A 72089-nucleotide genomic window follows, 5' to 3' on the forward strand; every position below is an offset into this window, starting at 1 on the left:
TCATCAGTAATTAATAGATGCTTCCAATAGAAACAGGCATTAAGATCATGGTCATTACTGGAGTCTGAACTTCAAAGGACACTTCATGTGTGGTGAGGCAAATATACCTTGACACATTTCTTCCTGCCTGAGGCAAGTGGGATCGCCATAAACCAAGAAACAGTCACCCCTAAAAACAGTGGTGGACCTCGGTTCTGTGGGTCTTGCTGAACATGATTAGAAGAGACCAGTTGGTCAAAGGGATACAGGTTGGAGCCAAACAGTACAAATTGAGAGCATTTGCAGATGATTTAGTTTTGACACTACAGGAGCCAGAATCTAGTACTAAAAGGGTTCTAGACTTAATTCAAGAATTTGGTCAAGTGGCAGGATTTAAACTGAATAAGTTAAAAACCAAGGTTTTAGAGAAAAATTTAACACTAATTGAAAAAGAAAGGTTTCAGAATGAGACTGGTTTGACTGTAGTTAAGAAAGTGAAATATTTGGGGATTAATATGACAGCAAAAAATGTGAACTTATTTAAAGATAATTATGAAAAATGTTGGACAGAAGTGAAGAGACTTAGAAATATGGTCAAATTTGAAGCTTTCCTTGTTGGGCCGAATTGCAGTTATAAAGATGAATGTATTGCCTAGAATGCTGTTTTTGTTTCAAACTTTGCAGATTGTGGACAAGATGGACTGTTTCAAGAAATGGCAGAAAGATATTTCTAGATTTGTCTGGCAGGGCAAGAAGCCCAGAATAAAATTTAAGATATTAACTGATGTAAAGGAAAGGGGTGGATTTGCCCTGCCAGACTTTAAACTCTACTATGAATCAGCAGCATTCTGCTGGTTGAAAGACTGGCTACTTCTTGAGAACACAGACATTTTGGACTTAGAAGGATTTAATAATGCTTTTGGGTGGCATGCATATTTGTGGTACGACAAGGTTAAAGTACATAAAGCATTTAAAAACCATATTGTCAGGAAAGCTTTGTTTATTTTTTTTTTTTAATACATTTTTATTCAAGATATACAATCACACACATCGAAAAAAAAACAAAAACAAAATACACTTATTAATAAACATATTAATTCTAAATAATTTACATAATACAATATATTCTCTCCCCTTTTATACAAAACACAAACAAAAACAAAAACACCAACATAAAATTCTCTATATTTGAGCTCTATTTAAGAGCCTTGGACTCCCTTCCACCCTTTTGGTAAGTATCAAATAAATTCCACGATCACGTATTTTCTTTTTAATCTTAAATATTAATTTTTCTCTGTAAGTGTTAGTCCTAAAACCGCCAGTGCTTTCTAGAATTCATTTCCAATATATTTCCAATATTTACTCCAATTTTTTTGAAATTTCTGTTCATCATGATCTCGTATTCTGTCTGTTAATCTAGCAAGTTCAGCATAGTTTACCATTTTTACTTTCCAGTCACTTATGCTAGGTATTATTTCCGATTTCCAGTTTTGCGCCAACATGGTTCTTGCGGCTGTGGTGGCATAGAGGAATAGCATTTTGTCCTCTTTTTGGATTTCTTTGCCTGGCATTGCCAGCAAGAAGGCTTCAGGTTTTTTGGGAAAGGTGTATTTAAAGATTTTTTTAAGTTCATTATAAATTAATTCCCAAAAAACTTTCACTTTATTACAAGACCACCACACGTGGTAGAGGTCGCCTTCTGCAGGAAAGCTTTGTTTAATGTTTGGATAAGATACAAAGATTTATTGGAAAATAAAACTCCAAGATGGTTGTCACCAATGGAAGCGAAAGCTTTCAAAAGACTTAATATGGAGTCCAAATGGCCAAAATATTGGGAAATTTTGGAACAAGAGGGAGACACACTGAAATTGCAGAGTTTTGAGAAACTAAAAAAACAAAGTGCGAGACTGGCTTCATTATTATCAGATAATGGAGGCTTATAAATTGGACAAGAAAATTGGATTCCAGGTGGAAAAATCAAAATTAGAAACAGAATTGTTAGAACCTAAAACTAAGATTTTGTCAAAGATGTATAACTTGCTGTTGAAATGGAACACTCAGGATGAAACGGTGAAGTCTGCTATGATTAAATGGGCACAAGATGTTGGACATAACATTATGTTTGCTGACTGGGAACAGTTATGGACCACCGGTTTGAAATTTACAGCATGTAATGCCTTAAGAGAGAATATTATGAAAATGATTTACAGGGGGTACATGACCCCAGTCAAGCTTGCAAAAATTTACCATTTGCCTGATAATAAATGTTGGAAATGTAAAGAGACTGAAGGTACATTCTTTCACCTTTGGTGGACGTGCCCAAGGATTAAGGCTTTCTGGGAAATGATTTATAATGAAATGAAAAAGGTATTTAAATATACCTTCTTGAAGAAACCAGAAGCCTTTCTCCTAGGCATGGTTGGCCAATTGCTGCCAAAGAAGGACAGGACTTTCTTTATGTATGCAACAACAGCAGCAAGAATACTTATTGCAAAGTACTGGAAGACACAAGATCTACCCACCCGGAAAGAATGGCAGATGAAGGTGATAGACTATATGGGATTAGCAGAAATGACTGGCAGAATCCGAGACCAGGGAAAAGAGTTGGCGGAAGAAGACTGGAAGAAATTCAAAGATTATCTGCAGAAATATTACAAAATTAATGAATGTTAGAATGATGTTGGACAGAAATTAAGTGGTTACCAGCTGTAATGTAAAGGTTGAGCAATAAGTTATAATAAGTTATAAATAAGTTATAATAAGGATTTGTTGAGTTAAGATTTTGAGGCATCTAATCATAGCCTGCATTTTTATTGAGGCTTGATCAGGGCCTGTATTTTAAAATGAGCTTAAAGATCTTCAAATGTTTCATGCCAGGCAGAAGAGCAGCTGCCTAAGAACCTTGGCAAGATGTTTATTCTCCTAGACAAGGGGGCCCCCTGATTTATAGCAGAAAACAATTCTCAAAGTCGTAAAAAGGGAATTACAGGCTGACAGCCAAGGTTACACTGACCCTACATACTACAGAAGATAAAAAAGCAGAGAAAAACATAATTAAGAGTGGGTAAATAGTAAAATAAAACCATGTGCCTCCCATTAAACTTGAGCCATATTTTCCTAAGGTTCAAAGGTCAAGAGCAATGGAAAAGCATCTAGCTGGCAGAAAGGAAGAGAGTATTTTGGGAAGTCTTTTTCTAAAGTTGTTTCTTTCTTAAACTGAGATCCTTTTAAGATTTCTTTTCCTTTTAAAAAGCTATCTATGTTATGTATTAAATATATTGGCTTAAATGTAATTATGCAAAGGAATTAGAAGCCAAGAAATGTTAAATCCTTATGCTAGATTCTTATTTCATATAGTTGGAAGAGATCACAGGGGCCATCAGCCACCAGCCCAGCCCCCCTTAGAGCACACATATGGTTGTCAGGCCTTTGTTTAAAAGACCTTCAAGAGAAGGAGATCTTTCAATGCAAGATCCTTGACATCTGTTTAAGATAAAAATTTAAGATTAACCATCTGTTTTGGAGGGCAATAGGGCGAGGTGAGCTGGTAATTAAGGTTCCTTGTTGAGACACATGTAAGATATATTACTACTTATTTGTCATTTATAGATAGAAGAATATATAGCTTTTTGTTTCCCATAAAAGGGCAGAAGGAAATGGGTGTATCTTTTGTGATTGGTTCTAGCAAACAGCCAATAGGAATTTCAACCAGGCTGATTGGACAGAGGCAGCCACAGGAGGAGCAAGGGGGCTGGATTAAGGAAATATAAGTGCTGGCCAGAATGGCAAGAGGCCAGGCCAGAGCTTGGTAACCATATACCACTGTGCCTCATATTTATTTGTCTGACAAATAAATTATTATTTTAATTTCTCTATTGCTGCGTTGAATATTTCATTCCAGCTAAGCGTTAACCACAAGCAGGGTGCTACAATTTCGAATTGGAATACAAAAGGGGGAGGTGAGAGGAGGTCTGGGAAACAAGGTAATGGAAATAGGTAATGGAAATGATATTTGTTTTAATTGTTTTTTAATTTTGTATTTTTGTTACTTTTTGTTACTTTTTGTTTTTTGTATTAATTTGGAAACTCTAATAAATATCTATATAAAAAAAAAACAGTGGTGGACCTTTGGGTCTCAAATTTCAGCAGCTTCCTATGCACAGCCAAAATTCTGCGCTCCTCCCCCTCTCGTCTTCCATTCCACATCATAGTTGTGGTGCCCCCTGTGCTCCCCCCAGGCTCTGCCGCAAGTGCTGCCTAACTGGGCACGCTCCCCTAAATCCCCCTCTGCTGAAAGCCAGCTTCCTCCCAGCCTTCCCCCATGTTCTGAGAGGGCATTCTGAGGGAGAACTCTCTTTCACCTATTAGCAGCGCTTTTTTTCTTTAAAAATGTTAGGGCTACTCTCATTTTGACTCCAAAAAAATCACCATTTTATACTTCGAATCGGGAAAAATAAATACAGTAAATGGATAAAAGTACAAAGATTCACAAAATATTTAGGGGTATGTGTACCCCAGAAAAAAGCACTGCCTATTAGGACCTGGAAGTGTGTGTCACCCACAGTTTTCCAGGGAGAGATCATCAGGAATTCTGAAACATAATGCTTAACATGTTATAGCATGTAAGTGCTACAAAATGCTTCACAGATGTATTTCAGTAATCTTTACTAAGTAGGTTAGTATCATCTTCACATTATCAGTTAGAATGGTTGGGACTGAGGCTGAGAAACTAATAATTTTTTGCCTAAGGCCACTTAGTAATGTTGTAGCTGAGGTGAGAATTTGCACTGGGAACTTCCCAACTCACACTTTCATCGGATGGTCCTGCGTGTGCTCTTATCACTTAATGATTGCAGTGTCAAGTGATGACTGGCATGTGTGAGTGGGGAAAAGATAAATTTCCAGAGATAGAATTTTCTTATCACCACAGTTGCCACTTACCCTGCTCAAAGCAGCCTGATTTGCATATTGTGTAAACCGTTTGCTAATTATGCAAATAAAATACATTAATTTTGGCATTTTCTAAGAATTGCTTGGTTTGTCCCAAGCCACATACCACAAAAATTGAGGAAGGAGCAATGGAAAGATAAGTGACAATTTGCCCACATCATAAAATAGTGTTCTTTCTTAACTGTATCCATCTTTCTCCTCCAAGGATGGCTCCAGAGTATTTCTGTTTTCCAGGAGGGATTCGAGCACATCTGGGAACTTGTAAGTTTGTAAAGTAAAAGTGGATTAAAGCACTATGTCACCCAAGCCCAACAAATCCACTTTAAAAACAACAGAGTTTGGTAAGCAGTTTGGTAAGTGATGGGAAATGCCTCAAAAATTGTGAGCTGAATGAATGAAAAACAGATAGATAAGTTAACATCCCCGAAGCAAATCAGTATGAGTGCAGGGTGATCGTTCTATATAACCACCCAATAAACAAATCAGAATGGATACTCAATAAAGATCGGACATAAGTTTCTTGCCACCACACAAGCAAATCAGGATGAATGCTGTGAGAGCACAGCAAAGCATGATCGAGAAAGAGATAACAGCTTGCTTTGTCCTGAATGTGGATGGGCTTCCACAGGAATTTGTCCAGTGATGGGGCAAAGTAAATACTTGAAACAAGCAGAATAATTAGCATTTCTAGTAGATCTGGGAACTGAGCAGTGGCAAGTTCTATGTAGACCTGTATTCTGCCTCCCAATGTTCATCTATCTCTCGATCTTGCATCCAGGCAACACCTTTCCACTCACCACTGAAACCTGCAATGCTTTCCAGCTATTAATTAATTGTGCTGCTGCTGAAATCAACTTCACATACACATAAACACTGCCTTGAGAGTATTTTTCAATCACCAGATGCTCTATATAATACATTAAGAATTTGTGTAGCTGAGGTGCCTGGTAGTGATCAGCATTGAAACTGTAAACAGATCAAAAGAGCAAAATCAACCAATCGGAATAGGCTTTTCAAGATAACCATGGATGAAAAGGGTCCCCCCCCCCAAAGGAAAGAGTTTATTCATGTGCAAGAGGCAATCATGAAAAAGAAGTGATGAAAGGATAGGCACCAGGACACTGGATATTTGAAGATGAGGTGCATTTCCACTTCCCAGTCCTATCCATATCATTCAGCAGTACAGTCAGCTCCTCCAGAGTAGAACTGTGATCAGCAACTGCATGCACCAGCTATTGATGCCTGAATACAAAGTGGTAATCTGAATGCATGAAAGGGCCATTACAGATGTAACATCACATACATTTCATATCACTCTACAACATCTCAAACATTGTGTTTCCCACAGGCCTTTTCTTCTAGAAAAGAAAGGTGCCAGTAGTCACCATGAAATTGTTGCACTAAGTACTGCCAGAAAAAAGCACTGGGTAGAAGTATAAATTATTATCAATATTGTATGAGGCCCATAATAATAAAAGAATTCATCTATCACACCCATATAAAACATCTCTTCTTACAGTGCCTAGTAGGAGGGAACAAATATGAAGCAAAGCATTTAAAGATATCTGGATGTTTGCTAGGGGAGATGGCATTTCTGTCTCAAACACTCTTCACCCTAAGCACAACCAACACACTCAAACACCAACCAACTCAAACACCAACCAACACACTCAAACTCAGGGACAGCTTTAAGCCACAGGCCTGTTTTATCACTCTCTCTTAATGCCCAAACCATTATACAAACTTTATATAGTATATGCAGTCCAAAGCATGGAGAGTCCAACCCAACCAAATATAAACTTTTGGCCATATTTTCCATGTGGGCTCTGAGATGGCAAGTCGCCTTGTGCATATTCTGCCATGGGCAGTCCAAGCAGGTGTACACAATATCTGCACTAAAATGCAAAGCAGTTTCTCTACCCCACACCCCACCACAACATTCCTTAGGTCCCATGTGCTCTGCTTCAGGACCCTTAACACTCTCCACCACACTTTTTAAACTACCCCACAACTTATCGCAAATCCCTGCCACACCACTTTCAAGCTTAGTGCACACTCTCCACTTCTCCCCCTGATACTCCTCTCACCCTATCATGGCCTTGGCTTCCTCAGTGGGCTTCTCCTGTAATGCAGATAATAATAATAATAATAATAATAATAATAATAATAATAATAATAAATTATTATTTATACCCCGCCCATCTGGTTTCCCCAGCCACTCTGGGCAGCTTCCAACAAAATATTAAAATACAATAGATCTTCAGATATTAAAAGCTTCCCTAAACAGGGCTGCCTTCAGATGCCTTCTAAAAGTCTGGTAGTTGTTTCTTCCTTTGACATCTGCTGGGAGGGCATTCCACAGGGTGGGCGCCACTACCAAGAAGGCCCTCTGCCTGGTTTCCTGTAACTTCGCTTCTTGCAGTGAGGGAACTGCCAGAAGGCCCTCGGTGCTAGACCTCAGTGTCCAGGCTGAACAATGGGGGTGGAGACGCTCCTACAGGTATACTGGACCGAGGCTGTTTAGGGCTTTAAAGGTCAGCACCAACACTTTGAATTGTGCTTGGAAATGTACTGGGAGCCAATGTAGGTCTTTCAAGACCAGTGTTATGTGGTCTCGGTGGCCGCTCCCAGTCACCAGTCTAGCATTCTGGATTAGTTGTAGTTTCCGGGTCACCTTCAAAGATAGCTCCACATAGAGTGCATTGCAGTAGTCCAAGCGGGAGATAACTAGAATATGCACCACTCTGTATAACAGTCTGTGGGCAGGTAGGGTCTCAGCCTACGTACCAGATGGATCTGGTAAACAGATACCCTGGACACAGAATAGACCTGCACCTCCATGGACAGCTGTGAGTGCAAAATGACTCCCAGGCTGCACACCTGGTCCTTCAGGGGCACAGTTGTCCCATTCAGGATCAGGGAGTCCTCCACACCTGCCTGCCCCCTGTCCCTCAAGAACAGTACTTCTGTCTTGTCAGGATTCAGCCTCAATCTGTTAGCCGCCATCCATCCTCCAACCACCTCCAGACACTCACACAGGACCTTCACCGCCTTCACTGGTTCTGATTTGAAAGAGAGGTAGAGCTGGGTATCATCCACATATTGATAAACACCCAACCCAACCCCCCTGATGATCTCTCCCAGCAGCTGCATGTAGATGTTGAAAAGCATGGGGGAGAGGACAGAACCCTGAGGCACCCCACAAGTGAGAGCCCAGGGATCTGAACACTCATCCCCACCACCACTTTCTGAACACGGCCCAGGAGGAAAGAGCGGAACCATAATATAACAGTGCCCCCAGCTCCTCTAGATGGTCCAGAAGGATGTTATGGTTGATGGTATCAAAAGCCTCTGAGAGATCCAGCAGAACTAGGAAACAGCTCTCACCTTTGTCTCTAGTCCACCAGAGATCATCAACCAGTGGCTCTGCTGCTGTTGCCACCACCCCTGCTGATTCACTCCCACGGGGTGCCCTGTCAACAACCCCCCCTCCATGCTCAGCAACTGAGAAGGCATTGCTGAGCACCAAAAGAGGCTGAGGTTTGGTCGCTATGGAAGCTGTTCCAGCCTTATAGCTGCTTCCTTTATTTCTCTGGACACCTTTGGTGGTGACACCAACCTTTGCAGTGCTTAGGAGAGAGGCTTCAGTGGGGAACGTGAAGGGCTGGAGAAAAGGAAGGATGGGAAAGGAGACATGCGGGGAAAGGGGTGCGTGGAGCTCCTTGCTTCTGCTTCCTGTCTGTTCCTGAGGCAGATGAAGGGAGGGTAGCAGCCTTAATAGGCAGGAGGGAGAGAGAAAGTGATGTTTTAAAGTGAGGGATTTCTTAAGGGAACAAGAAGCAGGTGTTTGTTTCTTCCCCATATCTCTTGAAAAACTGGCATTCCCGAACCATCTTCAACTTTGGAAAAAAAAGTGCCGGTGCTGTGTACTGTTGAGTACCACCAGAAAAAAGGCACAGGTGATTCAGTTTACACTTTCATCAAAATCCCTTCAGACATTCAAAATCTGTGCATAATGATTGTGTTCTGTGCACACCTGTGTGTACATTCGCATGCGCTTTGGGCATGCGCATCCCAACCTTTGTGCAACTTCATTAAAGGATCTGAAGAAGGACCCTGTACACCCATGGGAGACACGATGCAACCGAAAACTACAACTTCCACTGTCTTTGTATATCTTGTCTGATGTACAGTCATCAAGTGTAAAGAAATGATTTAAGCCTCAACTCAAGCTGATGGGAGGAGAGGAACACCTCCAGACCCCTTCCAGACTGAGGTAGATGTCATGCAGGCAACAGCCCCTCCCCTGACCTCTAGCTGGTCACGTTGCTGCCATCTGCTGGGAAGTGGAAGAGGAAAGGTGAGGAGGCAGCAAGGGAGTCCAGCACAGAGTGGAGTACAACATCGGCTCTGCCAGTGTGTGTGGACTGCACCGACTGCACTGCCACCTTTGCCTTTCTCCCTTCCTTCTGGTAAGCAGCAGCAAAGCAGCTGACGGAAGGTCAGATAAGCAGCTGCCCCCCCCCCCCCCGTCCACCATGCCACCCACTGCTGCTTGCAGATATCCAAACGTCAGATAACATCTTGTTCAGCAATACTCTCCAGTTCTTTCAAACTGCTTAATTGTATCTTTCATAATCTCCACCCCCCTGCAAACCATTCCTCACTTTTCTTCATGTCAAATATCTTGGGTCATTTTTGGTTTGCCTAACTTATTACCAAAACTTCACAACATTATAGTGTACAGTGATTTGCAGTAGGTTCCCAGTTTACTTATTTGGTAATAGCTTCTATCCCTTCCTTCAAGCCTTTTCTGTGGAAAACAATTTCAGTCTGTGATTTCCCTTATCTATCAAACTCAAGAGATTACAATAGGTATGATCTACATTTAGTTAAACCATCAAGAATTCTGTCAAACTACCAAAAATACAAGCAATTCTGTACAATCCATAGTCTTTTTGAGTTTTTAACCAAGCCAATGGAACACAGTCTAATAAAGGTTTTACATTGCAAAGGAATTTTGGATTTTTTAATTGTTATTATTTTGCAGGGTGGCTATTGTAGAAGTCAGGAAGTCATCAGAGTGAGCGACGGGGAAAACAAGGTGGAGGAAAGAGATGGGCCAGCTTGACATAGCTGCTTTCTTCCACACTATTATACTCAGCTTCCCATATAAGCACCTGATTTAGGGCAGCAACAATGTCTGTGCATATTCCAGTGACTGAAGCCCACCTAAAAGCTGCTCCTGGTACATGCCTCATGTGCAGGGATACGGGTTCCTGGATATACACAGTGAAGAAGCCATGTCAGTGCAGTGCCTTTTAGGTCCAATGACAGTAATGGCAGAGAGAGGGAACAAAAATGGTAAGGAATGAGGCGGGTCGACCAATCATCTTCCTCCCCTCTGCATGTCACTCACTGGTCTTCCCACGTGCAGAATGACTGCCACACATGAAGGGATGGATCACAGCTCCCATAATTTTAAGGGGATTGCTCATGAGTTTACAGATGTCCTCACAGGTCAGCCTTAAGGCCACCATCAAAGCAGTTGCTGGAACCTTACTGTGTTTATATTGAGAAAGTTCTGTTTGGTCTAATGTGTTATGTAATTGCAAGACTTTAAGGAGGTGGATATTTTGAAGCATAATTCAATTATGTCACTTTGGTTCCCTGGAAATTTCAATTAGGAGAGAGAGGTACTGCTGCTACAAATTAAAGTGTGTCTTGTTTGTTGATAAACAGAAAAGAGAAGAAGGGGTATGAAGCTTGAAAATAATAAATATATTGCATATATGACAAGTCAGATGCTGCATTGAGAGCCCTGTGCAGAATACTAGGCTACAAATATAATTAATAAACAAATGTACCAATCAAAAAGGAGAACATAAGGTATATATTTCTTTATGAACCAAAAATGTTTAATGCCTCCACTAATGGGCCCAAATATTCATAACCCAGAACCACTGTGATCGCTGAAGTATTAATAAGCTGCAAGTTAATAGCACTGTAATTCCTTTTAGCACTTCTGCTGTACTGTAATATTTTTTCCTAAAATAATGATGAAATGGAGTGCATATAATATTGCTATGAAGGTGGCACATTACTCTCTGGTAGAAACTGATTTCTTCCCAGAACAACCCTACAAGAAGCCATCCTGAAACATGGCTATTGGGAAATTAAATCAGTCCACAGTTCTATTATTATTATTAATTTGTTATTTCTAAAAGGCCACAGCTTCATTGAACACAAAGAAGTAGAAGTTTCAATGCATTCTGATCTATATTCCCTTTCGTTTATACAGCCCATGGAGAACTCATTCTTCCCAATTTTTGAATTTGATCAGTAATTAGATGTCTCCCAGAAGTCAGCCACAAAGGGGTTTCCCTGTCAGCAGCCAAATTTTCTGATAAAGCTGTGATTCTTAGGACAGAGCAAGAAGGTGGTCACCTGTGATTTTCCCCAATGTCATAAGAAAACAAAGATTTCTCAGCAATATCCAATTTCATAGATCGTACTCTCACCAATTGGAACAGAGACAGATAATAATCTACTGAACTGCTATCAACTACACCGAAGAACCCTGTGGAGAAAATGAAAGATTCATTTTCCCAATGTCACGCAGTTCCTATAAATGGCGACTAGTCAAGGCACAGCAGACCCTGCCCCCGACCTGGTGCAAACCATAGTTCTTCTCAATGTGACAGAAGAAAAGAGTGGCACTTCTGCATATTTATGTGGGAAGGGAAGCATGTGGTACTCTTTATTTTCCCATATGGAAAAATCTGACTGGCTGCCCACCAGTGTGACCAGTAAACCTTCAAAATGGGTGGAATGGTGACACATCTGTTTTTAAGTATTTACATTGTTTGAATCTAAAACCAGAACGCCCAAGTGTCCATGTTGCATGTTTTAGGATAAGCAATCCCTGAGGCTGTCCTGTGGAATATTTAAATATAGCTGTTTTCAGATGCTAACTAATAATTATCAGCTTTTCATGGTACTGCTAATTCCGCCCATGTAGTATGTAGGGATATGGCAGAGCTTGGCACCCAAATAAGAGGTAGTAACATGCTAGTGGGCTTTATAAGGTGTCCCTGCCTCTTTCTGGGAAGCATTAAAGTAGCTCTCACACTCACACCTTGTGATGCTCACAGTGGAATATTAGCTGAATTGGCCGCTAAGTAAGAACTCTTCATCTTTCTTATCTGAATAGCCTGGAGTGAGCAGGTGTTTTTGCCCACATGAATTGCTGATGTGGGTCCAGATTTGTCATGGTTTTTGTTTGGAAATATTACTTTGGTCTGAATGGGGAGCTGTGTGGCTGGGGTGCGTGAAAGACACAGTGCCCTGAAACATCAGAGAGGTTTGGGTGCCTATTGAAACCTAGGAATTTGGTTGAATCTTGGACTAGGAAACCCTTAAAAACAACAACAACCCTTTCACATCTCTTGGGGGGGAAATGAATTTTTTTCACCATCTGGGTCCCAAAGAGTGGCATTCATGGAGCAAAGGCCTTCTGGAACAAAACAATTTCAAGCAAGTGCCTAATATTTAGCAAGGGTGGTCCTTACCTGATTTCTAATAGAAGGGTCTTCATTACAGTTGGACCCACTACACTGATGGCATGACTCCTCATTGACACAAGTTGGGATTCTGGCCGCTGATACTGCTCCACCAAATGATCTCAGTGATCAGCTTGGGTAAGGCGGTCCTTAAGATATTCTGGGCCTGACCACTCCCAGTATCTTCACACAGATGTTGAATAGTACTGTGGATGAAATAGTGCCCTGTGAGACCCCCTAGTGTAACTAACATGGCCCCAAAAAGCAATCTCCCAATGCTACTCTTTGGACATGAACTTGCAAGTAGGAATGGAACCATGGTAGCCCAGTGCCCTTGATAACCACACCACAGAGCCATTCCAGCAGGATGCTATGGGCAATGGTTGTTGTTGATGTTTAGTCATTTAGTCGTGTCCAACTCTTCGTGACCCCCTGGACCACAGCACACCAGGCCCTGCTGTCTTCCACTGCCTCCCGCAGTTTAGTCAAACTCATGCTGGTAGCTTCCAGAACACTGTCCCACCATCTCGTCCTCTGTCGTCCCCTTCTCCTTGTGCCCTCCTTCTTTCCCAATATCAGGGTCTTTTCCAGGTAGTCTTCTCTTCTCATGAGGTGGCCAAAGTATTGGAGCCTCAGCTTCACGATCTGTCCTTCCAGTGAGCACTCAGGGCTGATTTCCTTCAGAATGGATAGGTTTGATCTTCTTGCAGTCCATGGGACTCTCAAGAGTCTCCTCCAGCACCATAATTCAAATGCATCAATTCTTCAGCGATCAGCCTTCTTGATCGTCCAGCTCTCACTTCCATACATCACTACTGGGAAAACCATGGCTTTAACTATACGGACCTTTGTTGGCAAGGTGATGTCTCTGCTTTTTAAGATGCTGTCTAGGTTTGCCATCGCCTTTCTCCCAAGAAGCAGGCGTCTTTTAATTTCGTGACTGCTGTCACCATCTGCAGTGATCATGGAGCCCAAGAAAGTAAAATCTCTTACTGCCTCCATTTCTTTCCCTTCTATTTTCCAGGAGGTGATGGGCCCAGTGGCCATGATCTTCATTTTTTTGACGTTGAGCTTCAGACCATATTTTGTGCTCTCCTCTTTCACCCTCATTAAAAGGTTCTTCAATTCCTCCTCACTTTCTGCCATCAAGGTTGTGTCATCTGCATATCTGAGGTTGTTGATATTTCTTCCAGCAATCTTAATTCCGGCTTGGGATTCATCCTGCCCAGCCTTTCGCATGATGAATTCTGCATATAAGTTAAATAAGCAGGGAGACAATATACAGCCTTGTCATACTCCTTTCCCAATTTTGAACCAATCAGTTATTCCATATCCAGTTCTAACTGTAGCTTCTTGTCTCACATAGAGATTTCTCAGGAGACAGATGAGGTGATCAGGCACTCCCATTTCTTTAAGAACTTGCCATAGTTTGCTGTGGTCGATACAGTCAAAGGCTTTTGCATAGTCAATGAAGCAGAAGTAGATGTCTTTCTGGAACTCTCTAGCTTTCTCCATAATCCAGCACATGTTTGCAATTTGGACTCTGGTTCCTCTGCCCCTTTGAAATCCAGCTTGCACTTCTGGGAATTCTCGGTCCACATACTGCTTAAGCATAACCTTGCTAGCGTGAGAAATTAGTGCAATTGTGCGATAGTTGGAGCATTCTTTGGCACTGCCCTTCTTTGGGATTGGGATGTAGACCGATCTTCTCCAATCCTCTGGCCACTGCTGAGTTTTCCAAACTTGCTGGCATATTGAGTGCAGCACCTTAACAGCATCATCTTTTAAAATTTTAAATAGTTCAGCTGGAATATCATCACTTCCCCTGGCCTTGTTATTAGCAGTGCATTCTAAGGCCCATTTGACTTCACTCTCCAGGATGTCTGGCTCAAGGTCAGCAACCACACTACCTGGGGTGTACGAGACATGCATTTCTTTCTGGTATAGTTCCTCTGTGTATTCTTGCCACCTCTTCTTGATGTCTTCTGCTTCTGTTAGGTCCTTACCCCTTTTGTCCTTTATTATGGTAATCTTTGTATGAAATGTTCCTTTCATATCTCCAATTTTCTTGAACAGATCTCTGGTTCTTCCCATTCTATTGTTTCCCTCTATTTCTTTGCATTGCTTGTTTAAGAAGGCCTTCTTGTCTCTCCTTGCTATTTTTTGGAAATGTGCATTCAATTTCCTGTATCTTTCACTATCTCTCTTGCATTTTGCTTGCCTCCCCCCCCCCCACTATTTGCAAGGCCCCATTGGACAGCCACTTTGCTTTCTTGCATTTCCTTTTCATTGGGATGGTTTTAGTTGCTGCCTCCTGTATAATGTTACGAGCCTCCATCCATAGTTCTTCAGGCACTCTGTCCACCAAATCTAAATCCTTAAACCTGTTCCTCACTTCCACTGTGTATTCATAAGGGATTTTATTTAGATTGTATCTTACCGGCCCAGTGGTTTTACCTACTTTCTTCAGTTTAAGCTTGAATTTTTCTATAAGAAACTGATGATCTGAGCCACAGTCAGCTCCAGGTCTTGTTTTTGCTGACTGTATAGAGCTTCTCCATCTTTGGTTGCAGAGAATATAATCAACCTGATTTCGATGCTGCCCATCTGGTGATGTCCATGTGTAGAGTCGTCTCTTGTGTTGTTGGAAAAGAGTGTTTGTGATGACCAGCTTGTTCTCTTGACCGAACTCTATTAGCCTTTGCCCTGCTTTGTTTTGAACCCCAAGGCCCAACTTGCCCGTTGTTCCTTTTATCTCTTGATTCCCTACTTTAGCATTCCAATTCCCTATAATGAGAAGAACATCCTTCTTTGGTGTCATTTCTAGAAGGTGTGGTAAGTCTTCATAGAATTGCTCAATTTCAGTTTCTTCAGCACCAGTAGCTGGTGCATAAACTTGGATTACTGTGATGTTAAAAGGTCTGCCTTGGATTCGTATCGAGATCATTCTATCATTTTTGAGATTGCATCCCAGTACAGCTTTCGCCACTCTTTGTTGACTATGAGGGCCACTCCATTTCCTTTATGGGATTCTTGCCCACAGTAGTAGATATGATGGTCATTCGAACTGAATTCACCCATTCCCATCCATTTTAGTTCACTGATGCCCAGGATATCAATATTTATTCTTGCCATCTCATTTTTTATCACATCCAGCTTACCCAGGTTCATGGTTCTTACATTCCAGGTTCCTATGCAATATTTTTCTTTACAGCATTGGACTTTCCTTTTGCTTCCATGCATATCCGCAACTGAGTGACCTTTTGGCTTTGGCCCAGCTGCTTCATCAGCTCTGAATCTACTTGTACTTGTCCTCCGCTCTTCCTCAGTAGCATGTTGGACGCCTTCCGACCTGAGGGGCTCATCTTCCAGCGTCATAACTTTTATATGCCTGTTGTCTTTGTCCATGGAGTTTTCTTGGTAGGGATACTGGAGTGGCATGCTGGTTCCTCCTCCAGGTGGATCCACTATGACCTGTCCATCTTGGGTGGCCCAGCACGGCATAGCTCATAGCTTCTCTGAGTTATTCAAGCCCCTTCGCCATGGCAAGGCAGTGATCCATGAAGGGGATGGGCAATGGTATCAAAGCTCAAATCAAAGAAGCAGGGTCACATGTCTCTGTATCATCCATTAGGATGACCATGGCTGACTCTGCCCCAGATGTATTGATGTTGATCTAGATTATGCATTTCTTCTAGAAACACCTTTCATTGTCCTAACACAACCCTTTCCAGCACCCTCCCTTCAAAATGGAGTGTTTGTTGCATTCCATTGGGTCCAGGGCTGGCTATAAAAGGAGTAGGCACATTATTGCCTCTTTCAAGATGGCCAGCACTATCCCCATCTTGCAATGATGTGCTTACCATGTGCTGACCTAGTAATCCTCTCCCCCAAGCTGACTTTCATCAGCCAGGATCCTATCCGCTTGACACGTCCCTGGAGTTTATTGGCAAGTGAGGTGGGGCTCATGACTATAACATAATTTCCTCTGTTCCTTTATGGGGTTTGGGAAGGAAGAGCAAGGAACCTTTATTTAACTAGTACTGTGCTTAAAAGCAGAGTTGGCATTAGTCAGCTTATGTGGGGCATGTTCACTGAGTTTTCAAGGGGGGGTGACATTTAAAGGGTTTAATTACAGATCAGACCCATTGCAATTAATAAAGTTGTGACCCTAGTTCAATCCATAGGTAAAGGTAAAGGGACCCCTGACCGTTAGGCCCAGTCGCTGACGACTCTGGGGTTGCAGTGTTCATCTTGCTTTAGTGGCTGAGGGTGTCAGTTCAGCTTCCGGGTCAATCCATACCTGCTGTCTTATGTCTCCATTCAAAGTGTGGAAGAAAATTCAAATATAAACAAACAAAAAATACCCTATTCAAATGCTCTTACATTGCCATTTACAATAAGTAATTTTTCCGGTGTAGAATGTACAGTTGAACTCCAAACATCTCCTATAATTACATTCTGGTACTCCATTGGACATCTTTGATAAGAGGTAAGCTTAACTAAAATAAACAAATATCATAATTTCCTTAACTATTCAGGGTTTTTGTTTCCTGATGCAGAGATTGCTTTGCAATGTTTTGCAAATACCAATCATGAGGCATCTATATCATACTACATTAGGTCATCTAAACATGTCAAGCAGATACTTTTTTACATAATTGAACAAGGAAACAACAAAACTAAATGGCAAATAAACACCCAGCATTTCACGGATTGTTTCCAATACCATTTCCTAAAAACAAAACAAAACATAACCCTCTTTACACAGAACCAAAAAGCTTCCATAACATCCCCCCCCCCCCCCATTTCAGAATGTCTTGTTTGTTAAGTGCTATTCCAGGAATGTTCATTGCAAGGGGTAAGGAAAAATGGCCCTTTAAATATCCTGCCCTCAACTGTTTAGGGCAGGGATTTGCCCCCCTCTCAACAAGACTGATTTTGGCAGCATCTTGATAGCAATGCAACTTGCTCCCTCCCCAGGCATCCCATTACTCATTTGATAAGTTGGGATGAGGTGATAACCTTCTCCTAAGCTGATCTGTATGGAACAGGGTGTGTGTCCTGTGTTTGTGTGTGCATGTGAGAGTGCGAGATAGCCACACCCACTCTGGCCACACATGACTGGCACATGGTCCCTGCAAGGGCCAACCCAGTTCAAGGATTTAAAAGTAATAACCAGCACCTTGAACTGAGCATGATCCTGTAATCGATCGGAGAGTATGTACAAGACAACTAAACACATATAATTCTTTACCAGACTCCAGGAAGTTGAAATTCAATGCATTGCTCTAGATTTTTTGTTTGTTTTCAGTTGTCTTGGACTGTGCATGGAACCTGTTATAAACACCATTGCACAAATGTGCGATCTGCCCCTTAACATATGTGCATTTATGCAATTTGTCTAAACATGTTTCTGTTTAACGTTTTCTCTCAATTTTACTTGACCTCCCAAGTGATAATTATGAACAGCATAAATGAATTAACTCACTTGATATATCTTCCTATATGCATAAAAATGTAAGGCTATCATCACGCTGCAGTTCACCTGCTGCCGATAGACAACCATGCCAACTCTAGCATGATGAGCAACAGGCAGGCAAGGAAGGAAGCAGTGTAGGTGTCAGGTGGCCCAGGTGAGCTGGAGGGAGAGAGGAGCTTCACAGAGCAGTTTAGTTAGCTACTCTGTGAAGCACCCCCCCCCATTAAATGTGGCTGTAGTGAGGTTTGATGGGGGGAAGAGAGAGCTGAGCCTGGAACCCCTCGAGTCTTGAGCACCACTCGGCAGAGGCTGGTGTGGCGTGTAAAAATATCTATACATGAAGATTGCTTCTATGGATCCCTCACTGAAATGCCACAATACCAAAAGGCTTTCTCTGCCCCAAGGCACACTTCATAAAATTTCTATTAGAGATGTATTTTCTTTTCTTTCTTCCTTTTTAAAAAAAGTTAGTGTTTAATAATAATATAACTTGGTGATGTATGAAAAATATCAATTTACATACCAATGAAAGCCAACACAAGATTTTATTGTACCAGACCAACATGTCAAATTTGGCCTGACTGTGCTCTGAAATTAACAATTTTGTGAGTAAATGGTAGTAATGAAGACTCTCTTTTTGACAGCTCGGTCTCTCATTTCTGATATTCCTTCCTCACCCACCGCTGTTGAAGAATGTATGCAGAACTGTTGCTGTGAGGGAGAATGCTAATGGAAATCAGTAATAGTAATTTAATCACAGGAATTAGCATAAACAGCATTTCCTGCTCCTCTAAGCATATGCAACTAATAATGAGAGGTTAATTAGTAATGTAATTGTGCTTTATGGTCTTCTCTGTCTCAGGGCATGCTCTCCATCCTCAGACTTTATCAGGGAGGCTTTGAAGTTTAGCTCACCATTTTCACTGGTTTGCCCCCCCCCCCTCAAGTGAATTCAAAAATAAACTTAGCCACATTCCTTGGCATGAAGTGGTTTCATCTGCTCTATTTACAGTAAGATTACAGAACACACTAACTGCCAGTCCCAAATTAGAAGTACATTATGGAAAATGTATTTTTATTGAATAAAAGATAATTACCTTCTGCATATATACACAAGTGGGGGACATGCAGCAAAATGTTGCAGTGTGAAGTGTTTCTTTTCAGGACTAGCCATGCCATTCCCAGGATACTCCATTCCATTCCCCTTGTTTGATATTTTGTTGGGTTTTCCAGTGGGCATTCTGGGCTGCACATGCCCAGTCCTCTTTGAGCTACATTCAGGGATTCCCCCTTAAAAATATGTGTTTCTGTAAGGTTTGGGTTTCTTCCAAGCCTTCTGATACATCCACCTTGCACATGGATGTTCTTCTCTTGATTGTATAAGGATGCACACACTGCGAATATTAAAATGTGACCCATAAACAATAGGAACATACTTCATTAGTATTTCTGGTATACAATGTATCAGTGCAGAGTAGGATGAAATTATTGGCATTATCCAAGTCACCATCTGCACTATACATTTAAATCTGCATCATTCCACTCTAAACAGCCACGGCTTCTCCCAAAGATTCCTGGGAAGTGTAGTTTGCTAAACGTGTTCAGAGTTGTTAGTAGACCCCTATTCCCCTCACAGAGCTGCAGTTCCCAGGTTTCCCTGAGAAGAAGGATTGTAGTCCTGTAAAGGGAATAAGGGCTCTTCTAACAACTCTCAACACTCTTAACAAACTTCAGCTCCCAGGATTCTTGGGCGGGGACATCCATGACTTTTTAATGTGGTATGCTACTGTTATAAAGGAAGAGTACCAATTGGGCCTTCATTTATTTCCTCTAGAGAAACTCTGGATTATTGTTAGTATGGTATTTCATCCGGTTCCACTGGGGTCCAGTCTGTAAGGTGTGCATAACTGGGCCCATTTCGCATGGCTGATAGATTCGTTGAACAAATACACCCTTAAAGGGTCCCCACAATTCACCAGCTCCAACAGATTTACACACATCTCCAGCCAGGGCTGCAGCGTAATTGATTACTGTATATGTTCCCCCTCCTTACTCAGTTCTGTTCTTTCATTTGGTATTGCTAATCGTACTGAGAGTGACCATCTGCCTTTAACAATTTTGTAAATATACATCACAAAAGAGATCTGACCCATGAAACTTTGAGATCTACGGCACAATATCATCAAAGAATCAGATGGTTCCCCCCACATTGAACAGCTGGTCTCAAAAAATTGCCTCTAATGAGGCAGCCTCCTTGAGGGAACAAATAATTAAATCTGACTCTATATCAGATGCTCTGTCAACTTTCACCCAGCTCTCCCAAGTATTTAGTAGAACCACCCACTCCATCGGGGCCCAGTATGGGCCACATGATCTCCTGCAATGATTCTGCAAAGTTTTTTGCAGATAAAGTCGCTCAGATTCAATGATATGCATAACTCTGTAAGCACAATTCCTGCTTGGTTAATTTGAAGGTCAGGAGAGTATCTGGCTTTTACTAAAAAAAGGTGGGAAAGAGGTTTCTAAATTACCCCCCCTTTTTTGCCAGAAGATGGTTATTATCGCCAATTCGGGTGCTAAAATCTCCTAAAAGGAGGAGCCTAGCCATAGGATAACTTTTCTCCATGGAGATTAAATAATTGGAAAGACGAGACCATTGGTTTGTCAGTTCCTTCCTATTTCTACATGGTGGAAGGTAAGCATTGATTAATAAAATGTTTTTTTTAAAAAATAATATTTATTAAAGTTTTGAAAGTTACAGAAAGAAAAAAGAAAAAGAATTAAACATACAATACAACCCAAAAACAAAAATATTACATATACATAACAAAAATAAAACAAAAACAGTTAAAAAAGAAAAGAAAAAAGAAACACAACCAATACTTTCAATATTATTAACTTTCTTTTGCTTGTTTCAGCGACCTCCTCACACCTCCCTTTTTTGTATTCCACTAATAAAATGTTAGACTTGGATGGATCGAGTAGCAAAGTTTGGGCTAGAGGAGAGCATGGAGCCAGATATTTCAATTTGGAGGTCAAATGAGGTTGTATGAAAAAAGCAAGGCCTGCCTGATAGTGGCCAATAGGATTGATTTTGAATGCCAGTTTGTGAAAGGTACTGAAGCCTTCTAGTACAGGACCTTTTAAAAGCCAGATTTCCTGAACGGCTAAACAGTCAAATTGGCGTAAATAATTATTTAGGTCTAGGTCTCCCTTCTTATTGCCCCAGCCTGCAATGTTCCATGACAGAATCTGATATGGTGTTGTAATACCACCCGTGGCTAGTCATTTGGTTGGATCAGGGCTGATTTGCGTCTCCTGTGTTCAGTTCCCGTCAATCTGGGATCAGGTGTCTGTGTAGTTGGAGGCAGGAGCTTAAGGGGCCTGAGGTCTTCAGAAGGCTCCAAGTGTTGGGGTGTCACCTCTGACTCAGGCGGAGGACTGTGTGATGGTTGGGGGCAAGGTGTCCAGTTGAGGGCCACCGAGAGTTCCTGTGCTAAAGATTTGGAAATGTTTGGGTCCTGTAGAATTATATTGGTGTACACACTATGTAGGATCCTAGAGTCCAATTCAAGATCTTCCTGTGTTACTGGGGGTTGGAGTAAATCTTTATTCTTTTTAATAATTTTGTTATGCAATATAACATCATGGGTGCTAGGAGGTATAGTTTCATGTCTGTGTCTCTCATTACACTTGCCAGGGGAGGGCAGCTGACTTGATTCCATTGAGACTTCATCTGTTATAGTGCAGTGTGATGATTCCAGGGGAGGCATAGAATCATATAGATCAGGGACGTCCAACTTCCAAGAGACTGCAATCTACTCCTGGAATATAAAAATGGCAGTGATCTACCCATTTTTTTTGGGGGGGGGTAACCCTAAGTTGTTGAGCTATTTTTAGGGGCGCAGGTCAACCTTGTTGAGCTTTTTTTACAAGCAAGCAATATTCGGGGGGCACATAGTTCTTTTGGGGGGAACACTAGGAATCAATAACACTAGGAATCAAAAACAATAAGCGCACTGCCGCTCTTGCCTCTGATATGGTGCTTAGGTGGACCTTGGTTCCCAGCAACGCACAACGCAGGGAAACAGACGTATGGTCTACTGCTGCACGATCACGTTGGTAGACCAGCATGGCCGGAGATCCGCGAAGCCTCCTGCCAGAATGAACTTGCCACAGCCTGTTGCCAGGGGCTTCCAAAATGCTGGTGCAGCAAGGCGCCGCTGGCAGCGGCTGAGTGACAAACAACTCTCGCCACATCAGGATGGCATATGCACAGATGCTCTTTTCCACCACAGAGGAAAATGAGTCACCCGAGGATCAACCTGTCAATCGCGGTCGACCGGTTGGACAGCCCTGATATAGATCATTTGGAGAGTTCTGCGTGCCCCATTTCTGCCCTTCTGGGATCTTATCTATTCTTATTGCCCCAGTATGAAAGAAGTCCTCATCATTAGCAGGAAGTTGAGTTTTACTTATTGGTTGTTTTAGGGGCTGCTTAATTAAATTTGAGTTTGTATCCCCAAAATCCCTGTGTCACCCTCTGTGCTTTAGAAGATGGTTTAGGAGAGGAGGTAGCTGCTCTATGTCTTTGGTAATTGCTATCATTGACAAGAAACCCATGAGTAAATACTGGAGGCTTTACTTTCAGCTGAGGGTGATTGGGGTCAGCTGTATTTTTGAGAGTATTTTTTACCCTTTTATTGCACAATGGGAAGCACCTACTCTTTCTGAAGACTCTTTTTTTTGGGGGAGGGGATGAAAGCATTCTAAGTGCATTTTTTTTACTCCAGAGTAGTGAGGAAGTTTAAGGCTGTCAGAATGTAATAATCAGTCTCTTGTAAAAGTTTTTGTTTGGGATCCACTGTAAGTTCTCTATTTCTAAATCAGTTCACTTGCATGACAAAAGTTGACTCAGGAAATTTTCAGCTGAGCTCCTCCTACTCCAGCAATTATAGTTATCTCTTTGCTCTAGAGTAGGCATGGCCAAACTTGGCCCTCCAACTGTTTTGGGGACTACAATTTCCATCATCCCTGACCACTGGGCCTGTTAGCTAGGAATGATGGGAGTTGTAGTCCCAAAACAGCTGGAGGGCCAGGTTTGGCAGTGCCTGCTCTAGAGAGGCTCAATAACACAATTGACTCTCCCAATGACATCAGTGTTGATGTAATGTGTAGTAGGGAGTATCACTTAGCTTTGTCTTGTGTCTGAAGACAATAAAACTTTGCTACTTTGAAGGAGAAGGAAGAGAGATAAAGAGGGAGGAGAAAAAAGAGGGGAGCCCAGACCTTGCTGTTGCTGCCACTTCTAAAGAGGAGAAGTAGAGCACCGGGAGGGCAAGGACACGTGGATGAGCCCAGGCCCAACCCGAGCCTACTCCATGGTGGCTAGCGCACCGAGAGCTGGCCAGGGCCCAGAGGAAGGTTGCATGACAGAGGAGACCACAGAAGAAAAGATATTACTTCTTTTGTAAAAAAAAAAAAAAAAAAAAAACCAAACAAATCATTTTTAAAATAACCTTTTCTCTCTCTCTCTCTTTTTTATAAAAAAGTGTCCCCGGATTCTTTGGGAAAAAATCTGGTAACCCGATTTCTAAAAGCCATGTCAGCCACCTTTGGTCTCATTCAGTTTGGTTGCTCACACAGCACTTCCCACTTATCTCTCTCTTGAATTGAAGATGAGCCTGGCACACCTCGTTCTGTGGGTGTCTAAATGACGGAAATATGGTAAAAACTGTCATTTTGCAACAGATGTCTACGTTATGTGGCTGCAGTAATTAAGAGAAGGATATGTTAACTATTCAGGATCTTTTTAAATTCAAACCTCTAGAAAATTTCAAGTTAAAGGGAAAATTGAATAAGAAATCAAGGATCCCATAGGATTTAACACTGGCAGTCTCTAGTCTTGATGCTATGCTTAAATAGCTGTACCACATACTATAATCAATTCTTAAGTAAATTCCATAGGTTTCACATTAAATTGTAAATTGTCACATGCATCACATTGTGTTTGTTTAAAAATATATGTGATTATATGGAATCTGACTCCAATATATTGTGAGTTTTTACAAATGTAGGAGTGCTGTATTATGTGTTTAAATTGTGTTTGTGCCTTTTCATGCTATACGGTTTTAACTGGCAAAAGGAGAGGCAGAAACATTCACCCACCCACTGGGGAGTTAATTTAATTTTCAAGCTCATTTTAAACAATTGTCCCCAGTGGCTGAAGATTTTGTTAAAACGTCTGGGATCCATCCACCACTATTCCTGCTGGGCTCTAAATGCTCCCTATCACAACATTTAGCAGTACTCCACTTATTTAAATTATTTCTTAAGCATTGAAACATTCTTATATGGTGGATCATTTCAGCAATACCACAATACACAAGGTAACAATAGAATTCAGTCCCAACAATTGACAATATTTTTTTTGTTCTTTGTTATTGGTGTGTGTCTGTCTTGAGAGACAATGGAGTGTGCTTTTGAGGGTGAAGTCAAATCTCTGCAGGAAGACGTTTTTGTTTTACATAGCAAAAAACCAAACAAAAAAACCAAACCCAAAATTGTCATGATTTGAAGGGGATGAAATACGAATATAAAAATTATGTCCAAGGCTTAGGAAATGTCACTAATTGCATTTTGGTTGTCGTCAAAGTGGCAAAGACATGGTTCTGTTTTGTGTGGGTGGGGCATGCAGAGTGAGAAAAAGGGCTATAATTTAACACTTATTTAGTCTGGAGGCAGTAGGATGTCCCCTGTACAAAATTATTTTTCAAGATCTAACGTTTGAACCCAAAATAACACTGCGGATGAGTTTTTACTTTTGCTTTTTTATTGGGCGCTATGCTATGCAGAGCCCTGGCATTCCCAGCATGCCCTTCCCTGTCTTTTCTATAGATTTTGTTTCTGGGAATAATGATATCCCAATCCCAAATATTCTCTGTCATGCCACCTTTCTGATATGTTATATCTATGTTCTCATTTAGCACTAAATAAACTTCCCCTGGTCGGGGCCAGGGATGCTCAGAAAAGAAACCACGCTGCTTAAAGCAACAAGAACTTGGAAACTGCTCCACTGATTGGCTGAGCTGATCTGACTTTGAACCACACGCTCCCCGCTTCCTCTCGGCCACTCCCCAGACCGAGAATACTCTTCTTTCCCCCTTTAATTCCCCTCGGAACAGGCCTGCACAGAGCTTGTTTGATGCTGGGGACAGGAGTCATGTTTCACCCTTTAAGTGCACCGTTGGCTGGGAGGCATGGGCTGCTCTTGGCATGGCAGTGTAAGTCCGGCAGGTCCCTGGCTGCCCCACCCCAACTCAGCCCTCCAAGGCAAGTGTACTCCAAGGCAAGGCCATCCTTCCGCACTTGCCACTTTCTGGACCTCTTGCTCAGATGATGAAGGCAGGATCTGAGTCAGTTCGTATGGGGAGAGGCGGTCCTTGAAGTACTGCAGTCCTGAGCAATTTAAGGCTTTATAGGCCAAAACCAGCACTTTGAATTGGGCCTAGGAGCTAACTGGCAGCCAGTGCAGTCAAAGCATCTTGCCCCTTTGAGCAACCTGGCTGCTGAATTGGGCACCTGCTGAAGTTTCCAAACCATCTTCAGAGGCAGCCCATATATAACGCCCAAATCTGTGGTTTGTGAGAGAATTGTTAGGAGACCCCACCCCACCCCCAGAACTACAGTCCTCAGAGTGGTCTAACAATCAATTTCCCTTTGCAGGGAACTCTGGGAATCATAGCTTGGGGGGGGGGTGAGGTATCAGCATCCATAGCAAACTACCGATCCCAAGATTTGGGGGACAATGTGACAGCTTAAAGTGGTGTGATGATGCTTTAAATGTATAGAGGGATTTATACCCCACTTTTTAATAGAGTCCTCCAGGTGGCGAACAGTGTTAGTCAAAGACAACAGATACACCAAAATACCAAACCAACCCAGCCCTAGGCAGCCCCACTGGAGCAGAGCAGCCAGATGCTCTGTCACATACGGCAGTTGCTGTAAGTTGGCTCTGTGAGAGTCAGAGAAGTATGTCCAACTGGGGCCAGCCCCATGCTGCATCTGCCTGCCCGCCCTACTCCCCCCCCTTCTTCCATGGGGATTACAGCTGAGGAAAGTCAACGTGCAATAAGGACATATCACCACGTAGAGTAGGGAGACTGGGACGGTAATATATTACGCTAGGGACATGGGTGGAACAAAGTGACATCAATATTATGACTGCAGCCCTTAAAAACAGCAACCTTAATTGGTTTATTATAAGAGTCTTAGTTAACCTATTGATTAAATTTGCATCAATATGCATAAGGGCAGGAAGACCTCCCTTATTTTTAAATAATGCATTCACAATTCCTAGAAGGTATCATTTAGAAGAGTCATTTCCTTCTATGTATATGATCCACAGATTATATAATTATTTTAAAAAGATAAATGGGACGTGCACATTCTCATAAGGTACTTCTATATGATTTTGGGCTATCCTGCCTTTCACCCTGCAGTCCATGCTGTTCAAGAGAGTCTCCTGTTCCTCGAGAATGGCTTTTCCAGGACTACAGAGGAGTCAGGGGTCGGGAAGAGAGGATAAGAAAGAATTCACACAACCTTTGGATCCAACTCAATGTTGATAAAGATTAAAATCAGCTGCTATATTAGTTGGAGGTTCCTTTTTATTCCATTTTGATTACACACTGCAGCCCTAACCCTAATTTGGATAATGCCCTTCTCATTCTCAGCATCTGACAACAATTCCTTCCACAATATAAACATGGCTCCTCTCGGATGACTTTGGCTCCCAACACTTGAAAATGCTGTAGAGATGCTATCTATCATCGCCAAAATCCAACCTTGGAAAGCATGATCCACCTTATCTCACAAGTAAAGGTGTGGGAAGGATATTCTTTCATGACTTGCAAAAGCAGCACCACACATAACAAGAGGGGAAAGGGGAAGGAAACCGACAGCCAACCACAGTTATGAGAGACAACCTGCACAGTGAACCAAGTGCCAAGACAGTTACAAATAGCCAGGTGCGTACAGAGGAATACCAATCAAGATCTCTTCCTTCTCCCTAATCTCTATAAGGTGCCACTTTTCAAATAGCGCTTCAGGGTAGCTTGATAATTGCTTCTTTTAAAATACCTAAATTAAATATACATCTGTAATGCCAGGCACATTTGTCTCATACCTTGTTTCAGCAGCATGACACTTTTTAAAGTAGTGTTGCTGATTTATTACCAATATGACTTGATTTTCAGTCATTTCTGTGATTTATAAATCAGGACTTTACATACTCTGGGTATTAAGGTCTATTTTATGAATCCCAGTTTATTTGTTAAAGAAGACTGATTTAGTGGACAGATTTATTAATCACTGCTTGGAAATTCAAGCTAAAGTCTTGGTTTAAAGTCTTACATTTCTAAATTAGATGCTTAAATCAAATTCCAATTTATACATAATGGGCTTGGTTACAAGGGATGTGCAGGGAAGTCATACATCTGCTACCTGCTTCTACCTGAGGATACAAAAATATGTCATGTTCATCACGAGTAACTTAGTTATTACCAGCCTAGCTGGAAATGAAGCTACTTTTAATCAAAATCTTGCCCCCAGTTAGAATTGCTACATCTCGGGGTCAGAAATTTCCTTCCTTACCAAAGGCTACAGCCTTCAGTCCACAGACTCCAAAGACACTTATTCTTCTGAAGTTTCATTTAAGTCAATAGAATTACTCCAGAACTATTTCAAAAGTAATTAGTATGAGACTGCAGCATAAATGGCAAATCTTTCCCCTCCATCCCAGTGCTTGGTGGCCTTGGTTGTAGTACTGTAGGAATGTGTTGTATTTTAAAGGCATGGCATCTATCTCTATCTATCTATCTATCATCTATCTATCTATCTATCTAATCTATCTATCATCTATCTATTCCCTATTGTCCGCCAGTAAGGGTTCAGGTAGCACACTCATCATGCTAAGACCCCCAGATCCAGAAAAGAAGTCTATGTCAGAAAGAATCCAGGAGGAGTTGGAAGGCTAAGCTGAGTCAGGAGGGGAGCAGCCTTAATGCTGACTGTGGGAGCCAGTCTGCTGCCACTACCATTGGCTGGTTCACTTTACCCAGCGATAGATTTCCTCCTGACGGACAGCTTGCTTATGAGTAGCAGGAAAGTGAAGCACTGGATATGATTAGGGAGCCACATGTAAAAGCCAGAGGAAGGAGATAACTAAGTGGAAGCTCTTTTCCGTCCAGCCAAAATCACGGAGTTTGGAAAGGACCCTGAGGGTCATCTAGTCCAACCACTCCAGTGCAGGAGTCTCATCTAAAGCATCCATGACAGATGGCCACCTCTGCTTAAAACCTCCAAAGAAGGAAAGTCTGCCACCTTCTGAGTTAGTCCGTTCCACTGTCAAACAGCTCTTACCAACAGTAAGTTTTTTCCTGATTTTTGGTTGGAATCTTTCTTGTAACTTGAAGCCATTGCTTCAGAAAACTGGACACACTACTCCACGTGTGGTCTGATCAAGGCAGAATACAGCTGTACTATTACTTCCCTCGATCTGGACACTATACTTCAGTTGATGCAGCCTAGAATAGCATTAGCTTTTTCCGCTGCGGCATCACATGGTTGACTCATGTTCTCCAATCTGTGAAGGTTATCTTGAATCCCAATTCTGTCTTCAGTGGCATTGACTACCCCTCCCAGTTTGGTGTCATCTGCAGATTTTATGAGCATCCCCTCAATTCCGTCATCCAAGTTGTTTATAAAGATGCTGAACTTTGGGGGGGGGGCGCTAGGGGCGCCTTGAAAGATGGCGGATATTAACATCTATCCAGCCTGCATGAGGTAATTAGAGGCTGATTATGGGGAGTAAATCAGTCTCCCTAACATCTTTCCAGGGGGGAGAGATGCAGTTTTCACCCGCTGTTGCCATAAATCACCCCCAAGTTCGGAAGAAGGAGGGGGTGAGGCACTGGGTGCATAACCCTCGGCGGGCCTCGGAACTCCTCCGAAGCTACTTCCAGCAGCGAAACTAGTTGTGTTACTTAAAAGAAAAAAAATTGGTGAAAGACAATGCACATGCTTCAAGAGAGGCAGGAGGTCTTGATCTGCTAACAATCGTACCACCGAAATGAAGAAGACTGAGACGGAAGATAACATCAAGTACTACAGACAAGCTGGTATATGGATTGGAGTAACAGAACTGAAAGGGGGGGGGGTGACTTTTTATCTTTTTCCCCTCTATGTGATTAATTAATAACCCTCCCTCTTAGAAGATCCGTCACAGCAACTAGTTGGCAAATGGGACTGAAAACAAACTGTGTGGGAATAATAAGATAAAGGTTATACTCTGTAAAGGGCTTAGAAAGAAGAAGGGCTCTCTTTTGTGACACAGTTAAAATGGAGATTCGATACGAGACCTGTGTTGCAGGAAGGTTTGGTCTTGGGGAAGGGCGAGCCGAAGATTTATTATTTTCGACGAGATTGCGATCTGGAAGGGGCAGCCCTCCTGGAAAAAGACTAATTTACGATGCAACAGGTAGGGAAAGCTAAAGAGCGAGTTTTTGGACTGTATTTCATCGGAAGACAAGATGGCGATGGCTTGCTCGAGCGGAACTGTTCGGACTATTGGGATTTACGAGAGAGCAGTATAAAGTCCACACAGAAATACAAACAAGACTGTTTTTTTTCAACCCACTTGCGGAGTAATTCGGAGGGAAAGGAAAGGAAAATGAGGAATGACAAGCATTGAGAAGAGGGGTCTGGAAATATCATTCTTAATATGAAAGTAGCAGAAAACAGTTGAGGATTGGACTCCTGCCGATTGAAAAGCATGGGTACCCCCCACAAAAAATTATAATTTGGAAAATAATTGGACTACATAATATGTATTGTTATAATTTGGACTAATTGATTTGATGTGCTTAATTTGGTAATATGAAACTTAATAAAAATTATTTTTTTAAAAAAAAGATACTGAACTTCAATAGACCCAGGGCAAAACCCTGTGGCACCCCACATGTCATTTCCCCCAGGATGACGAAGAACCATTAACAATAACTCTTGGGGTTCACTCAACCAGCTAGAAGTCCACCTAACAGTCACCTCATTCAACCCCAATTTCACCAGCTTCCCTGAAAGAATATAATGAGGGACTTGCCAAAAGCCTTACTGAAATCAAGATGCACTATATGAAAGCGGCTTGTGCAATGCCTCTTCTTCAAATTTTAATATAAGAGATCTAATGGGTTATACTAAAGCTGCACCTAGTCCACAATACAATTTCCGACAAGTGGAATTTGTTCCACCTTTCCAGCAACACCTTGGTCATTTTGATTGTGCTTTTCTGATCCTTTTCATAAACTTGCTATCCAGTAGTAATTGGATAATGTGTCAGGAAAGCCAGCTTGGCCTTATGTGTTTTACTTTCACTGATTGGAGGGTTAGATATGCAACCAGTGGTTTCCAAAGACCAAAACTGCAAAACTGGTTGGTCAAAACAGCATCAACACAGAGCAATGAACTAAAGCAGGATGTGTGGGAAACTGCTGGTCCATTACTCATGTTCATCTGTCACATGGCCTCTCCTCCTTGGCCTTCTCTGTCTCCTCTTTTCTTCAATGCTTCCTCAGCCCTGGAATAAAGCATTACAGTGATGGCAATCTGAGAAGAAGCAGGAATCCTAAGAATTTTTTCAGGTACAAATTTGTGTCTCCCTGTTTCCTTTTATAAAGTTTTCTGTACCTTGCAGATGGTCTAGTTAGGCTTCACTCTGACACCAGGGGAAGATAACTGGCAGTCTAGATACCAATCTCTTTGCCCAGCACCAGCTAGTGACCCTGATCTTTATACTGTTAATATCACAATCAGGACTTCACTTACTGTTTAATCAAAATACAAACATGAAATGTTGCATATGTCCTTGTCAGAATGCAGAGGCACCTTGAGAAGATTGGGAGGAATTCTTTCTTGTACACAGTCATACCAGCAAAAATATGCACCACATTGTAGAGAGCATGACTGCACCTTGAAAGTACATGAAAACGTTGTGTGGGGGATGTTACTTGACAAAACTTGGGTGGTGGACCTACATAGGATATCTGAAATGCAGGTGCAAATCTTTACGAATTGTGTGTGCCAACAGCAGGAGACATAAAGATGAGACTAACATTTTCCTTCGCACAAAGTGCTGGCATGATAGAGCAGGGGCTTCTGCAGTGATGTTTTGGAGCTACTTCACATCAGATGCCAAATGTTTGATTTGGAAAATCATTAGCAGACATTATCCTTGAGGTTGTGTGACTGGGGACTTGATGAGCAGTAGCAGCAGCAACCTCCCAGCCCATCCTCTTACGAAATAACTCTTCAGTGTAGAAAGCTTTCCTTTTGTGTTCATCCAGGTTCTCTGTGTTTTCTCTGCTGCAATCCCTCCACATCTGTTCAACAAGCCCATCTCCAGCTGAGAAGAAGGTACTGATAGATTGCACAGCCATGTTGCACATTCTGTTGTTCTTGGCAGTAGCTTCCCCTTTTGCAGCATCCAAAAGTGCACAGTAGCTGCAAGTGGGTTTTCAGAGCTACATTCTCTCCTGCACATTGAGACAAATTGGATGGCTTTGATATGGACCAGCACAAAAGGCGTCGAGTCTGTCCCTGGAGGCGTCAGCTGGCACTGCGCAGAACATCTTAAGCAGCACGTGACGTTCTGATGGGCTGGTGGTAGCAGAAATTAAAAGTAAGAATCGTCTCTCAGAAATTAGGACTTCAGAATCGTAGGCTTTACAAACAGATTAAAACTTAACTAAGGAGGTGATTAAATGATTAAAAGGGATCCAACACAATATGTACTGAAATCAGCAGAAAAATTGTGAAACTGCCTGTTGAACATGCAAAGCAAAATCAATGAGAGATTTCTTCTATTTATAGGAAAGGGAAACCAAGCAGACTGCAAGTTTATCCAGGTCAATCAGAGTTCTCAACTCAGCTCAGACTTCTCTAGCAGATCCTGTATTCACAGAGAATACAGCTCACAAAGAAATAAGAAGGGGCATCGAGGAAGAAAAATATTTCCTCCCCCATGAAGACCTATTGTTTTGGGTTCTGGTTCCATGCTGGAATCCTTAGCTCAGTATTTGGATTCTTTTTTGCACACCGTTTATTATAAATTTGGTGCCCAGTGTTAAAAACACTATCATTTCATTAATGGACTGAAGGTCTGAAGCCTGATAATCACACAGGTTTAATTATGCTAGATGTTAGCTCATCATATATTTCAGTGAATCTGTTTTAATTTCTCGCCCATCAGCTAATCCACCTACTCATTTCTTACTGGATCTCATTTCTTACCTGGTTCAAACACTGGCTCATGGTTTGATCATTCATGCCTCTCACGCTCGACCTCAAGCCTCACCTTTCACACACGGTTTGATGAAACCATAGTTTGACCTGTGCAGGTGTAATAAACTTGAGTTTGACCAAACCAATAAGTGAGGGAAAAGATTTTCGGTGCATCAATATATCTGATATGTATGATTGTAGACTCACACAGAGTCTGCAAAATCGGACTTCTGCAATTTAGATTTCTATAATGTCTCTGTCTCGTTCTCAAACTCTATAAAGAATTATGCTATTCTTAAAGAAACTCCTTTTATGGTTCCGTCTCTGAGTCAACTTTAATCCAGCAACCAATCCAGCCCATGAGTCTATGTCCTGAGATTGTTGCAGAGCTTAATTATAATAAATGCATGTAAAGCTTCTGGAAATCCCTTGTACCTGATTGAAGGTACACAAGCACCCCAATTTGTTATTACATGTATTCATCCCTGCAAAACAGTCTCTCAGTTTTAAATTTACACTAAATATCTCACCTCTTGCCCTCCTCCTTTTTTTTTAAGGTTACAGCTAAGCATTTAAAATTACTTTGCCCAATGTTGGAAAAGATATGCAGGAGTAGCCGTGCAATTCTTGGAACTGATTAAACCAAATCTATTTCAACTGGAAGCTGAAACACTTTATCAGGCAGAGACAGCACCTACAAAGCAAATTCAATGGAATCACCTGTGCCCCTAATAGTAATAAAGTGGAAAGCAGACACAGTACAGCTGCAACCAGAATAATAAAAGAGGTAGAGCTTCTACTCTCTATAAAGTTATTCCACCTGGAACAGCCATCTTTCTCTGAATAAATCTGCAAATAAACACAGGCTGAGTTCTTGTTAGGAGGTCCCTCTCTCATGCTCTCGTTAGGGGACAAAATCTGTCACATGCTGTCTCACTGCTTCTGCAGAGACCACAGCTACAAATGATCATGTGTGTGTGAGAGAGAGAGAGAGAGAGAGAGAAATGCAGCAAAGAACTAGAGCTGAATATTCTCAGCTTCAGATGAAATATGCTGCACATTTCAAGTTAAATCAAAGCTTTAGATATGCTTCCCAAAAGACCACATTTCTTGACCATTCTGAAACCAAACACATTACACTCCACGTATACAGACCACATGATATGCCCCAGGGACACACACCTTTCACCCTGTAGTTTGAGGTGAGGTGCTGAAGTGGGAATTTTCGCAGGTGCAAGTTCTCAAGTTATGATGCTGTGAGACTTTGAATATGTGCACCTGCCCAAATGTTCTCATCTACTTAGCTATTGGAAGTCATAGTACAAAAGGACTGTCAGGTCAGCCATGCTTGGGCCGGATTATCAGTTGAATTTAATATAACATTGTTGTGCCTTCCTTCAGCTCAAGGCATCTTACAATACCAAAGCATTTTAAAACAACAATGAAAAGACAAGCCTACATACAGTAGTGTTTGCCTCTCAGTTTTATTAATAGACCTGCATTCTAGCACCACTTCTCATGAGTAAAAGATGTAGCAGCAACTTGACCCTTTCTACATGACAAATTTAAACTATTTTCAAATCTCTTTAATTCTTAATGCTGCCTGATAATTGTAGGTCTGTGAAGGTGCTAAAGATCCAGTATCAATGTGCTACAGATTATTTGGAAAGAGTCATGATCTCTAAGCCAACCAAGTAGCCAAGCAATTGTTTTTGTAGTCGGAGTCCTTGAGCAGTAAAGATCTCTAGATATTGAAGAGAGATGCATTTTTTTAAAAAAATGCCCTGTCTAGTTTGCAGTCACAGAAGCACACATGTGAATGATAATGCATCATATAGTGTTCTATAGTTGACGAAGTTAGGTTAGCTACACAGGAAGTAAAATCACTGGCAGCAAGTCTCAGTATCCACAGTTTCAGTGCAGAATTCTCCAGCATTACCTGAACATATTGAACCTGGGATCTTTTAAATCCGAGGTTCCCAATTAACTAAGTACTGCAGACACCCTGTTTTTCAAAAGCCAACCACAGAGCCCCTACTTTGGGAAATTTTGGTATCTTTCTCCAATATCTAGAGATCCAGAAATGAATCTAGCCTGTGAAGAACAGCAACTGTGGTTATGATGAGTGCCGTTAAACACAGTTTTTAAAAGTCATCCCATGAAGGCAAAACAGGGACAATTTTTTATCAGAGTCGGGCACCAAGAAATAGAAACTGTCCCTAGTAAATAGAGACCACTGGAGCATGTGACATTTGCTTCTACATTTCTTTTGTAAGTGGCATTGCTTGGATGCCAGACAAAACAACAGGCAAGTGTTGCTGCTAAAGCTCTTATTACTTTAGTCTGCTAGAAAACCAAATAGTAAGTGGCACAATGTTAGGGGAAGGCAGAAGCAAAGGGAAGAGAGTTCTTGTTGCCTTTAAGCAGATAACTTTCCTCTCCAAATTAGATTAGGAACAGGGTTTCAAAGGAAAACAGCAGACTTGTGTAGTAGAAGAAATTGTCTGGTCATCCAGTGAGAATCCTTCCCAGTCAAGCACAAGTACAGTCTAGTGCAGCAGTTACACTTGCAAAGCGGTGGGGAACCTTTCTCCCCAAGGGCCACATTCCTTTCCAGGGGCCACATGCCATTGGCGGATGTTGCCAGAGGCTGCCACAGAGAATGCTCTCTCCAGAGCCCCTCCCCCTGAGCATCTGAGCTTGGTGAAACTGCAAAGAGGACACCACATGCAGGACAACTGGTAGCCCAAGGGAAGTTTTTTATTTGTGGCAGGGAAGCCTTTATGAAATCCATAAGCTTTTGCTTCTCTCTAATTTTAGCAAAATCATGCCTCCTGCTACCTGGTGCTTTAAATCCTGCCATTCTTGGCTGAGCCTTTCCCCCCGATAAGTGTTCACAGAATTGCAGATTTACTTGTTATTGTACAAGAAAGATTGAGAGCTGATGCACTATTACTCAGGAGTAAGTTGCACTGAGTTCTCTACAGACAGCCTGCATGGTGCCTCTCACATTTTGGTGTCCTAATTTGGGATTGTTCTTTTAAATTAGGGAAACTTTTTAGTGCCAGCAACACTGAGTATATAGTATCTCATGAAAATTATGTTTATGTGCATATTCATAACATCTGCTTTAATAGCGTTGCCACAGGAGTAAGCACAGGGCTGCAACAAGAAGTATGAATTAAAAATGCCCATGCATTATTAAGGCTGGGCATATAGAGTCTATCAAGGAGGAGGAGCAATAAGACCCTATTCTATGGATATTGATGTGTCAATAATTCTCGGGCGATTTGTATATTCATTCATGCTTCATTAAAGATTCATTGGGGTTTAATTCCAGGGAAATTCAAATATAAGGAGCATCTCTGATAAAAGAGGCAAACCTTTTAAATATCTTCCTGTGTGTTTATTTTTTAATATAATCCATCAGTAATACTTTTACAGCAAAGTGTTTGTCACTCAGCCTGAAATGTTGTTTTGTTGGTTTATTAAAGATTTATTGCTATTTTACCCAAGAGGAAAATTTACATGACATGCATTATAAACATGCATTATAAGAGCATGAGGCAGAGCTAAGGAGGACCCTATTCATTAATATGGGATTGTGCTGTTTTAAGAATGGAATGCTCTCTAAGAATCAGAGTATTTACTCACTGGGAACGGAATAAAAACAGTTCATATTTTATTCCACACTTGTGGAAATGTGACTCCTAGACCTCATGCACCAAATATTTGTAGCCTAATTCCCCCCTCCCTTTGATACAGCTTGACCAATCAACCTGGGAGGGGAGATTTAAAAGTAGGTGCAGGTCAGGCATGGAAATATGTGGGACAAATGTTTATTTAATTCAGAAGGACACATTTTGGAGGTCTTGTGAGACACAAAAAAGCATTTGGCATCATGGTATTACTATAGAGGGCGGTCTTGCCGAGGACGTCTTTTTAGATTCAGGTAGGCAATATAATAGGGACACAGGTGGCGCTGTGGGTTAAAGCCTCAGCGCCTAGGGCTTGCCGATCGAAAGGTCGGCAGTTCGAATCCCTGCGGCGGGGTGCGCTCCCGCTGCTCGGTCCCAGCGCCTGCCAACCTAGCAGTTCGAAAGCACCTCCGGGTGCAAGTAGATAAATAGGGACCGCTTACCAGCGGGAAGGTAAACGGCATTTCTGTGTGCGGCTCTGGCTCTGGCTCTGGCTCTGGCCAGAGCAGCGATGTCACGCTGGCCACGTGACCCAGAAGTGTCTCCGGACAGCGCTGGCCCCTGGCCTCTTAAGTGAGATGGGCGCACAACCCCAGAGTCTGTCAAGACTGGCCCGTACGGGCAGGGGTACCTTTACCTTTACCTTTAGGCAATATAATAAACTCCAAGTTTATTACATTAACAGAGTTTATTTGCTAGAAAAGCTTGCAAAGCACAAAGTATTAAAAAAGCAGAGCTCTCACAGTCCTTTGAACTGCTGGGAAAAACCTTCTAAGGAAGCAGCTCATCTTCCCACTCCTTCAATCTAAGGCTTGTGTTGTAAATATTTTGTTTTATTATTTATTAAATTTGTATACTACTCATCATCTGAAGATCACAGGGCCATTTAAAACATAAAAATGGAATAAAAGCACCAAATATATAACATAACAGCAACAATTAAAACAATATCCCCCTCTGATACATTTTCATACCCTACAGGAGCTATTTGAGTGCCTTAATCTCACATGATTTCACACCAAAATCTCCCCCTGAAAATGAGCTTTGCTGCAACCTTATGCAGAGCCACAAAACTCAGTCTTTTGGGTTCCATAATCTCATGTGGGTCACATGACTTGTGCAGGAGCATGGGCAGGAAGATGCACATCCCAGTTTGGGGACTCATGTTGGAGTGTATGCATTTTAAAGGCCATAGATTCGCCAAAGGCCTGGTTGAAAAGAAACATTTTCACCTGATGCCTAAAGGTGCCAGACAAAGCTCACTGGGAAGAGTATTCCACAAACGGGAGGCCACAGCAGAAAAGCCCCCATCTCATGTCACCACCCTGGAGACCTCTCGTGGAGTATGAAGAAGGGCCTCAGGTGAGGACTGCAGGGTCGAGGTCAGTTCAAATGGCGAGAGGCGGTCCTTGAAGTCCTAAGTTGTTTAAGGCTTAGGTCAAAACCAGTACTTTGAATTGGACCTGGAAACTAATTGGCAGCCCGTGGAGTTGGGACAGAATTGGCATTATATGCTCGAACTGCCTTGTCCTGTTGAGTAACCTGGCTGCCGAATTCTGCACCAGCTGAAGTTTCCAGGCTGTCTTCAGCCCCATGTACAGTATAAATGCATTGCAGTAATCTAACCTAGAGGTTACCAGAACATAGAAAAAAAGGGAAGTCAGTAAAGTCAGTAAATGAGTGAGGGGGTTTTCTGACTTGGATCTTCAGCTCTAAGACAGGGAATGACTTAGAACCATAACACTCATCCTTGTGTTGAAGGTGAAAGTTCATATTTTGAGCCTGGATGTAGAACTCTGGGTACTATGTATGTATGTATGTATGTATGTATGTATGTATGTGTGCATGTATGATATTGGGCAGATGTAACCACTGGATAATTATGCCCTTCAATACAATGGGTTTGTGAAATTACAACATCCTTCCATGACAAGAGTACCTTTGTATGCACTTTAAAAGCTGTGAATCTTTGTAGAGCTATGCAGTTTTAGCCCATCTTCCCAGCTATCCTGGATTATTTTGCAAAACACTTAGTAATTCAGTTTTGTCATAGAGGTTCACAGCATTAACACCCCAAGAGGATCTGGCCTCTCCCATAGTGACAACCTTGGATTCCAATGCAAATCTGTGTCTCCCAACTGTCCAGCCTGCAGCCTTGCAGCTCACACAACTCAATGCTCAACTGCAGACTTTGTTTTTATCTAACTACCGGCAATAGGGACGCAGGTGGCGCTGTGGGTTAAAGCCTCAGCGCCTAGGGCTTGCCGATTGAAAGGTCGGCGGTTCGAATCCCTGCGGCGGGGTGCGCTCCCGCTGCTCGGTCCCAGCGCCTGCCAACCTAGCAGTTCGAAAGCACCTCCGGGTGCAAGTAGATAAATAGGGACCGCTTACCAGCGGGAAGGTAAACGGCGTTTCCGTGTGCGGCTCTGGCTCGCCAGAGCAGCGATGTCACGCTGGCCACGTGACCCGGAAGTGTCTCCGGACAGCGCTGGCCCCTGGCCTCTTAAGTGAGATGGGCGCACAACCCCAGAGTCTGTCAAGACTGGCCCGTACGGGCAGGGGTACCTTTACCTTTACCTTTAGGGTACCTTTACCTTTACCTTTAACTACCGGCAAGTTGAGGGTGTGAGTTGGGGGGGGCACCCATTTGCTGTCTGGCACAGAGCCACTTCCTTTGTTACCTTAACATTCCATACTCAGGTCATTAACTCAGCAGGAAGCTAGGCTAACTCTTCCAGGAATTTTAATGCTTTCTGGATCCAAGAATTAGAAGGGTCTTGGCATACAGCATAACTCCCCTTTCCCCCAGAAAAACAACCTCATAACAATACATAGAAACATCCCATGTCTGAAGATACAATTTGATAGAGTTGAACAGTTTATAAATAAATTCAGCAAAGTAGATATTTTTAACTACTAATACAACAAAAACTGTTTTAGAATAATCATATAAATGGTTAGAATATGCTGGAGCCATAACTCCAAGCAAATATTTCAACCTACTGCTAATTAATCACAATCTTACTTATGGCAAATCTTGCCATAGGATTGCCCCCGAAATATTGTAAAAAACATAAACAAGCCTCTTAATATGCAAGAATTGATTATACATTTTGCTTCTTTTTGTGCTATATTTGTTATATTATACTTGCAATTACTGCAATTTATTTTCCCTTGACATTTCTCCAAATGAGGCAGTGAGTGTGTGTAGAGTGAGATGGAGCTTTATGAGGTAAATGGATCACAAAAGATTTTACTTTTCTTTTCATCACTCTGGTGGGTTGTCCTTTATTTTATACCAGTACATTCACCACAACCAAGTCACCTGTTATTCCTAAACAAACTTACAGATTTAACTGCATATTAACTTGGTAAAAAAGAGGGGCCTGAAAGTGAGCTGCTCTCCCCACTCAAAAATGGGCATGCTGCATTTATTTATTTATACAGAATTTCTATACTGCTTAACTGAAAATAATAATAATAATAATAATAATAATAATAATAATAATAATAATTTATTACTTATACCCTGCCCACTTTGGGCAGCTTCCAACAGGATATTAAAAACACAATAAAACATCAAATATCAAAACTTCTAAGCAGTTTATCTCCCTCCTCCCACCTATATTTTAGAAAGTGGTTTGTCGATGTGCTCAAGTTATTGTTGCCCAATTTGCCACAAGGGTTCCTGAGGTGGAGGAGCCAGTCTTCATCTGTGTTTCAACACTAGATGCCATTTTGAATCAAGATGGCAGACCGAACCTTGAGTTTGATGTGACTTTGACCCATTTTACATGGCAGTTCCAAACTGTGCTAATTTGGATGTTTCTGAATATATTCTACACTCAACCTTTGCATGTCATCATCACCCCTTTCCCTGCAAATGGAGCCGCAGTTCTGGTGCTCTAGACTGTTCCACCAACACAGAAGCTAGTATCTTAGCTGAGCATAGAACCTCGGCCAGTCTCTCCTCTCCTGCTGGCAGCAATCTGGAATCACAGAATCATAGAACTGTAGACTTGGATGGACCCTATGAGTCCAACCCCTGCAGTGCAGGAATGAATGCATTGCTCTTGAATGTGTTCTGGAGCTCTTGAATGCTTTGAACCTGACAGCTCATTTCACGTCTGGCCACAAGTCCCAGCCCAGGAGTATTCAACATGGTGTTCTCCGATGTCGTTGGACTTCAACTACCATCAGTAGTTAGAAGAGCACCATATTGGCTACCCATGCCCTTGCCGCTAGCTGTGGTTTGCAGCTCCTCTCCAAAGTGAATAGAAACAGATCCTGGTGCACCCACTGGCTTGTGCGACACAGATTGAATGGCTGGCCAAAGAAGAACGCCATCAAATATGTACTATCCTGGTGTCTAAAAGAAGCCCTTAGCCATGCCCCTGTGCCTCTCCTACACCACCTAGACAGAAAATAACACTCTCCCACTATTCTAACATTTCTACAGTTTGGGGGGTGGGCTTGTGTACCAGTGGGACTGCTTCTGTGCTCTGTAAACTTTGTTTTGCTGATGGCATAAGCAGCCTCAGCCACAGTGAAAATGCAACATTGCTCCTGGAGGCCCAGCCATGTTTGGAAGGGGAATGGCATGGCTGCTACCAAATACTGTATCCTTTCAACCGGATATGCCTGGGACTGAACCAGGGACTTTCTATATATGCAAAGCATATGCTCCACCACAGAAGTATTGGATATCCTTGGATTAACCACTTCTCTAGACAATTTAGTGAGGTACAGTGTAGGATTATCGCATGCAACTCCCCTGCCCCCTTTCATGGGAAAGCACCAGGTTCTCATGCACAGCACCCTAAAAAGCCTTGGCTCAATGATATTCCACACCACCCTCTTAAAAACCCCATGATATCTGCATAACTCATGATTGCATGTGTGCCACATCTTCCATCATTTTCATTCTGATGCCCCCTAGTTACAATGTATTTACTTATCCTGCATTAGAAATGTATAATATTCAGGAAGATGATTGAGAAGTGTCTGACAATAAATCAGTGAAATGGCATAAAGAGTAGAGCACTTTTGTGGAGGAAATCTGTTCACATGCAGCATGTGCATCTATGGATGGAACCTGATTAATATTTAGACGGCGAGCATTGATGAAAAATGTTTTGATTGCATTCACCGTTTTCCCCAGACCAATTGATTTCATGCACAGTGTTCATTTACCGATGCAGCCTTTCCCAGCCTCGGGTTCCCCAGTGCTACAGCTCCCATCAGCCCCAGGCAGCATGGCCCAGTGGTCAAGGAGTGTTGGAATTTTAGTCTAACAACATCCAGGGACCAAAGGCTGCACTAAGGCAACAATCAGCTAGCAGTAAGTTCCACTGAATTTAATGGGATTGATTTCTGACTAGCCAATTCCATCAGCTGCTATTTAAAATTTTAAAACATGCATGTTAAATGTAAAATACACATTCAGTGTTACATCTAGTTTGGCCCGTTGTACTCATAATTATCTTCATTTGGTCAGCAGTAGAACTGATGTGTTGAGAATTCTTTATTTTATTCTTTATTTTAATTTTTAAGAAAAAAGTCTGAATCATGTACAGAATATGTGTGGTTTGACAGATCTTTCAATTCCTCATTGTCTTTTACTACCCTCCATTTATGCACTGATGGTACATTACAAAAAGGCAACATGGATGGGACTATGATATATATGAATGCATCAAGATTCTCTCACATAATTGTGGTGTGTCTTTAACTGATATGCATGTGCACTTGTTCAAATTAATGAAGCATCACAAAACAACCTTGATGTGACTGTATCAAAACTTTGTTCTATTTTTCACAGCATTTCATGAATGTACAAGAGCTCATTTGAGCATCAATAAAGCACTATACAAAAAGGATTTTGATGTAATCTTGAGGTCTCCAAATGTTGCCCACCATCGTCTTTAATCCCCTCAGGGCCAGATTAATAAGGACCACACAACTTGAATTTCTCTTTGTTTCCCTCCCAGTTCTCTGCTTAAGTCCATTGATCATTTTGATTAGCCAGCAGCTTTTGAAGAGGAGTGGGAGAACTGCTTTCTCTCCTGGTGGCCTTCTTCTCTCCCTACCCTACCCTCTTACCTACCCTACGGGGCAGTTAGGGTAGGTAACAGCTTTTTAAAAAAATCAAATTAACAGCAAGGCTAAAGAATAGAGGAAATTATCAAGAAGAAATGGTTCAATGGAGTTTCTTAACAAATTGTGTATAAAGAGAATTGAGAACAGCAAGTATTGGAGTAGATTTTTTTTATTTTTTTTGTACTATTGTGACCATTTTGTGAAGTAAGTCCTATGAGTGCCAACAAGCAAGTTTTTCTATTCTTGGTTTTAATGTTCCAGTTAATGCATGTATGAAAGTATATAGGCAAATAATCAAATACTGATACAAACATTTTTAGTATATAGGCAAATAATCAAATACTGATACAAACATTTTTAGTTTTCTATGTAAATGTTGTTTGTGGAGAGTAAAATTTATTCATTTATTATATTTTTTTAAAAATCCCTATATATAAATATAGGAGCAGGAAAGGAGTCCTCTCATATATGTCTCCCTGTATGTAGCAAACAGTAATAAACCATGCAGGCCCACCACCCAACATATTGTGGTAAGAGGACCTGAGCGTACCTTGAACCAGAACCTATGTGCAAGTAGCCTAATAGATGTAAAGTATTAAATATTAATGCAATTAAAATTAATTTTATAAAATTTTAAATGAGTGCTTAGCACTTGGCTGGGATCCCATTGCCTTTGGCTGAAACACTGGGAGATGGGAGCCTCTTCCTGAGCAATTGAGTAGAGCAAGTGGGGCGCTGCAACAGATTGCTGCAGTGTATCCCTGCTGTACATGTGCTGCTCCTCTTCCCCCTCTGCCCCCCCCCCACTTCCCACTGCCAGGTGGTCCTTGGAAGGCTCCCCAGCAGGGAATGTGGCGTCTCCCTTGCCTTACAGGAGAAAGGAAGGGGCTCTGAATTTTTGCTTATTGTAAAAAGTGTGAGAGATACTTCATTTTGAAAATAACCAAGAACACCATAATAAAAATCCTACATAGGATGTTAAGTTTTATTACCATTTTGGTGAAATAACAAGACTAAAGAACCTAGCTAATTCAAGGGTATATAGGTTAACTGTTTTCCATCTAGAAGCATGCTCGTTTGTAATTGTTTTGTTTTGTTGAAGTTTCTAATCTCTGTGATAAAAATTCTATGCCAATAAACCATGGAGACTGTTGCCTTCTGTCCTGAATGACATAAATCTTCGTTTTTAAGTACTTGGAAAATACACAGAGAAGAATATCAAACAGCAATAATTTAATTCACTACATACCTTTTAAACAGATTACACCATTCTTGCAGGATAGATATTTAATCCCATTGAAATTGTGATTACACCCTCCTTGCATATCAATTTTTGCTTTAGTGATCTCCCTCTCTAAACCTACTTAACTGTAATTTCTCTCTCTCTCTCTCCCACCCCCACCCCCCGCTTCTTTATTTTTTAGCTAATTCCTGCTCTGCAATTTCAGATACAAATTTCCGGAAGACATATATTGTTGGCTCTCTGCTGTGATAACGACGCCAGATTTATCACTATGCTCTCAGCTAGAACTGCTAGTACTTAGGGACCTGGAGTGCTCCATTTCATATTGATGTCCACTTCCTCAGTAAACGAAGTTCTTTTCTGAAGAGAATATCTATTAAATATAAAGAAGCTATTCTGAACTCATTACAAAGATGAGGAGTGGTACCCATTTATTCCCTCTGCCAGTGCAGGGATGCCCTCCAGAGATGCTCATGTCCTTTCAGAGGGATGTTTTGGTATGAGGGTGATCAGCTCTGTAACTGAGCTGTATACTATTGCTGTGTGTTCACTGATACTGTATATAAATCTTGAAGTTATAAGAATATGTAAAGGCAAGATCAGAGGTAGGATATTTTTCAGAACAAGTTATGTATAAAATGTTTTTTTTAAAAAAGAATGGCACTTGAGCTGTAGTCTGTAGTGAAGTTGGGATCTTTCCCTGTTCCTTTGCGATATGTCAACAAACATCCAAAGGATAAAAGCCTTGTCCATCTTTCCAGAAAAGTAACACTCCATGGTGAAATCTGCACACATGTTAAAAACATGGCACAAGGCGAGATGTTTATGTCTGTCTCAACCCTCCCCCTCGTATGCAAAAGGAGATGTCAGCTAAGGTGAGAGAGTTCACATGGATATTTGGGTCTTCTTTTAGAATGGTGTCATACTGCCCCAGTCTTGAGGATTTTCTTGGAAGCGCTGTTTAAAATTATATTGAGGGAGAGTGAGTGAGGTTCAGCTAGAGAGGTGGGGAATATTTGTGACAGAATGGAGTGATACGATAGGAAAAAAGTTGTTATTATTCTGAAGGGAACAGCCATGGGTTTTGCTATTTAACTTGGGTATTGGGCAGCCATGTTTCAGATCCCAGGCATGCTTGCTAGGCAGACCACTGAGCAGTTTAGCTGAGTCCTCCCTCAAGTGGCAGAGGCTGTCCATGGCCTCAGGCCCACATCACCCCCAGGTCTTCTACACAAGATCCTTTTAACTGGAAGTATCAGGCTGTGACCCTGGCGCATCCGGCAAGCAATGCATGGACTTTCCCACAGAGCGATGCTCCTTCCCTGCTCCGTCTTTATGCAGAAGTTTGTGTTGACACAAGTATGTGTACATGATTCTGAAGATATGGAGCCATAAAAGCTGTCTTGATGGTGATATGTCAAAGCAATACTTCTGTCCACAGGATATCCAGCAGATCATTTGTGAAAGTTAAAAAATTTTAAGGAAAGGGAGTTTTGCTCTCGCAGCAGATTTAATGAAGAAACCAGAGAGTGGATTGTTTTGTTTTTCTCTGCATTCAGTATAAACCAATGCTTGTAACTTACTTAGCTTTGCCTGTGTTCTCTAGACCCCATTTTTGGGACTGTTGATTTCATACCTGATCATCCAAAACATGTTACTTTTAAACTACAAAACAGACACAAATCAGAGGCATGAAGGGAAAAATAGAAATGCATTATTGGAGGAGTTGTGAATGATGGAGCTATTGAACAGACATTTTATTTCACCTGCACTGTGAAATTACAACCTGTCACGACTCCACTAAGTCACATATACTAAGCACAAAATAAATAAAAGAAAATACTGCTCCTGTAGTGTTCTGAACATCTGTTTCATCAAAGTAAAATGCCTAGACATTCCACATAGCTGCCAAATAATGTGCTTTCCAGCAATAAAAAAAATAGATTCTGAGTTCTGCATTATAGCATTATGTCCAGATATAACAAATGTCTTGAACAAATATTACAATAATATACGGTGATGGATTGTAAAGATTTCAAAAAAGATATTCCAGACGTTTTCACCAAGTAGCTAGTGGATCTATGGCTTTGCCTCAAGTATAAATTTAGAGTAAACTGCAGTTCATAGAATTACTTGAAATTTCTATTCTGTTAACTGGGAGGAAGCAATAGAAGTAATTCTTGTCTTCTCATTTGGGCTGAGAAGCATATGGTTCTTAAATGGGGTGGTGCTTTTAAGGTCCTGTTTTTGGAGAGAACCATCTCATCGACTTCACTGTCCTAGCCATTGGCCTTAACTTTTCAGGTAAAAAAAAATATATAAAATTACCATTACTTATTACAATATAGTGAAAAAGTGGGTAATGAATACTACTACTACAAATAATAATTTTACTCCAAATTTAAGTGACCAAGGTGATCAAGCATCTGGAAACCAAGTCTACGGGGAACGGTTGAAGGAGCTGGGTATGTTTATTTATTTATTTTTTAAGAAATATTTATTAAGGTTTTTCAGAACAAATCCAAATCAAAACAATACATCAAAATTAACAATCAAAAACAGCACAACAGAACAAAACAACAGAAACAAAAAAATAAAAAATTATTGCTTACTTACTAATTTTTTAACCCTCTTTCCTGACTTCCTCACATCTCCTTTTTCTGCGTTCCCCTTTACACAAATCAGTTTTAGCAATTTCTTACCCTCTTTCCAATCTTATTCAATATTGTACATTTCAACCTATTATGCATTTATTTTCCTTCTTTTTTAAGAAAAAACGAAAAGAAAATTTTATCACTTGTTCTTTGTAATTTAACTTAGTCCTTTATATCATTTGTTTAAACACAACATAATAGTGCTCTGGTCTTACCCCTTCTTTTCCACATCACTTTTGCATATTTCTTTTTACCAAACCCCTAGTGCCCTATTATTTTTGTATCTCACATCATTTTAACATTCAAACATTTTACAATGTTTTTGAAGATATTCTTTAAATTTCTTCCAGTCCTCTTCCACCGATTCTTCTCCCCGGTCTCGGATTCTGCCAGTCATTTCTGCTAATTCCATGTAGTCAATCACTTGCATCTGCCATTCTTCCAAGGTGGGCAAATCTTGTGTCTTCCAGTACTTTGCGATGAGTATCCTTGCTGCGGTCGTTGCATACATAAAGAATGTTCTATCTTTCTTTAGCACCAATTGGCCGACCATGCCCAAGAGAAAGGCCTCTGGTTTCTTAAGGAAGGTATATTTAAATACCTTTTTCAGTTCATTATAGATCATTTCCCAGAAAGCCTTAATCTTTGGGCATGTCCACCAAAGGTGAAAGAATGTTCCCTCAGCTTCTTTGCATTTCCAACATTTATTGTCAGGCAGGTGATAAATTTTTGCAAGCTTGACTGGGGTCATGTACCACCTATGGATCATTTTCATAATATTTTCTCTTAAGGCATTACATGCCGTAAATTTCATATCAGTGGTCCACAACCTCTCCCAGTCAGCGAACATAATGTTATGACCAATGTCCTGTGCCCATTTAATCATGGCTGATTTAACTGTTTCATCCTGAGTATTCCATTTTAACAGCAAGTTATACATTCTCGAAAGTATCTTGGTTTTAGGTTCTAACAGTTCTGTTTCTAATTTTGATTTTTCCACCTGGAAGCCTATTTTTTTATCCAAATTGAAGGCTTCTCTTATTTGATGATAATGTAGCCAATCTCGCACTTTATCTTTTAGTTTCTCAAAACTCTGCAATTTCAATGTATCTCGGTCTTGTTCTAGTATCTCCCAATATTTTGGCCATTTGGCTTCCATATTGAGTTTTTTCAAAGCCTTGGCCTCCATGGGTGATAGCCACCTTGGAGACTTGTTTTCCAGTAGATCTTTATATCTTGTCCAGACATTAAACAAGGTTTTTCTGACAATATGGTTTTTAAATGCTCTGTTAACTTTTACCTTGTCGTACCACAAATATGCATGCCACCCAAAAGCATTATTGTACCCTTCCAAATCCAAAATGTCAGTGTTCTCAAGAAGTAGCCAGTCTTTCAACCAGCAGAATGCTGCTGATTCATAATAAAGCTTCATGTCTGGCAGGGCAAACCCCCCTCTTTCTTTAACATCTGTCAATATTTTAAATTTTATTCTGGGCTTCTTGCCCTGCCAGACAAATTTAGAAATATCTCTTTGCCACCTCTTGAAACAATCCATCTTGTCCACAATCTGTAAAGTTTGAAACAAAAACAACATTTTTGGCAATACATTCATCTTTATAGCAGCAATCCGACCCAACAAGGAAAGCTTCAATTTTGACCAAATTTCTAGATCTTTTTTAACTTCTGACCAACATTTCTCATAATTATCTTTAAATAAATTCAAGTTAGCCGTCATATTGATCCCTAGGTATTTCACTTTCTTAACCACAGTTAAATCTGTCTCCTTCTGAAACCTTTCTTTTTCCATTATTGTCAGATTCTTCTGTAAAACCTTAGTTTTTTGTTTGTTCAATTTAAATCCTGCCACATGACCAAATTCTTGAATCAATTCTAACACCCTTTTCGTACTAGATTCTGGCTCCTGTAATGTAAGAACCAAGTCATCTGCGAAAGCCTTAAGTTTATATTGTTTAGCTCCGACCCTAATTCCCTGGATCGACCGGTCCCTTCTGACCATGTTCAAAAGTACCTACAGGACCGATATAAATAACAATGGAGAGATAGGGCAGCCCTGTCGTGTTCCTTTCTCAATCCTAAACTCTTCTGACACCACATTATTAACTATCAATTTTGCCTTTTGTTCTGAATAGATTGCTTCTATCCCATTTTCAAACCCCCATCCCACTCCCATTCCCTTAAGATTTTTCTTCATAAAGTTCCAAGAAATGTTGTCAAAGGCCTTCTCCGCATCAATAAAAATTAAATCTGCTTTTGTATTAATATTCTCTTGTAATAGCTCCAAAATGTCAATGATATTCCTTGTATTATCAGACAGATGTCTGCCTGGAAGAAAGCCTGCCTGATCTTTGTGAATTACTTCATTTAAGACTCTTTTTAATCTATTAGCTAAAATATCTGCAAAAATTTTGTAATCCACATTTAGAAGGGATATGGGACGGTAGTTCTTAAATTGTGTCTTTTCAGATTCAGATTTGGGTATAAGTGTGATGAAAGCTTCTTTCCATGACTCCGGCGCCTTCTTTCCCTCCAAAATCTCATTAATGGTTGAATTAAGTAGTCTTTCAAAGTCTTGTAATACTTGGAGGTTAGTCCGTCAGGTCCTGGAGACTTGCCTAGTTGCATGTTCTGAATGGCACCTTCAATCTCCTGTTCTGATATTTTATAGTTCAATGTTATCTCATTTTCTTGAGATATCTTTTGTAGTCCATTTGTTCTTAAGAATTTGTCTATCTCAGTCTCATTCTGTGGCCCCTGGGTGTAAAGTTGTTTAAAGTATCTCTGGAAGCACTTTCTAATCTCCACAGGATTCTGAATGTTTTTTCCTTCAACCTCAAGATTTGTAACCGTATTCAACTTCTGTCTTTTTTTCAACTGCCACGCTAGCAGTTTCCCACATTTATTTGCTGATTGAAAAGTCTTATGTCTCATTTGTTTAATTTTCCACTCAACTTCCTGATTTATCAATTTCAAATATTGTACTTGATATAATTTAATTTCTCTCAGAATCTCCTGTGACTTTGGTTTCGATCTTAGTTTTTTCTCTCCTTCTTTTATTTTCTCCAAAAAAATTTCCTTTTTCTCATTTTGGGTTCTCTTTTTTATGGCATTCTGTTGTATCAGAAACCCCCTCACGACCGCTTTACTTGCATCCCAGATTACTCTTTTTTCAACTGTAGTTTTCAGGTTTACTTCAAAGTAGTCTCTCAGAGTCTTTTGGGCCTTCTTAACAATCTCTTGATCTCTTAATAAGGTGTCATTCATCTTCCATCTGAAGGAACCAGTTAATGTTAGTTTCATTTCCATCTTCACGGCGTTATGGTCGGAGCAGGTTTTGGGGCAGATTTCCACCTTTCTAGTCTTTGGTGCCAGTCCTCTAGTTATCCATATTTGGTCAATTCTAGTCCAGGTCATTTGGGCTTCAGAGAAGAAAGTCCCTTCTCTCCCTAAGGGATTTTTAGTTCTCCAAATGTCAATCAAATCCATATTGTCAGTTAGTTCAAAAAAAGTTTTAGGTAGCCTGCCATCCTTTGTTATGTTTTGTCTTTGTGCTTTATCCATGTTTGTAGATACCACCCCATTCATATCTCCCATCATAATAATGTTGTCATAGTCCATGTAGTCCAGTATTGTCTCATGCAGCTTCTTATAAAATTCTGACTTCCCCTCATTTAGTGCATAAATTCCTAAAATCAAAATTTTTTCTCCTTGTATTTGAATTTCAATTGCCACAATTCTCCCTTGTTCTCCCTAGGGGGCATCAGAGCTGGGTATATTTAGCCTGGAAAAGAGGAGACTATGATAACCATCTTCAAATATCTCAAGGGCTGTCCTGTGGAGGATGGAACAAGCTTTTTTTCTCCTGCTCTGGATGGTAGGACTCGAACCCATGGCTTCAAGTTACAAGAAAGGAGATTCCAACCAGACATATGGAAAAACTTTCTGACAGTGAAAGCTGTTCAGCAGTGGAATGGTCTCCCTCGGGAGGTTTTACACTCTCCTACCTTGGAGGTTTTTAAGCAGAGGTTGGATGGCCATCTATCATGGATGTTTTAGCCAAGATTCCTGCATTGGGGGTGGATTAGATGACCATTGGGTCCCTTTCAGCTCTAAGGTTCTATGAACAACTGCTGATCCAAAGGAAATGATTAACAACCCCAGTCAGTAAACTGGCTTGCCTGTATTGGCATAGGTGCCACCCATTTTGAGCAAACAAGTGTTGTGGAAATTCTTAACCAAGTTCCCAACATGATAAGGGATCCAGGGAAGCAGGGTGATGACAACGTTATCCAGAGAATTTGACAGTTCTGCCATAACAAATAATGTTTAAGGCATAGAATTGTAAATGCTTTGCTGCATCCACCTTACATTATCCAGACCACTGGACGCTCTCTGCAGTTGTTTTGATAGTAGTCCTCACTTCTACCATTGCCTAAAGAAAACTGTGGTGCTCTTGGCCAGGTTCTGTGGAGCCAATGGCCAACAACCATCTTTCCTTTTGATTTACCCAAGTTCTTCCTAAACTAGAGAGACATGAACGCTGTATGGAAAGATATCTGCCTCCAGGCTACACTGCCAAGATCAGAGAATTGAAGCTCAACCTGGTGTTCCACAGGCCAATACGAACATCAGCAGAGCCATCCTGGATCAGACCAAAGGCCCACATGGATGCAAGAGTTTATATCTCGAGGCCTAGGTTACATAAGTGCAGCTCACACATGTGCTGAATCCCATCATTAGTGGTAATAGAATCTTAATTGTTAGATTCCCCTTTACTTTAACAGCTCATAAGTTCATGAAGCAAACTTTAAACAATGAAGCAGTTTCTAAAATCCAGTCATTTAATTAATTTATTTTCAGATTTTTTATCTTACTGCACCTTCAACAAATCTTGGATCCTAATCCTGCACTTCCACAGAATATATAGCAACATATCCTGACTACCCATCAAATAACTAGGAGTATTTGTTTTGCTTTTCACAGGTACAGTGCAGGATGGGTGCAGCCACTATTAGAGATCTTCCATATGACTGTGTCATTTCAAGTCCCATCAACACATCATTTCCAAACCTAGCAGATGGTCCCCAAACCCAGCATCTGCCACCTAATTACCTTAGTACTTGATATCATAATATTTGAGACATAGCAATTGGCTATTGTGGAAATAATTATATCAAACACAATGATTTAGAACTAAGTGAAAAATGTAGCAAGCTTATGTTGTATTTTAGAGAAGAAAAGCTATAACTGGACTACATTATGTCTTAAAGTTTCAACTCTACAAGTGAATTAGGTAAAGGGTAAAGGGACCCCTGACCATTAGGTCCAGTCGTGGACGACTCTGGGGTTGCGGCACTCATCTCGCTTTATTGGCCGACGGAGCCAGCTTACAGCTTCTGGGTCATGTGGCCAGCATGACTAAGCCGCTTCTGGCGAACCAGAGCAGCACACGGAAATGCCGTTTTTCCTTCCCGCCGGAGCGGTACCTATTTATCTACTTGCACTTTGACGTGCTTTCGAACTGCTAGGTTGGCAGGAGCTGGGACCGAGCAACGGGAGCTCACCCCGTTGCGGGGATTTGAACCTCCGACCTGCTGATCAGCAAGCCCTAGGCTCTGTGGTTTAACCCACAGCACCACCCAGGTCCCAATACAAGTGAATTAAAGATTACCAAATAAGCCACCAGATAAGGGAAACATTAAGTTTGAAAGAGAATCATGGATCCATGATTCTATGAAATATTCTTATAATGTTTGAGGTAGTGTGTCATGAGTAAACAGTCCAAAAAACCATAATGGAAAATAATATCTATCACGTGACCTGCAAACAGATGGGAACATGACGAGTTTACCTGCACTGGGTGCTGAGCCAAGGGGGAGCTGCAACAGAGGTAGGGGGTGCCAACCTTTGGCATTGCACAGGACACCTCTGAAATTGAAAAGCCCAAAGTCCACCACTGCTGCATAACTTGGATATAATGGTATGTGCTTAAACAAGTTCACTTGAGTTTCATTGCCTTTAAATGGTATCTGTATCTCATAATAATATCTCCCAATCCAGCTGGGCAGGAACATATGTGAAACAAAAATTCCTTAATTTTGCTCAGGATTGCCAGCTCAGCCAACTGATTCCTGAATTAGCCAGGTTCAGCCAGCATTAAATCCCCAATGCAAACTCAGATGAAGATATGCTGGCATAATTTGCTCATTCTGGCTCAGCTGGGGCTCCGCCAGGTGATCTGAAGCTGGCTGAGACAAGGCTGGTGTAAGTCTCAAACAAGGGGCATGGTGGGGGTGTGGCAGAAGCGCAGCCAGAAAGGTGGGCTGCATCCTGAGCCTGCTCAGTTTAATCAGGTGACCTGGCAGCCCAGCATAGAACACTATTTTAAAGGCTTAGGCAGAGCAGCAGTCCTGTTGCTGAACAGGCTTTGGATCTAGTATAACTTTATGCCAGTTTAAATTTATGCCACCTTGCTTTCACCAGCTTCCTGTGCAGAGGATTGCTTCCTTAATCAAATGCTAAAATTGTACGGAATTTATGTACTACACTGACCTATCTTTGCTTCCTCCACTGTCCAAAAAAACAACTGATGCAGTTGTGAAAAACCACATTAGAAGCGTTCACTGCCCAGGTCTTGCGCAATCCATACACACCCAGAAGGACTAGAGAAGAATACAGCATATATAAGGGTTTGCAAAGCATCCCCGGGGGGGGGGGGTGTAATTTGCGTTGGCCATTACTGCATGGAGTACTACTAGATCAGAAGCCAACACATAAGAAAGAGGATTGAAAACAGGTAAAAAAGAGGGAAATGAAATCAATCAATAATTTATTTAGAGTAAGCATTTTTTTAAATAAATATGTTACATTCAGGGCTATGATGTGGGCAGCCTGTTTTCTCCTTCTCTTGAGGGCAAGACCTGAACCAATGGACTCAAGTGACAAGCAAGGAGATTCTAAATAAAGACCAGGAAGAACTTTTTTACAGCAAGAGCTGTTTGAGAGTGGGATGGAAGGTGGTGGACTCTACTTCCTTGGAGGTTTTTAAGCAGAGATTGGATGGCCACCTGTCAGGGATGCTTTAGCTGAGATTCCTGCATTGCAGGGGTAGGACTAGATGATCCTGGGGGTCCCTTCCAACTCTACAATTCTATTAATTGGAAAGAAAGAAAGAAAGAAAGAAAGAAAGAAAGAAAGAAAGAAAGAAAGACTGCCAACACTTGCATGGATACCACCCATAGAGTCATAGAATCATAGAGTTGGAAGAGACCACAAGGGCCATCGAGTCCAACCCCCTGCCAAGCAGGAAACACCATCAGAGCACTCCTGACATATGGTTGTCAAGCCTCTGCTTAAAGACCTCCAAAGAAGGAGACTCCACCACACTCCTTGGCAGCAAATTCCACTGTCAAACAGCTCTTACTGTCAGGAAGTTCTTCCTAATGTTTAGGTGGAATCTTCTTTCTTGTAGTTTGGAACCATTGCTCCGTGTCCGCTTCTCTGGAGCAGCAGAAAACAACCTTTCTCCCTCCTCTATGTGACATCCTTTTATATATTTGAACATGGCTATCATATCACCCCTTAACCTCCTCTTCTCCAGGCTAAACATGCCCAGCTCCCTTAGCCGTTCCCCATAAGGCATCGTTTCCAGGCCTTTGACCATTTTGGTTGCCCTTCTCTGGACACGTTCCAGTTTGTCAGTGTCCTTCTTGAACTGTGGTGCCCAGAACTGGACACAGTACTCCAGGTGAGGTCTGACCAGAGCAGAATACAGTGACACTATTACTTCCCTTGATCTAGATGCTATACTCCTATTGATGCAGCCCAGAATTGCATTGGCTTTTTTAGCTGCTGCGTCACACTGTTGGCTCATGTCAAGTTTGTGGTCAACCAAGACTCCTAGATCCTTTTCACATGTACTGCCCTCAAGCCAGGTGTCACCCATCTTGTATTTGTGCCTCTCATTTTTTTTTTACCCAAGTGCAATACTTTACATTTCTCCCTGTTAAAATTCATCTTGTTTGTTTTGGCCCAGTTCTCTAATCTGTCAAGGTCGTTTTGAAGTGTGATCCTGTCCTCTGGGGTGTTAGCCACCCCTCCCAGTTTGGTGTCATCTGCAAATTTGATCAGGATGCCCTTGAGTCCATCATCCAAGTCGTCGATAAAGATGTTGAATAAGACTGGGCCCAAGACAGAACCCTGTGGCACCCCACTAGTCACTCTTCTCCAGGATGAAGAGGAACCATTGATGAACACCCTTTGGGTTCGGTCAGTCACCCAGTTACAAATCCACTGAGTGGTAGCATAGTCAAGTCCGCATTTTACCAGCTTCTTTACAAGAATATCATGGGGCACCTTGTCAAATGCCTTGCTGAAATCAAGGTAGGCTACATCCACTGCGTTCCCTTCATCTACCAGGCTTGTAATTCTGTCAAAAAACGAGATCAGGTTAGTCTGACATGACTTATTTTTCAGAAATCCATGCTGACTATTGGTGATCACAGCATTCCTTTCTAGGTGCTCACAGACTGTTTGCTTAATGATCTGCTCCAGAATCTTCCCTGGTATTGATGTCAGACTGAATGGGCGGTAATTATTTGGGTCTCTCTTTTCCCCTTTTTGAAAATAGGGACAACATTTGCCCTCCTCCAGTCTGCCGGGACTTCGCCTGTTCTCCAGGAATTCTCAAAGATGACTGCCAATGGTTCTGAGATCACATCTGCCAGTTCTTTTAATACTCTTGGATGCATTTCATCTGGCCCTGGAGACTTGAATACATCTAAACTAGCCAAGTATTCTTGTACTATCTCCTTAGTTATTCTGGGCTGTGTTTCCTCTGCTGAATCATTTGCTCCAAATTCTTCAGGTCGGGCATTGTTTTCTTTATTGGAGAAGACTGACGCAAATAAGGCATTGAGGAGTTCAACCCTTTCTGTGTCCCCTGTTTGCATTTCACCATCTTCTCTGAGTGACGCCACGGTTTCTTTGTTCTTCCTTTTGCTATGAACATACCCATAAAAGCCTTTTCTGTTGCTTTTAACCTCTCTAGCAAGCCTGAGTTTATTCTGTGCTTTAGCTTTTCTGACTTTGTGTCTACACATGCTGGCTATTTGTTTGAATTCCTCTTTGGTGGTTTCCCCCCTTTTCCATTTTTTGTACACATCCTTTTTTAATCTTAACTCAGTTAAAAGTTCTTTAGATAGCCACCCTGGCTTCTTTAGGCACCTTCCATGTTTCCGTCTCATTGGTATTGCCTGAAGTTGTGCTTTTACTATCTCCCTCTTAACAAACTCCCAGCCATCATCAACTCCCTTTCCTTTTAGTATTACTGTCCATGGGATCTCACCCAGCACTTCCCTAAGTTTTATGAAGTCGGCTTTCTTAAAGTCAAGAAATTGAGTCCTGGTATGCTTGGTTGCTCCTTTCCGCTGTATAGTAAACTTCAGAAGAGCATGATCACTCACGCCTAATAATCCTTCCACTTCTACCCCACTAACCAGGTCATCCACATTGGTTAGGACCAGATCTAAAATGGCTGTTCCTCTTGTTGCTTCTCCCACTTTCTGGACAACGAAGTTGTCTGCAAGGCCAGTGAGGAATCTGTTTTAACTTATGCTCTTGGCTGAGTTTGACATCCAACAAATATCCGGGTAATTGAAGTCCCCCATTACTACTATCTCCCTTCCTTTTGCATGCTTGGCCATCTGTTCCAGGAAGGCATCATCTATGTCCTCCGTTTGGCTTGGGGATCTATAGTAAACTCCCACAATGAGGTCCCTGCTATTCTTCTCTCCCTTAATTTTGACCCAAATGCTCTCACTTTGGCTTTGAGGTTCTAAATCTTGGATCTCTTCACAGGTATACACATCCCTGACATATAACGCCACTCCTCCTCCTTTCTTGTCTGGTCTGTTTCTCTGAAATAGATTGTATCAACGAGCTGGCTTGGTGGATAAGCTTGCTCCAGAGTTCACATTCATGTTCAGTTATTGTGATTTTTTCCACTATCCCTAATAGTAACAGGCTGTGCTTTTTTTAGTTAAGATATGTTCCTGAGCAGCACTGACTTGTTCCATTGAAATGGGGAATATCAAATAAATAAATAAATAAATGCAACATTTCCACTTCGAACACAGACCAGCCAACTTCAGTCTGAAATAGTATTTTTATTTCGTAACTGTAATTTCAATATATTGCAATTATGAATATGTCATATTCCTTCTGCAATATGGAAATCATATATAAGTGCTGCATTCCTAATTAAGATAAAATATTAACTTTAATTATATCTCAGAGCACATTTAACATTGTGGAGCTGGGAATAAAAAGCAGTGGTGGAGCTGAGTTACTGAAGAAAATAAAAATGACATTTTGAAACATGTTTGAATCTTGATCCTTCACCTTTAAGTCACACTATTCCTTTATTTGTTTTTAATAATCAGGATTCAGTTTGTTGGTTAACTTAAATTAGCACAGGGACAACCAAAAGAGGATGCCTTCACCCCAGTGTGGTTCCCCTTTATCACATTCACAGCACAACAAGACAATGTCCCCCCAGCAGCATACAAATCAATATGGCTCACCTGACCCAATGACCTACCCCCAAAATTGAGCTCTGGACCCCCCAACCTCTTGCAAGCTCTCTCTCTGTAAACACACACAAAGGACCTATCCATGTGATGCTGATACAAACCCCTACACTAACACCATGCAGCAGAACGAAAGAAGAACACTCCCCCAACTGCAAGATGTCTATGATGCAAGTGTCTCTTGCTGCATGTAAATGAACTGTGAAAAAGAGTATGAGCTGAAAGTGGAGACAAAAGATGTACTTTCCCCTGCTTATTTGCTAGTTTTGTAGCAAATCTTTAACAAAATACATTTTTTTAAAAAATCATCATCATCATCAGGATTCAGGACTTTTCATGTGTCCTTGAAGAATTTCATTGAAGTGCTGGAGTATTTTCCTAGTTGGACATCTTAAGAAGAACTTGAAGTGAACCATTGTTGGCTTGGACCTCCTGGAGTTGGGGGAAATGTTGTAGGATAAACAATTTGGGCTGAGAAATCCATTTAATTGTCTGAGGAGCAATGTGTGACCAGTTTGCAGACAAGGTCACGGGCACATCTGTTGTGTTAGTGCTTCTTGGCAAAGAATCAATGGCTTGGGGTTAATAATCCAATGTTGCCACTAAATGTAGTAGACAAACCTGAAAGGAGTCTGCAGGGGATTCTGGCAACAATGCTTGAGATGGCCTGTGCCAGGGTAACTATTTACAGGAATCTCTCCAAAGGCACACAGATAACAACCAAGGAAGGTGCAGCACAGAAGATTCATTAAAAAGAAAACAAAATGGTTCTCATCAGAAGATGATGAAGAATTTTATGGGACTTGTGTAGAGTCACACCTTTTCTATTTTCAATATTATTCATTATTTATAGGAAGTTGCTTTGAGCCTTCAGCAGAAAAGTGGGCTACAAAAATTATAAATAAATAAAGCATAAATAATAACTATAAATAGGATCAGCTACTGAGAAAACCTTGAGCGGGTCCATGATATCAGATGCCATTGTCAACTGCTCTGCATGCCTGTGAGCAACCTTCCAACAAATGAGATGTGGTGTCAATGGTGTTGGTCCACGGAATGTGGGTTGAGCTACCAGCCCTACACACTTTGCTGACTTTCTCAATGTGGCCTTCAAAGAACACTGTGTGCTTTGTGGAGAATTACAACAAAAAGTTTTGAATTCCTTAACAATGCTGACTGTATTTACCGGACATATTTTTGAAAGGAGCTCTTCAGTGCAGAATTTGGCAAAAGAATCTCTTTCAGCATGAAATCCTTATTTGTATCAAGAGTATCCTCTAGCAAACTAAATAAGCAGAGTTAGCTGTAGGCACTAATCAATAAATGCAACACTAGATCAAGATTTTTATCTACCCAAAGTTAATGAAATTACTGGCACTTCATGGAGAAACCCATTAGTCTTGCCCAATAAATTTTCAAACTTGGAAATCCACAACTGGTGTAAATACTCCATGTGTGAGTTCAGCAGATTTACACCCTTGCACCATGAATGTATAGAGCCGTAAGGGTCAGCATTAAATACTGTATAGCACTGACAGCAAGAACAACTGCTTGTCTTAAGGTGTAACAAATATAGTTACCACAATGTACATCTCCCAAGCAACAAGTTCAGCTGAGAAAAAGGTCCTTAGGCCACCAAAGGCATTCCCACAATTCCACAAAACAGTCCTCAAAAAGGTGATAAACTGAAGCTTCACTCATAGTGCAATTGAACGGCTTTGCCAATGGATGAAGAAACCTCAAGTCCTATCCATGGTTATCAGCCCTGACAGTGACCTGAAATTTTGTATTGAATATGCTGGGGGAGATCGATAGGAAATACTGTTGCCTTTATACCCTGCTTGTGAGCCAGGTATTACGTTCTCCGACATGGTCTGAGTTGTTCTCAATTTCAAACATTCTATCTTGTAACATTCCTTGCATATGTTGCTCCTTGCTTCCTCTGATTTTAAAAGTTGTTCTTTCTAATTTTGGTTTGATAGAGGTACTTCTCTTCCTCAGCTGAGACCAGGATCCTGTTTCATCTCCCTTTTTTATTTCCTCCGTGTAGACTCTGCAGTTCCAGAGACCAGCTCCATTGGAAAAGGAGAATTTTCTCCCATGGGTTTTAGGTATATTTGATTTCTCTGGACTTCATCTAAGTCTACATTTCTCTATGGTGTTGTTGTTTTTAACCATATGCTAATCACTGTCCCTCTATGGAGACAATGCATTTAGATTTCTATAGATCAGATATCTAAGGGGACTATATTCCAAGCATATAGAGGAGAGAGTGAGGGGATATTCAGAAGAGACTCTTCCATGCATAGAGCTTACCAGGCATTCATACCAAGAAAGGCAGCCTGCAGCCATACAGACCCAGGCTAAATAGGGCTCCCAGTTTTGTTGAGGTTCATGTGTGCCTAGTATACTGTTGAAGAGTCGTTTGCTTTGCTCGCCAATATATCTCCCAAAGCTCTCATTAGAAAAAAGACGCCTCTCTGAACATGTGCAGATTCCCATACCTTGAATTGGGAAAGTTCCTTGGTTTTAACTCTTGGCTGCTGCATTCAGGCTGCTTGGCTTGCAAGAAATAGCTAAGATGACAAAATGGGTACGAATGTGTGCTCACATCTTACATAACCAGCTCCATCATTAAGGGAGAACTTTTCACCATCTCATGAAGGTATCTTCCCTGCGGCAGGTGTGCCAACTGGGGGAGGTGACGGGGGGGGGGGGGCTAAGACCCCATTTAAAAATTCAAGGAGGGGGTCAGGCCCCCTCAAAATTCCATGGCAGCCATGCCTGCATGCCATGGGGCATGCTGACCTCACATGGCCCCAGCCCCTTCCATTGTGGGGGCAAGGCGGTGCACTTGACATGCAGGTGGCAGTGGGAGGGGCTAGCTGGAACATGTGGCAGGAAGAAGACCCTCTCAGCACCTGACACCTGTGCTCAGAGACCTGTACGGACTGCCGATTTGCTGCCAGGCCAAGTACAAGGTGTTCCTATTAGCTTACAGAGCCCTTAATAACTTGCATCCAGTTTACCTGCACGATATTAACACATACAATCCTTCTACATATCTAGCTAGACCTGTCTAAACAAAAACATTTTAGCATGTGTGGAAATGACTGCAGTGAAGGTGCCTGCCTCATGTCAACAACGGAGAGTTCCAAAAATTTGGTTGCTGTCACTCTAGAAGATGAATTTCTTACAGATGTGGGAACAAGCACTATGTGGTCACTATAACAGTACAGTGGTACCTCAGGTTACAGACGTTTCAGGTTACAGATGCTTCAGGTTACAGACTCTGCTAATCCAGAAATAGTACCTCAGGTTAAGAACTTTGCTTCAGGATGAGAACAGAAATTGCACGGCGGCGGCACAGCAGCAGTGGGAGGCCCCATTAGCTAAAGTGGTACCTCAGGTTAAGAAAAGTTTCAGGTTAAGAATGGACCTGCAGAACGAATTAAGTTCTTAACCCGAGGGACCACTGTACCAGTTCCACAGACAGAAGCAGTTGAACAGGCATAGATGAGGTTAGGCAAACCTGCAAGCAAAATGGTCCCAAGTTGTTCATTCATTCATTTTATTTGTATGGCACTTTTCCACACCCCAAAAAATCATGCTCAACAAAGAAACAGAGATGCATTTCCAACACTACAATAGTAATTTAATAATAATATAGGCAAACAATAACATCATAACAATTTCATATCATAGCAAAACAAGCATATAATAAAATACAAAATCCCCACATTTCAATACTATATATATAACACAATAGCTTAAGCAACATGCAGCATCCAATAGCAAAAGCAGCAAGGGAGCTTCACAGTTTCACCTTAGTCCTGGAAACACCCCTCCCATGGTGTTGCTAAGGGCTTTATATACTAATAATAGCACCTTGCACTGGCCCTCCAGCAAAGTGGCAACCAGAACCTGTCCCTGAGCACAAGAGTCATATGCTGAAAGGGTCTCACTCCTTGCGCTCAGCATTCTGCACTAACTGCAGCTTCCTGATCAGGTGCAAGGAAGCCCCACGCAGAGGACGTTGCAGCAATCCATAAAATCAAAGAATCATAGAAGTGTAGAGTGGGAATTACCCCCAAGGTCATCTAGTCCAATCCCTGCAATGCAGAAATAAATCCAGTTTTGAAGTAGGCAGTGCATGTGGTCCAGGAATGGATGCAGCTGTCATACCAGTTGCAATGTTATAACTAAGCAATCATCAGAGCTGAATATTAATATCCATTATGATGTCTGAAGGCATTTATTTGTTTTTCTTTTTTTGAAATTGCCACCTGAAAGGGGAAAGGGACTATTGTGCTATGGAATTTTAAGTACTTGAGACCTAAGCCCTGAACAAACTTCATGAGATAAGAACTCCTTCTAGCAAATTTTGAACATTGATTACATCTTTGCAAATTGGGAGAAGTGGAGAGTAAAGGTCAACAGATTAAATATGTAGTTTAATCAGCAAATTATGTAAATGAACATGAATGAAATCCACCGTTTAACCATTATGATCAGTAAGGCATGCAGCTCCATTAAGGAAAGTGTATAAGGGTTTGGCTTCTTACCCAAGCACCTAAATCAGAGAAAGTTTGTCATAACTCTTAAAACTGATAAAAGATACACCTCACTGACAGTGATAAGCAGGTCAACAAAGCAGGCAAAGTACCTGGGAAATTATGGGTTGTACCGATATCTAGAAATGTGGCAGCCAAGGACATTAAGGATCAATGGGCAGAACTATGGGGTTGGAAACCCAAATGAAACCTGCATCTCACACTTTGGAGGGTAAAGATCATTGAGTAAGCTGCTGCATGAATTAACTATTTGAAATATGTCTCTGCTTGCCCTCAACTACAGTTCACAGATCAACAGCTAAATATATTCCCACCCCTGTATTTAATATGACCCCTCTCTCAAATCAGTTTCCTTTCTATCATTATCATAGCCGCGGCTGAGATGTGAGTCTCGCTAATCTATGTTTTGTCTATTGTGGTGTTATTAAGAGTGATAGGTTTAAAAATGATGTTTTCTTAGCTTGGATAAATGACCTTAGTGTTAGGGATCTTCAGGCATGGAGCACTCCTTTGGGTATTTGCTTTTCAGTTTACAACAGGGTGTTCAGTTTATTACAGCTGATCTTGCTCTGAATACTAGTTAGAACTACAAAGTGGGACCCCAGCTGATACAGTTGAAGGGACAGGCCATAACCACAGTGTGTCAAATACAGCTGTAAATAAACTGTAATCATGATCTTACAGATTAATACATCAAGGATGGGGACAGCCAGTAATCTGGCTGCTGCATTTTGGACCAGTTGAAGTTCCTGTGTCATCTTCAATGGCAGCCCCATTGCAGTAATCCAATCCAGTTACCAAACATGGAGGGCAGTGGCAAAAGTCTTATAGGGGCTGTAGCTGGTGGACCAGATGTAGCTGGAAACAGGAATATTCCCATACTATGAAACCACTCCTTCCAGGAGAATGCAACCCCATCCAGGGCAGGGTGTTTCCCCACCTCCCAGACTCAGGAACTTTGAACAAATCTGGCTTTTGGGGATTCAGTTTCAATTTGCCCGTCCCACTTCCAGCCCATCATGGCCTCTGCCCACTGGTCTAGCACCTCTCTTGCCAACTTGCCAATTTCCTAAGCATGGAGTCCACCCACCCAAAGAGCCTCCATCATCCTAGAATTCAAACACAGTTATTGACCCTCATAAAGTCCACCTCTGCATCCAGACACTAGTCTAGTGCATTCATAGTCCCTTTCATAGATTCAGAATATTACCCTGCAGAACCCATGGCACAGGTGCCAGGGCCCAAGATACTCTCACCCAGTACTATTCTCTGGATATGACCCTGAAGATACAAACAGCACTGCTGTAATTCGGTGCCTCTGATACCCATCTCACTAAGAGAGATCAAGCAGAAGTAGCAGTGTCACACTGCTTCAGTCCCTCATCCATCACAGTGATCAAGGCTAAACGGGTCTAAACCCAGACTGTAGTGGTTCTAGATAATCAGTCTCATGCAGGAACACCTGCAATTGCTCCACCACCTCCCTCCTCCCCACCTTTGCCAAGATCGGAGTGTTGGCAACTGGCTCTAGTTATTGCACTTCTTTGGGTCTAGAGTGGGCTTTTTGAGAAGTGGACAAACTACTGTCTCTTAAAGGGCAGCGAGCAGCACTCTGTCACACAAAGATGCATTGCCCCATCTCTGATCCATTCAGTCGACCCACCTCAGCAGTTTTGTTCATCCTATTTGTTTATAAATCAGTAAAGTTTGCAAAGATTTACTTTCTGGCATCAGTTTGCTTTATTCATCTACTTCTGCTAGCAGAACATTGGTGGTAGGGTATGCATCGAGACCTCATAGCATTCTTGCAGTGTCAAACCCTCCACTATCAGGGTTTCTCTTCTACTTAACAAGTATTGTCAAGATTCTAGCGAGTCATTCCCTACAAGCATTGCATTCCAGTCCTCTCCCTCCCACATGGTCAGTATTTTCTTTTCCAAATTAGCATGCTCAGTTCTCATTTAGCTTTTGGGTTTTTTTTGTACTTTTGCAAATTTTGTGTTTCCACCTTAATTCTCAGTGTTCCAGTTTGCTGTTAGAAGGAATGATGTTTTTATTCCTTTATTTATTCATATTGCTCTGGAAAAGAATGTTCAAAAAGGTTTGCAATAGATTGTAAAATCAACTGACAGCGTAATCCTAACTATGTCTCCTGAATTCAGTGGAACTTTCTTCCAGGCAGCTGGGGCAAGTGTTGCAGCCTAACTAGCTGTGACTATTATACATGCATACATAATTTCTTGAAGATGCTTAGAGTAAAATGTAACTAGTTCTATACTTTAATGTGTAAGATTTAGCTTTCCTTCCTTACTCAAGTTATACTTGTCAAGCTCAGAACTGAACTGCCATTTCCGGCAGGGATCATAGTCAGTAATTTGTTTTATAATTATTTTTCTAACACTTAATATTCCACTTGGTTTTTTTGCCCATCTGGAGACATTTCTTTGCATTTTTTCCCCTTTTGCATGTTGAATCTAGTTACATGCTCCCCTTATTTTTCAAATCTCCCTCAGTCACCTTTGTACACTGTTCACAGTGGTGTTTGTAATACTGCTCCATTTAATTTCATTTCTACGTTTCATTAACGTGTTATTTTCCAGCAGTTATCAGATTATTAAAGGTGCTAAATTAGGGCAGGCATAGAGCCAATTCCTTCAAGACCCCACTACACAGCTGCTTCCAAGAAGATACAGTCTTGCAATCACAGGAAGTGATTATTAATCATTTTTACAGCACCTCAGTGTACAAAGTGCGATGTAATCCTTGTCTCAGTCATATGTACAATAAAGCTCCTTAGTAGGTCATTATTCTTCCTTCTTTTATGGATGGAAGCAGGCCAAGTAGTTAAGTAAGGCTCCCTTCCTATAAATAAGAAAATGTTGCAAAATACAAAGGTCATGTCACACAATAAATGCACATTTTAAGGACCTTTCTCTAGGTGAAATGCAATGTTGCAGTATAACTAAAATGCAATATTATCATCAGGAAATAAATGAACTTGTACATTACACACACACCCATATAAATATATATAGAGAGAGAATGTGGAAAGTTTACACTGACTTCATTTTCTTTGTAAAAAGTCATTTCAATACATCTAGCAGCTAGCTCTCTTTTAAGAGGGAGGCGGCATTTCTGAATATTCTCTCTTTTTGTTTACTCATGGGGGGGGGGAGAAGATAAGCTATGGTGTAGCTCTAGATAGGGTGTGATTGCAAAACACCATTTATAGATAGCAGGGTATCAGCGGCTAGCAGGATATTCGCTTGCAAAGTCAGAGTTATTTGCTAGGCTTTAGGTACTGTTTTTCTGTCCAGAAGAGGAGGGAGGAGATATTGTAAATGTGAGGGTCAGGGATAAAGTGTGCTGTTCATCTAACTGAGAAGAAAAGCTACAAGAGACATATTAAACTGGAAAACGTGTGTTTTTCCCTTTGCTACACCATTGTTCAACTCAAAGGTATTTTGCACACTGGGATCTACAGGAAACATGGATGTCAATGATTGATCAGTCAAACTATACCTTGGCTGCCAGAGACCTCTGGCCAATACTGGGAGTCTGAATTTCTTGAAGAAACTCTTATTCTTTATTAGGCCAAGTTGACATGGTCTGGAACTGGGTTGGCCACTGAACTTTACCCAAAGTCAAATTAAATTCATAGGTAAACTTGGAAGTTTTCCCCCTCAGAGGGATATCAAAGAAATGAGTGAAATCAGCAAGATTTCTCATGCAGTTCCGCAGCCACACACCTGCACCTGAAAGACACAGGAAATGTGAAGGCAGGTTCAAAGGGAGTTGTGTACCCTCAGCCCTTTTGCAGCCCTGGATGTGGTAGTGGGAGTTACAGACTGGTGCAAAAATTCTTCACACCTGAGCCAAACTCAGTGGGGTCTGGGTTGTAATGTGGCACTGATTGGGGCCGGCCCATCCATACAGTGAGCTGAGGCAGCAGATCTGGCCTTCCGGGGCATGTTTTGCACCAGTCAGCCTCCTCTTCCTCCGATGCATGCGTGGCAGGTGGGCAGACACAAGATGAGGCAGGGGGTAGGGGGATGTGCAGTGGGCACACTGTGCAGCAGGAAGGGCTGCAGGGGCAGCCTGCTTTGTTTTCCTCTAGCAGAAAAACATCTCGGGCCAGTCCTGGTCCTGAATGTTGCTCAAGGGAGGAATCCAGCACCACAGCACCCAGGAGACATGGGGATGGGTACTGAGGTTCCCCTTCACCCAGCTCTGCTAGCTAAGTCATTCTCTGCTGAAGAAGCGAAGCCTTCGTCTGCCAGTGCTTCCCCTTCCACCTGCTGAATATGCAGCCGAGTGGAAGTGCTGCTCATGGGATTCCTGCTGATGGGAGTCAGCAGAAGACCCTGAAATGGTCTCTGGTTTCTTCAGAAAGGTATATTTAAATACCTTTATCATTTCATTATAAATCGTCTCCCAGAATGTCTTAATCCTTGGGCATGTCCACCAAAGGTGAAAGAATGTACCTTCAGTCTCATTACATTTCCAACATTTATTTTCGGGCAAATGGTAAATTTTTGCAAGCTTGACTGGTGTCATGTACCACCTATAAATCATTTTCATTAAATTCTCTCTTAGGGCATTACATGCCATAAATTTCATACCTGTGGTCCATTACTGTTCCCAGTCAGCCATCATAATGTTATGTCCAACATCTTGTGCCCATTTAATCATAGCAGATTTCACCGTTTCACCCTGAGTGTTCCATTTCAACAGCAAGTTATACATTCTTGACAAATTCTTAATTTTAGGATCTAGCAATTCTGTTTCCAACTTTGATTTTTCCACCTGGAAGCCAACTTTTTTGTCCAAATTATATGTCTCCATTATTTGGTAATAATGGAGCCAATCTCGCACTTTGTTTTTCAATTTTTCAAAATTCTGCAATTTTATTCTGTCTCCATCTTGTTCCAAAATTTCCCAATATTTCGGCCATTTGGCCTCCACACTGAGTTTTTTCTGTGCCTTCGCTTCCATTGGTGACAACCATCTTGGGGTTTTATTTTCTAACAAATCCTTATATCTTATCCAAACAGTGCTTTTCTAACAATATGGTTTTTAAACGCTTTATGTGCTTTCACCTTATCATACCACAAATATGCATGCCAATCAAATACATTATTAAAACCTTCTAAATCCAGCACATCAGTGTTTTCAAGAAGCAGCCATTCTTTCAACCAGCAAAAAGCAGCTGATTCATAGTAAAGTTTAAGGTCTGGCAGGGCAAATCCTCCTCTTTCTTTAGCATCAGTTAATATCTTAAATTTTATTCGAGGCTTCTTGCCCTGCCAGACAAATCTGGAAATATCTCTTTGCCACTTCTTGAAACAGTCCATCTTGTCTATAATTTGCAAGTTTTTAATATGTGATATTTTAGTGTATTTTTCATCTCTGTTGGAAGCCGCCCAGAGTGGCTGGGGAAACCCAGCCAGATGGGCGGGGTATAAATAATAAATTATTATTATTATTATTATTATCCTTGGCAATACATTCATTTTTATCGCAGCAATTCGACCTAGCAATGATAGCTTCAAATTTGACCATATTTCTAAGTCTTTTTTCACTCCAATCCAACATTTTTCATAATTATACTTAAACAGATTCACATTCTTGGCAGTCATGTTAACCCCTAAATATTTCACTTTCTTGACCAATGTTAATCCTGTCTCCTGGAAACCAAGCCGTATGAGGAACGGTTGAGGGAGCTGGGGTGCTTGACCAGGATAAGAGGAGGAGGAGTTTGGATTTGATATCCCGCTTTATCACTACCCGAAGGAGTCTCAAAGCGGCTAACATTCTCTTTTCCCTTCCTCCCCCACAACAAACACTCTGTGAGGTGAGTGGGGCTGAGAGACTTCAGAGAAGTGTGACTAGCCCAAGGTCACCCAGCAGCTGCATGTGGAGGAGCAGAGACGCGAACCCGGTTCACCAGATTACGAGTCTACCGCTCTTAATCACTACACCACACCACATGCTCCAAAACAACCTTCCCACTTTAGTGGATCAAGCATTTAAACAATATTTTGTATCTCAGCTATTACAAATTTTTACAGTGGCTTAAAAAAAATTATCCTGAGGGTCACTGATATGTAGCCTGCTGTATACAACATATATTGCATCCAATATTCTCCAGACATCAATCATCTCTTCTCCTTCTCCTTTTCCTTTCCCATTACTCTTTATCATCAATCCTTGCAACAAACCTTTCCTTATGAATTGACAGGCACGCGATATGGTTAGAGAAGCATTTTCAAGACGTATTGCCGGGTCTCATGTTTGAAAGAGAGTTGGGCTGTTTTGCTGTGTTTTTGCTGTTTCTGCGACAATACTTCTTTTGCTAACTGCATTTACAGGAGCACTGTAAATCATACTGACCTGCAAGACTCTCACTTATATTTGGCATTTTCCCATTTGCCAGCTGCTGTTATGACACTTTCCTAAACTGTTAGAATGCAAGCACAGCGATCAGTATTGCATCTCTTTCTGGGGACAAGGATTCATATCACTTAATGCCTTTGTCTGAGTCTTAAGGACAAAGGAAAAGGCAATGGCGGGTGCAGCAATCTAGCAACACTTTTCACAAAATCAGATGTCTGTCAGACCTGACTGCCAAAACACAAGCTGCTGACTTCAACAAGCCCTGTGTCCAAGAATCCAGGGCACAAGAATAACAAGGACCACCATAATTAAGAGGCACATCTTATAAAAGTGTTTGGAATGTGGCTGAAATATTAAAGCTAACCAAGGTAAGCAGATCACAGAAAAGTTTGCAAAGACTTTGCGCTCTTTGAATGTTAGATACATAAATATAATAATATTCTTAGTAGTATTGCCAAGAATCATATTTTTGGGCACATGAGATCAAATGAATCATAGAATCATAGAATCATAGAGTTGGAAGAGACCACAAGGGCCATCGAGTCCAACCCCCTGCCAAGCAGGAAACACCATCAGAGCACTCCTGACATATGGTTGTCAAGCCTCTGCTTAAAGACCTCCAAAGAAGGAGACTCCACCACACTTCTTGGCAGCAAATTCCACTGTCGAACAGCTCTTACTGTCAGGAAGTTCTTCCTAATGTTTAGGTGGAATCTTTTTTCTTGTAGTTTGGAACCATTGCTCCGTGTCCGCTTCTCTGGAGCAGCAGAAAACAACCTTTCTCCCTCCTCTATGTGACATCCTTTTATATATTTGAACATGGCTATCATATCACCCCTTAACCTCCTCTTCTCCAGGCTAAACATGCCCAGCTCCCTTAGCCGTTCCCCATAAGGCATCGTTTCCAGGCCTTTGACCATTTTGGTTGCCCTCCTCTGGACACGTTCCAGTTTGTCAGTGTCCTGACAAACAGTGTCCAGTTTGTCAGTGTCCTTCCACCCCTCATATTTAATCTAAGCCAGGGAAGAATTTCACTCATGCTGTCCCAGGCATGAATTTTCATCTTTTCAACACACTATCAGAGTCAGATTCCCCACTTAAAAACTCCCACTTTGGTTTGTTTTAAATTTTTAAGGCTGCTGAAATGTATGTACTACTTCATCAGTTGCTATTCTAGTTTATGTAACTATTTATTTTGCATTTTTATTCATTTGTTGACATCTTTGGACTCTGATATCTTTTTCCCCACTGACAGACTTGACAGAGAGAAGAAAAAGAAATTTTACATATTCTCTAAGTCCTCTGTTATGCTGAGGTGATGATGGCTGTGAATGATTGTTCCTTTTGTTTTCTAAACATTAATGTGTGTGTGGGGGGGGGGGAGGATTCTTCATCTATGAATGGGTACAAGTGACAAAAACCAATACAGAAGCAGTCTGCATGCATGCAGAGTTAACCAACAGCCAGTAATGTAGTCAGATTGCAGGCTACACAACTATGCAACTGACATAAATGGTTTGTTATGCAGAATGTGAGAGAAATGGAACAGGAGAAATGCCTTTCTTTAACTAATACACTTCAAGATAGAAATGGAGAACAATTTACATCTCTTCTCTCTTCTCCTGTGGTATAGATATTGGTGATGCTTCACAGCAGCAGCAACTATGGAGTAAAGAGAGGGAAGTCTCTTGGCCAGGTCACAAGCAGCTCCAGGAAAACGTAGGTGTTTTTTTTAAAGGGGGGAGACAGATGCCTGTTTTCCTTTGGTGCTGCGGTTTGCTCGGCACCAGCCCAGTAAATGCAATGGGAGGGAAGAGTCTGGCGGATAGGCTCAAATGCAGTTTGCCCCCCAAATCAGCTAAACTGTTTCTCAATTTGGGAGTGGGGTGATAGGTTGACTTATTTCTGAACTGCAACAAAGAGAATTTCATCTATCAGTAACAGATATTACTGCCTGTGCCATTTACTTAAGATAAGGGAGCCAGTGGACTGATTTCTGCTGTGCTTCAGGACCACTTCTGCACATGTCTAGAGTGTGATGAAATGTGGAAATAATTCTCAGGGGACTCTACCCACCCCCTTTCCACATTGAGAATATAACCTTTCCCTTCTGACTAGTGTGAACCATTGGTTTATCTCTCCTAATACATATTTTCCTAAGGAAAATTTCACATTGCAGTTCACATGGCTGGCAACAGGTGGTGCTGTGAACTGCAGCTGGGCCATCCCAGCAGTGTCAGAGGTCTAGGAGGACAAAACCAGAGGCAGAGGCAGGTGGGTGAACAGCTGAAGCCAGGGCAGGGGTGGCCCAAGATATTTTGCAGCCTGAGTCAAAGAACGAGAAAATTTCCTCTCCACATTCCACATTCCACATACACAAACGCACTGCAGTGACAGTTGCATCATTTTCACCACTGGCAATGGGATAGTACCGTCTGCCATACCTGAAGGCAGCAAGCTAGCTTAGGGGCTTCAGGGCAGGCTATGAGCCACACAGCTTTCCATTTTCCCAACACCTTGTTGCTACTCACTCACTGCTCTGCCCGCCACCTACTCACTGCCTGCTCAAACATATTGTGCAATACAGAAGCAGCAGCAGCAGCACCTCTATGCATCATTTAAGCAACATATGCACATGTTTGCTGACCTTTTCATTTTCACATTTTACATGATATTTCACATGACCTAAAAGCCATTTCTGGAAATCTAGTGGAATCTAGCGGACATTTAGTGTTTGTTTCCATGTTAATTCTTCCCAGAAAAAAATATGTCTGAAATCCCCTTGACATGGAGAATTGCAGAAGTTGCATGCTGCTGAAATTTGGGGCAGCATAACAGTGTACAGTTCTAACACCATGTAAAAATTAGTGTAACATGGAGGTATATTGTTCAAAAAGTGATAGTTCCATAACACAAGAAGTTACTGCTATGTAAAAGGAGTGCTAGAAATCAGGTAACCAGTAGCTAATACAATAAAAGTCATGTCTTAATCCCACATATCTTTTTATGGAAGGAACTAGAAGAGACCTATTGGATTAGGTGTTTGTACTTGGGGACATTCCTGCATGTCAGATGTGCTCCAGGAAGTCAGCTTTCAAAGGATATCATATCATAGCATCTCTCCCTCCCTCCCTCCCCCCCCTCTCTCTCTCTCTCTCTCTCTCTGTGTGTGTGTGTGTGTGTGTGTGAGAGAGAGAGAGAGAGAGAGAGAGAGAGAGAGAGAGAGAGAGAGAAGGATGTATCTTAGTTCCCTATTTGATCTGTACTTGTCTGATTCTAGTTCAGTTCACCAGAGATTCATGCTGCCAAACTGTGAATCACAACCATTAGTATTGTTGTGAGTTTGGAGTTTTACGCAGGGCGCCTGGCCCTTCTAATCCCTGGATCCAGCAAGTATTAGAATTTAATTAAGGCTTCTAATTCTTGGAGCAGCCAGGCTAGCCTCCTGGGGAGGTGAGAGGCCAGGTGATGAGCTATTAATGGAGATTAAGGGTCTCAGTGCACAGTAGAGGGAAAGGCCCCCCTCCAACAGAATAAGCCAGAGTTGAATATGGGAGTGATGTGACCTATAAGTAAAGAAGAAAGCTGAAACCAGTAACATTTGAGAGTAATCTCTGATTTCTGTTTGAATCTAAGGCTGTAAGCATGGGAGAAACAAGACCCCTTTGGGGCATTAATGCTGTGAACCCCTCCACTGTAGGCTCAAGTTGTCAATAAACTCAGGTTGTAAATAAACTAGGTATCACAAAGACACCACTGTCTCCACTGTGCCTCATTTACAAAAGGAAACATGAACCTGCAACCCCTAGGCTCTCGCACCACTCGGAGGTTGGTCTTGGCGTGCAACAGTACATCACTGTGTGCAGATCTTGCTTCGCTGTCATCTTAACAAAGGTGGGCCTTAGGACGGCTTTAAAGCCATTTTCTTCATACTGTATTAATGAGAAGTTGGTTGTAAATCATGATAAAACTCTCTTATTGGTTTTCTCTAGAAGCAGTTCTGTTTCTAAGTGATATGCGGTTAGCCATCTGTTAGAACAAGTGACAGTTACTTGCAGATTCTTTTTCACTCCTTAACATGGAAAACCCGCATCACGCAGGCTATAGCCATGGTATCTCACACCTCTCAGGCTGCAGTCTGCTTTTTTATGCTACAGATGGACAGTTTGCTCCAGCTGCTCTCCAGATCTATAGGCCCAAGAGTGTAGCCCAGCTGTTGTTTGAAGCTGCTGTTTGGTGGGGAGCATTGGATATACTCTGGAGAATGTTTAGGCAGGGGACTCTGAGGATACTAAAGGGAACACAGTACCGGCAACTCCCCCTGTGCTAAAAGTGTGGCACTTAATGTAACAACTGCATGGTGAGTACAGGCCCCTTTCTTTCTACCCCCCCCCCCATATTCCTAAATACTTTCTTAACTTTCCTAAATTTTGAAGAGCTTTTATGCTGTTGTGCTGTAATTTTCTGCTAGGAGGGTCGATTTACCTGGACTCCACTGGAAGAAAGAT

At 41.5% G+C, this 72089-nt stretch overlaps 1 long non-coding RNA gene across 1 annotated transcript; it reads left to right on the forward strand.

The window, feature by feature from the left end:
- Positions 1 to 25048: 25048 nt before the first annotated feature.
- LOC307214502 lies at positions 25049 to 43949 on the forward strand. Its single transcript, XR_013838164.1, has 4 exons — positions 25049 to 25256; positions 26709 to 27002; positions 30606 to 30671; positions 43532 to 43949. It is a non-coding gene; the product is annotated as an uncharacterized lncRNA (long non-coding RNA).
- The last annotated feature ends 28140 nt before the right edge of the window (positions 43950 to 72089 follow it).

The sequence above is a fragment of the Podarcis cretensis genome, assembly GCF_951804945.1.
Source record: "Podarcis cretensis genome assembly, chromosome: 4".
NCBI lineage: Eukaryota > Metazoa > Chordata > Lepidosauria > Squamata > Lacertidae > Podarcis > Podarcis cretensis.